Raw genomic sequence first — 72089 nt, 5'->3', positions numbered from 1 at the left:
GGGTGTTACACTGTGTGATTTGCTGTTGCACTGTGTGACTGGGTTTTACACTGTGTTACTGGGAGTTACACTGTGTGACTGGATGTTACAGTGTGTGACTGGATGTTACAGTGTGTGACTGGATGTTACACTGTGTGACTGGGTGTTACACTGTGTGATTGGCTGTTACACTGTGTGACTGGTTGTTACACTGTGTGACGGGGTGTTACAGTGTGTGACTGGGTGTTACACTGTGTGACTGGGTGTTACACTGTGTGACTGGGTGTTACAGTGTGTGACTGGATGTTACACTGTGTGACTGGGTGTTACACTGTGTGACTGGGTGTTACACTGTGTGACAGGGTGTTACACTGTGTGATTTGCTGTTGCACTGTGTGACTGGGTTTTACACTGTGTGACTGGGAGTTACACTGTGTGACTGGATATTACAGTGTGTGACTGGATGTTACAGTGTGTGACTGGATGTTACACTGTGTGACTGGGTGTTACACTGTGTGATTTGCTGTTGCACTGTGTGACTGGGTTTTACACTGTGTGACTGGGAGTTACACTGTGTGACTGGGTGTTACACTCTGTGATTCCTGTTGCACTGTGTAACTGGGGGTTACACTGTGTGACTGGGGGTTACATTGTGTGATTTAATGTTACAGTTTATGACTGTATGTTAAACTGTGTGACTGGGTGTTACACTGTGTGATTGGCTGTTGCACTGTGTGATTGGGGGTACAATGTGTGACTGGGTGTTACACTGTGTGACTGGGTGTTACACTGTGTGACTGGGTGTGTCACTGTGTGACTGGGTGTTACACTGTGTGACTGGCTGTTGTGCTGTGTGATTTGGGGTTACACTGTGTGACTGGGTGTTACACTGTGTTACTGGGTGTTACACTGTGTGACTGGGTGTTACAGTGTGTGACTGAGTGTCACACTGTGTGATTGGCTGTTGCACTGTGTAATTGAGAGTTACACTGTGTGACTGGTTGTTACACTGTGTGACGGGGTGTTACAGTGTGTGACTGGGTGTTACACTGTGTGACTGGGTGTTACACTGTGTGACTGGATGTTACACTGTGTGACTGGGTGTTACACTGTGTGACTGGGTGTTACACTGTGTGACTGGGGGTTACACTGTGTGATTGGCTGTTACACTGTGTGATTGGCTGTTGCATTGTGTGATGTGGGGTTACACTGTGTGACTGGGTGTTACACTGTGTGATTGGCTGTTGCACTGTGTGACTGAGTGTTAGACTATGTGATTGGCTGTTGCACTGTGTGATTGGGGGTTACACTGTGTGATTGGCTGTTGCACTGTGTGACTGGGTGTTACACTGTTTGACTGGGAGTTACACTGTGTGACTGGGTGTTACACTGTGTGATTGGCTGTTGCACTGTGTAACTGCGGGTAACACTGTGTGACTGGGTGTTACACTGTGTGATATGCTGTTGCACTGTGTGACTGGGTTTTACACTGTGTGACTGGGAGTTACACTGTGTGACTGGATGTTACAGTGTGTGACTGGATGTTACAGTGTGTGACTGGATGTTACACTGTGTGACTGGGTATTACACTGTGTGATTTGCTGTTGCACTGTGTGACTGGGTTTTACACTGTGTGACTGGGAGTTACACTGTGTGACTGGGCGTTACACTGTGTGATTGGCTGTTGCACTGTGTAACTGGGGGTTACACTGTGTGACTGGGGGTTACACTGTGTGATTTAATGTTACAGTTTATGACTGTATGTTAAACTGTGTGACTGGGTGTTACACTGTGTGATTGGCTGTTGCACTGTGTGACTGGGTGTTACACTGTGTGACTGGGGGTTACACTGTGTGATTGGCTGTTACACTGTGTGATTGGCTGTTGCATTGTGTGATGTGGGGTTACACTGTGTGACTGGGTGTTACACTGTGTGATTGGCTGTTGCACTGTGTGACCGAGTGTTAGACTATGTGATTGGCTGTTGCACTGTGTGATTGGGGGTTACACTGTGTGATTGGCTGTTGCACTGTGTGACTGGGTGTTACACTGTTTGACTGGGAGTTACACTGTGTGACTGGGTGTTACACTGTGTGATTGGCTGTTGCACTGTGTAACTGGGGGTAACACTGTGTGACTGGGTGATACACTGTGTGACTGGGTGTGTCACTGTGTGATTGGCTGTTACACTGTGTGACTGGGTGTTACACTGTGTGACTGTGTGTTACAGTCTGTGACAGGGTGTTACACTGTGTGATTGGCTGTTACACTGTGTTACTGGGTTTTACACGGTGTGACTGGGTGTTACACTGTGTGATTGGCTGTTGCACTGTGTGACTGGGTGTTACACTGTGTGACTGGCTGTTGTACTGTGTGATTGGGGGTTACACTGTGTGACTGGGTGTTACACTGTGTTACTGGGTGTTACACTGTGTGACTGGGTGTTACACTGTGTGATTGGCTGTTGCACTGTGTGATTGGGGGTACAATGTGTGACTGGGTGTTACAGTGTGTGACTGAGTGTTACACTGTGTGATTGGCTGTTGCACTGTGTAATTGAGAGTTACACTGTGTGACTGGTTGTTACACTGTGTGACGGGGTGTTACAGTGTGTGACTGGGTGTTACACTGTGTGACTGGGTGTTACACTGTGTGACTGGGTGTTACAGTGTGTGACTGGATGTTACACTGTGTGACTGGGTGTTACACTGTGTGACAGGGTGTTACACTGTGTGATTTGCTGTTGCACTGTGTGACTGGGTTTTACACTGTGTTACTGGGAGTTACACGGTGTGACTGGATGTTACAGTGTGTGACTGGATGTTACAGTGTGTGACTGGATGTTACACTGTGTGACTGGGTGTTACACTGTGTGATTTGCTGTTACACTGTGTGACTGGGTTTTACACTGTGTGATTGGCTGTTGCACTGTGTAACTGGGGGTTACACTGTGTGACTGGGGGTTCCACTGTGTGATGTAATGTTACAGTTTATGACTGTATGTTAAACTGTGTGACTGGGTGTTACACTGTGTGATTGGCTGTTGCACTGTGTGACTGGGGGTTACAATGTGTGATTGGCTGTTACACTGTGTGATTGGCTGTTGCATTGTGTGATGTGGGGTTACACTGTGTGACTGGGTGTTACACTGTGTGACTGGGGGTTACAATGTGTGATTCGCTGTTACACTGTGTGATTGGCTGTTGCATTTTGTGATGTGGAGTTACACTGTGTGATTGGCTGTTGCACTGTGTGACTGAGTGTTAGACTATGTGATTGGCTGTTGCACTGTGTGATTGGGGGTTACACTGTGTGATTGGCTGTTGCACTGTGTGACTGGGTGTTACACTGTTTGACTGGGAGTTGCACTGTGTGATTGGGGGTACAATGTGTGACTGGGTGTTACACTGTGTGATTGGCTGTTGCACTGTGTGATTGGGGGTACAATGTGTGACTGGGTGTGTCACTGTGTGACTGGGTGTTACAGTGTGTGATTGGCTGTTGCACTGTGTGACTGAGTGTTACACTATGTGATTGGCTGTTGCACTGTGTGATTGGCTGTTACACTGTGTGACAGGGTGTTACACTGTGTGATTGGCTGTTGCACTGTTTAATTGAGAGTTACACTGTGTGACGGGGTGTTACACTGTGTGACTGGGTGTTACAGTGTGTGACTGGATGTTACAGTGTGTGACAGGGTGTTGCACTGTGTGATTTGCTGTTGCACTGTGTGACTGGGTCTTACACTGTGTGACTGGGAGTTACACTGTGTGACTGGATGTTACAGTGTGTGACTGGATGTTACACTGTGTGACTGGGTGTTACACTGTGTGATTTGCTGTTGCACTGTGTGACTGGGTTTTACACTGTGTGACTGGGAGTTACACTGTGTGACTGGGTGTTACACTGTGTGATTTAATGTTACAGTTTGTGACTGTATGTTAAACTGTGTGACTGGGTGTTACACTGTGTGATTGGCTGTTGCACTGTGTGACTGGGTGTTACACTGTGTGACTGGGGGTTACACTGTGTGACTGGGTGTTACAGTGTGTGATTGGCTGTTACACTGTGTGATTGGCTGTTGCATTGTGTGATGTGGGGTTACACTGTGTGAGTGGGTGTTACACTGTGTGATTGGCTGTTGCACTGTGTGACTGAGTGTTACACTATGTGATTGGCTGTTGCACTGTGTGATTGGCTGTTACACTGTGTGACTGGGTTTTACACTGTGTGACTGGCTGTTGTACTGTGTGATTGGGGGTTACACTGTGTGACTGGGTGTTACAGTGCGTGACTGAGTGTTACACTGTGTGATTGGCTGTTGCACTGTGTAATTGAGAGTTAAACTGTGTGACTGGTTGTTACACTGTGTGACGGGGTGTTACAGTGTGTGACGGGGTGTTACAGTGTGTGACTGGGTGTTACACTGTGTGACTGGGTGTTACAGTGTGTGACTGGATGTTACACTGTGTGACTGGGTGTTACACTGTGTGACAGGGTGTTACACTGTGTGACTGGATGTTACAGTGTGTGACTGGGTTTTACACTGTGTGATTTGCTGTTGCACTGTGTGACTGGGTTTTACACTGTGTGACTGGGGGTTACACTGTGTGACTGGATGTTACAGTGTGTGACTGGATGTTACAGTGTGTGACTGGATGTTATAGTGTGTGACTGGGTGTTACACTGTGTGATTTGCTGTTGCACTGTGTGACTGGGTTTTACACTGTGTGACTGGGAGTTACACTGTGTGATTGGCTGTTGCACTGTGTAACTGGGGGTTACACTGTGTGACTGGGGGTTACACTGTGTGATTTAATGTTACAGTTTATGACTGTATGTTAAACTGTGTGACTGGGTGTTACACTGTGTGATTGGCTGTTGCACTGTGTGACTGGGTGCTACACTGTGTGACTGGGGGTTACACTGTGTGATTGGCTGTTACACTGTGTGATTGGCTGTTGCATTGTGTGATGTGGGGTTACACTGTGTGACTGGGTGTTACACTGTGTGATTGGCTGTTGCACTGTGTGACTGGGGGTTACACTGTGTGATTGGCTGTTACACTGTGTGACTGGGTGTTACACTGTTTGACTGGGAGTTACACTGTGTGACTGGGTGTTACACTGTGTGATTGGCTGTTGCACTGTGTAACTGGGGGTAACACTGTGTGACTGGGTGTTACACTGTGTGACTGGGTGTTACACTGTGTGACTTGTAGTTACACTGTGTGTCTGGGTGTTACACTGTGTGATTGGCTGTTGCACTGTGTGATTGGGGGTACAATGTGTGACTGGGTGTTACACTGTGTGACTGGGTGTGTCACTGTGTGACTTGGTGTTACACTGTGTGATTGAGAGTTACACTGTGTGACTGGTTGTTACACTGTGTGACTGGTTGTTACACTGTGTGACGGGGTGTTACAGTGTGTGACTGGGTGTTACACTGTGTGACTGGGTGTTACACTGTGTGACTGGGTGTTACACTGTGTGATTGAGAGTTACACTGTGTGACTGGTTGTTACACTGTGTGACGGGGTGTTACAGTGTGTGACTGGGTGTTACACTGTGTGACTGGGTGTTACAGTGTGTGACTGGATGTTACACTGTGTGACTGGGTGTTACACTGTGTGACAGGGTGTTACACTGTGTGATTTGCTGTTGCACTGTGTGACTGGGTCTTACACTGTGTGACTGGGAGTTACACTGTGTGACTGGGAGTTACACTGTGTGACTGGATGTTACAGTGTGTGACTGGATGTTACACTGTGTGACTGGGTGTTACACTGTGTGATTTGCTGTTGCACTGTGTGACTGGGTTTTACACTGTGTGACTGGGAGTTACACTGTGTGACTTGGTGTTACACTGTGTGATTGGCTGTGTGACTGTGTAAAAGGGGGTTACACTGTGTGACTGGGGGTTACACTGTGTGATTGGCTGTTACACTGTGTGATTGGCTGTTGCATTGTGTGATGTGGGGTTACACTGTGTGACTGGGTGTTACACTGTGTGATTGGCTGTTGCACTGTGTGACTGAGTGTTACACTATGTGATTGGCTGTTGCACTGTGTGATTGGCTGTTACACTGTGTGACTGGGTTTTACACTGTGTGACTGGCTGTTGTACTGTGTGATTGGGGGTTACACTGTGTGACTGGGTGTTACACTGTGTCACTGGGTGTTACACTGTGTGACTGGGTGTTACAGTGCGTGACTGAGTGTTACACTGTGTGATTGGCTGTTGCACTGTGTAATTGAGAGTTACACTGTGTGACTGGTTGTTACACTGTGTGACGGGGTGTTACAGTGTGTGACGGGGTGTTACAGTGTGTGACTGGGTGTTACACTGTGTGACTGGGTGTTACAGTGTGTGACTGGATGTTACACTGTGTGACTGGGTGTTACACTGTGTGACAGGGTGTTACACTGTGTGACTGGATGTTACAGTGTGTGACTGGGTTTTACACTGTGTGATTTGCTGTTGCACTGTGTGACTGGGTTTTACACTGTGTGACTGGGGGTTACACTGTGTGACTGGATGTTACAGTGTGTGACTGGATGTTACAGTGTGTGACTGGATGTTACCGTGTGTGACTGGATGTTATAGTGTGTGACTGGGTGTTACACTGTGTGACAGGGTGTTACACTGTGTGACTGGATGTTACACTGTGTGACTGGGTGTTACACTGTGTGATTTGCTGTTGCACTGTGTGACTGGGTTTTACACTGTGTGACTGGGAGTTACACTGTGTGACTGGGTGTTACACTGTGTGATTGGCTGTTGCACTGTGTAACTGGGGGTTACACTGTGTGACTGGGGGTTACACTGTGTGATTTAATGTTACAGTTTATGACTGTATGTTAAACTGTGTGACTGGGTTTTACACTGTGTGATTGGCTGTTGCACTGTGTGACTGGGTGTTACACTGTGTGACTGGGGGTTACACTGTGTGATTGGCTGTTACACTGTGTGATTGGCTGTTGCATTGTGTGATGTGGGGTTACACTGTGCGACTGGGTGTTACACTGTGTGATTGGCTGTTGCACTGTGTGACTGGGGGTTACACTGTGTGATTGGCTGTTACACTGTGTGACTGGGTGTTACACTGTTTGACTGGGAGTTACACTGTGTGACTGGGTGTTACACTGTGTGATTGGCTGTTGCACTGTGTAACTGGGGGTAACACTGTGTGACTGGGTGTTACACTGTGTGACTGGGTGTTACACTGTGTGACTTGTAGTTACACTGTGTGTCTGGGTGTTAAACTGTGTGATTGGCTGTTGCACTGTGTGATTGGGGGTACAATGTGTGACTGGGTGTTACACTGTGTGACTGGGTGTGTCACTGTGTGACTTGGTGTTACACTGTGTGATTGAGAGTTACACTGTGTGACTGGTTGTTACACTGTGTGACGGGGTGTTACAGTGTGTGACTGGGTGTTACACTGTGTGACTGGGTGTTACACTGTGTGACTGGGTGTTACACTGTGTGATTGAGAGTTACACTGTGTGACTGGTTGTTACACTGTGTGACGGGGTGTTACAGTGTGTGACTGGGTGTTACACTGTGTGACTGGGTGTTACAGTGTGTGACTGGATGTTACACTGTGTGACTGGGTGTTACACAGTGTGACTGGGTGTTACACTGTGTGATTTGCTGTTGCACTGTGTGACTGGGTCTTACACTGTGTGACTGGGAGTTACACTGTGTGACTGGGAGTTACACTGTGTGACTGGATGTTACAGTGTGTGACTGGATGTTACACTGTGTGACTGGGTGTTACACTGTGTGATTTGCTGTTGCACTGTGTGACTGGGTTTTACACTGTGTGACTGGGAGTTACACTGTGTGACTTGGTGTTACACTGTGTGATTGGCTGTTGCACTGTGTAACTGGGGGTTACACTGTGTGACTGGGGGTTACACTGTGTGATTGGCTGTTACACTGTGTGATTGGCTGTTGCATTGTGTGATGTGGGGTTACACTGTGTGACTGGGTGTTACACTGTGTGATTGGCTGTTGCACTGTGTGACTGAGTGTTACACTATGTGATTGGCTGTTGCACTGTGTGATTGGCTGTTACACTGTGTGACTGGGTTTTACACTGTGTGACTGGCTGTTGTACTGTGTGATTGGGGGTTACACTGTGTGACTGGGTGTTACACTGTGTTACTGGGTGTTACACTGTGTGACTGGGTGTTACAGTGCGTGACTGAGTGTTACACTGTGTGATTGGCTGTTGCACTGTGTAATTGAGAGTTACACTGTGTGACTGGTTGTTACACTGTGTGACGGGGTGTTACAGTGTGTGACGGGGTGTTACAGTGTGTGACTGGATGTTACACTGTGTGACTGGGTGTTACACTGTGTGACAGGGTGTTACACTGTGTGATTTGCTGTTGCACTGTGTGACTGGGTTTTACACTGTGTGACTGGGGGTTACACTGTGTGACTGGATGTTACAGTGTGTGACTGGATGTTACAGTGTGTGACTGGATGTTATAGTGTGTGACTGGATGTTACACTGTGTGACTGGGTGTTACACTGTGTGATTGGCTGTTGCACTGTGTAACTGGGGGTTACACTGTGTGACTGGGGGTTACACTGTGTGATTTAATGTTACAGTTTATGACTGTATGTTAAACTGTGTGACTGGGTGTTACACTGTGTGATTGGCTGTTGCACTGTGTGACTGGGTGTTACACTGTGTGATTGGCTGTTGCATTGTGTGATGTGGGGTTACACTGTGTGACTGGGTGTTACACTGTGTGATTGGCTGTTGCATTGTGTGATGTGGGGTTACACTGTGTGACTGGGTGTTACACTGTGTGATTGGCTGTTGCACTGTGTGACTGGGGGTTACACTGTGTGATTGGCTGTTACACTGTGTGACTGGGTGTTACACTGTTTGACTGGGAGTTACACTGTGTGACTGGGTGTTACACTGTGTGATTGGCTGTTGCACTGTGTAACTGGGGGTAACACTGTGTGACTGGGTGTTACACTGTGTGACTGGGTGTTACACTGTGTGACTTGTAGTTACACTGTGTGTCTGGGTGTTACACTGTGTGATTGGCTGTTGCACTGTGTGATTGGGGGTACAATGTGTGACTGGGTGTTACACTGTGTGATTGAGAGTTACACTGTGTGACTGGTTGTTACACTGTGTGACGGGGTGTTACAGTGTGTGACTGGGTGTTACACTGTGTGACTGGGTGTTACAGTGTGTGACTGGGTGTTACAGTGTGTGACTGGATGTTACACTGTGTGACTGGGTGTTACACTGTGTGACAGGGTGTTACACTGTGTGATTTGCTGTTGCACTGTGTGACTGGGTGTTACACCTTGTGATTGGCTGTTGCACTGTGTGATTGGGGGTTACACTGTGTGATTGGCTGTTGCACTGTATGACTGGGTGTTACACTGTGTGATTGGCTGTTGCACTGTGTGATTGGCTGTTGCACTGTGTGACTGGGAGTTACACTGTGTGACTGGGTGTTACACTGTGTGATTGGCTGTTGCACTGTGTAACTGGGGGTTACACTGTGTGACTGGGGGTTACACGGCGTGATTTAATGTTACAGTTTGTGACTGTACGTTAAACTGTGTGACTGGGTGTTACACTGTGTGATTGGCTGTTGCACTGTGTGACTGGGTGTTACAGTGTGTGACTGGGTGTTACAGTGTGTGACTGGGTGTTACACTGTGTGATTGGCTGTTACACTGTGTGATTGGCTGTTGCATTGTGTGATGTGGGGTTACACTGTGTGATTGGCTGTTGCACTGTGTGATTGGGGGTACAATGTGTGACTGGGTGTTACACTGTGTGACTGGGTGTGTCACTGTGTGACTGGGTGTTACACTGTGTGATTGGCTGTTGCATTGTGTGACTGGGTGTTACACTGTGTGATTGGGTGTTACACTGTGTGACTGGGTGTGTCCTGGGTGACTGGGTGTTACACTGTGTGACTGGGTGTTACACTGTGTGACTGGGTGTTACACTGTGTGACAGTGTGTTACACTGTGTGATTGTCTGTTACACTGTGTGACTGGGTGTTGCACTGTGTGACTGGGTGTGTACTGTGTGACTGGATGTTACACTGTGTGACTGGGTGTGTACTGGGTGACTGGGTATTACACTGTGTGATTGGCTGTTGCACTGTGTGACTGGGTGTTACACTGTGTGACTGGGTGTGTACTGTGTGACTGGATGTTACACTGTGTGACTGGGTATTACACTGTGTGTTTGGCTGTTGCACTGTGTGACTGGGTGTTACACTGTGTGACTGGGTGTGTACTGTGTGACTGGATGTTACACTGTGTGACTGGGTGTTACACTGTGTGATTGGCTGTTGCACTGTGTGATTGGGGGTTACACTGTGTGACTGGGTGTTTACTGGGTGACTGGGTGTTACACTGTGTGATTGGCTGTTGCATTGTGTGACTGGGTGTTACACTGTGTGATTGGCTGTTGCACTGTGTGACTGGGTGTTACACTGTGTGACTGGGTGTGTACTGGGTGACTGGGTGTTACACTGTGTGACTGGGTGTTACACTGTGTGACTGTGTGTTACAGTGTGTGACTGGATGTTACACTGTGTGACTGGATGTTACACTGTGTGACTGGGTGTTACACTGTGTGACAGTGTGTTACACTGTGTGATTGTCTGTTACACTGTGTGACTGGGTGTTACACTGTGTGACTGGGTGTTACACTGTGTGACTTGTAGTTACACTGTGTGTCTGGGTGTTAAACTGTGTGATTGGCTGTTGCACTGTGTGATTGGGGGTACAATGTGTGACTGGGTGTTACACTGTGTGACTGGGTGTGTCACTGTGTGACTTGGTGTTACACTGTGTGATTGAGAGTTACACTGTGTGACTGGTTGTTACACTGTGTGACGGGGTGTTACAGTGTGTGACTGGGTGTTACACTGTGTGACTGGGTGTTACAGTGTGTGACTGTGTGTTACACTGTGTGACTGGGTGTTACACTGTGTGATTGAGAGTTACACTGTGTGACTGGTTGTTACACTGTGTGACGGGGTGTTACAGTGTGTGACTGGGTGTTACACTGTGTGACTGGGTGTTACAGTGTGTGACTGGATGTTACACTGTGTGACTGGGTGTTACACAGTGTGACTGGGTGTTACACTGTGTGATTTGCTGTTGCACTGTGTGACTGGGTCTTACACTGTGTGACTGGGAGTTACACTGTGTGACTGGGAGTTACACTGTGTGACTGGATGTTACAGTGTGTGACTGGATGTTACAGTGTGTGACTGGATGTTACACTGTGTGACTGGGTGTTACACTGTGTGATTTGCTGTTGCACTGTGTGACTGGGTCTTACACTGTGTGACTGGGAGTTACACTGTGTGACTGGGAGTTACACTGTGTGACTGGATGTTACAGTGTGTGACTGGATGTTACAGTGTGTGACTGGATGTTACAGTGTGTGACTGGATGTTACACTGTGTGACTGGGTGTTACACTGTGTGATTTGCTGTTGCACTGTGTGACTGGGTTTTACACTGTGTGACTGGGAGTTACACTGTGTGACTTGGTGTTACACTGTGTGATTGGCTGTTGCACTGTGTAACTGGGGGTTACACTGTGTGACTGGGGGTTACACTGTGTGATTGGCTGTTACACTGTGTGATTGGCTGTTGCATTGTGTGATGTGGGGTTACACTGTGTGACTGGGTGTTACACTGTGTGATTGGCTGTTGCACTGTGTGACTGAGTGTTACACTATGTGATTGGCTGTTGCACTGTGTGATTGGCTGTTACACTGTGTGACTGGGTTTTACACTGTGTGACTGGCTGTTGTACTGTGTGATTGGGGGTTACACTGTGTGACTGGGTGTTACACTGTGTTACTGGGTGTTACACTGTGTGACTGGGTGTTACAGTGCGTGACTGAGTGTTACACTGTGTGATTGGCTGTTGCACTGTGTAATTGAGAGTTACACTGTGTGACTGGTTGTTACACTGTGTGACGGGGTGTTACAGTGTGTGACGGGGTGTTACAGTGTGTGACTGGATGTTACACTGTGTGACTGGGTGTTACACTGTGTGACAGGGTGTTACACTGTGTGATTTGCTGTTGCACTGTGTGACTGGGTTTTACACTGTGTGACTGGGGGTTACACTGTGTGACTGGATGTTACAGTGTGTGACTGGATGTTACAGTGTGTGACTGGATGTTATAGTGTGTGACTGGATGTTACACTGTGTGACTGGGTGTTACACTGTGTGATTGGCTGTTGCACTGTGTAACTGGGGGTTACACTGTGTGACTGGGGGTTACACTGTGTGATTTAATGTTACAGTTTATGACTGTATGTTAAACTGTGTGACTGGGTGTTACACTGTGTGATTGGCTGTTGCACTGTGTGACTGGGTGTTACACTGTGTGATTGGCTGTTGCATTGTGTGATGTGGGGTTACACTGTGTGACTGGGTGTTACACTGTGTGATTGGCTGTTGCATTGTGTGATGTGGGGTTACACTGTGTGACTGGGTGTTACACTGTGTGATTGGCTGTTGCACTGTGTGACTGGGGGTTACACTGTGTGATTGGCTGTTACACTGTGTGACTGGGTGTTACACTGTTTGACTGGGAGTTACACTGTGTGACTGGGTGTTACACTGTGTGATTGGCTGTTGCACTGTGTAACTGGGGGTAACACTGTGTGACTGGGTGTTACACTGTGTGACTGGGTGTTACACTGTGTGACTTGTAGTTACACTGTGTGTCTGGGTGTTACACTGTGTGATTGGCTGTTGCACTGTGTGATTGGGGGTACAATGTGTGACTGGGTGTTACACTGTGTGATTGAGAGTTACACTGTGTGACTGGTTGTTACACTGTGTGACGGGGTGTTACAGTGTGTGACTGGGTGTTACACTGTGTGACTGGGTGTTACAGTGTGTGACTGGGTGTTACAGTGTGTGACTGGATGTTACACTGTGTGACTGGGTGTTACACTGTGTGACAGGGTGTTACACTGTGTGATTTGCTGTTGCACTGTGTGACTGGGTGTTACACCTTGTGATTGGCTGTTGCACTGTGTGATTGGGGGTTACACTGTGTGATTGGCTGTTGCACTGTATGACTGGGTGTTACACTGTGTGATTGGCTGTTGCACTGTGTGATTGGCTGTTGCACTGTGTGACTGGGAGTTACACTGTGTGACTGGGTGTTACACTGTGTGATTGGCTGTTGCACTGTGTAACTGGGGGTTACACTGTGTGACTGGGGGTTACACGGCGTGATTTAATGTTACAGTTTGTGACTGTACGTTAAACTGTGTGACTGGGTGTTACACTGTGTGATTGGCTGTTGCACTGTGTGACTGGGTGTTACAGTGTGTGACTGGGTGTTACAGTGTGTGACTGGGTGTTACACTGTGTGATTGGCTGTTACACTGTGTGATTGGCTGTTGCATTGTGTGATGTGGGGTTACACTGTGTGATTGGCTGTTGCACTGTGTGATTGGGGGTACAATGTGTGACTGGGTGTTACACTGTGTGACTGGGTGTGTCACTGTGTGACTGGGTGTTACACTGTGTGATTGGCTGTTGCATTGTGTGACTGGGTGTTACACTGTGTGATTGGGTGTTACACTGTGTGACTGGGTGTGTCCTGGGTGACTGGGTGTTACACTGTGTGACTGGGTGTTACACTGTGTGACTGGGTGTTACACTGTGTGACAGTGTGTTACACTGTGTGATTGTCTGTTACACTGTGTGACTGGGTGTTACACTGTGTGACTGGGTGTGTACTGTGTGACTGGATGTTACACTGTGTGACTGGGTGTGTACTGGGTGACTGGGTATTACACTGTGTGATTGGCTGTTGCACTGTGTGACTGGGTGTTACACTGTGTGACTGGGTGTGTACTGTGTGACTGGATGTTACACTGTGTGACTGGGTATTACACTGTGTGTTTGGCTGTTGCACTGTGTGACTGGGTGTTACACTGTGTGACTGGGTGTGTACTGTGTGACTGGATGTTACACTGTGTGACTGGGTGTTACACTGTGTGATTGGCTGTTGCACTGTGTGATTGGGGGTTACACTGTGTGACTGGGTGTTTACTGGGTGACTGGGTGTTACACTGTGTGATTGGCTGTTGCATTGTGTGACTGGGTGTTACACTGTGTGATTGGCTGTTGCACTGTGTGACTGGGTGTTACACTGTGTGACTGGGTGTGTACTGGGTGACTGGGTGTTACACTGTGTGACTGGGTGTTACACTGTGTGACTGTGTGTTACAGTGTGTGACTGGATGTTACACTGTGTGACTGGATGTTACACTGTGTGACTGGGTGTTACACTGTGTGACTGGGTGTTACACTGTGTGACAGTGTGTTACACTGTGTGATTGTCTGTTACACTGTGTGACTGGGTGTTACACTGTGTGACTGGGTGTTACACTGTGTGACTTGTAGTTACACTGTGTGTCTGGGTGTTAAACTGTGTGATTGGCTGTTGCACTGTGTGATTGGGGGTACAATGTGTGACTGGGTGTTACACTGTGTGACTGGGTGTGTCACTGTGTGACTTGGTGTTACACTGTGTGATTGAGAGTTACACTGTGTGACTGGTTGTTACACTGTGTGACGGGGTGTTACAGTGTGTGACTGGGTGTTACACTGTGTGACTGGGTGTTACAGTGTGTGACTGTGTGTTACACTGTGTGACTGGGTGTTACACTGTGTGATTGAGAGTTACACTGTGTGACTGGTTGTTACACTGTGTGACGGGGTGTTACAGTGTGTGACTGGGTGTTACACTGTGTGACTGGGTGTTACAGTGTGTGACTGGATGTTACACTGTGTGACTGGGTGTTACACAGTGTGACTGGGTGTTACACTGTGTGATTTGCTGTTGCACTGTGTGACTGGGTCTTACACTGTGTGACTGGGAGTTACACTGTGTGACTGGGAGTTACACTGTGTGACTGGATGTTACAGTGTGTGACTGGATGTTACACTGTGTGACTGGGTGTTACACTGTGTGATTTGCTGTTGCACTGTGTGACTGGGTTTTACACTGTGTGACTGGGAGTTACACTGTGTGACTTGGTGTTACACTGTGTGATTGGCTGTTGCACTGTGTAACTGGGGGTTACACTGTGTGACTGGGGGTTACACTGTGTGATTGGCTGTTACACTGTGTGATTGGCTGTTGCATTGTGTGATGTGGGGTTACACTGTGTGACTGGGTGTTACACTGTGTGATTGGCTGTTGCACTGTGTGACTGAGTGTTACACTATGTGATTGGCTGTTGCACTGTGTGATTGGCTGTTACACTGTGTGACTGGGTTTTACACTGTGTGACTGGCTGTTGTACTGTGTGATTGGGGGTTACACTGTGTGACTGGGTGTTACACTGTGTTACTGGGTGTTACACTGTGTGACTGGGTGTTACAGTGCGTGACTGAGTGTTACACTGTGTGATTGGCTGTTGCACTGTGTAATTGAGAGTTACACTGTGTGACTGGTTGTTACACTGTGTGACGGGGTGTTACAGTGTGTGACGGGGTGTTACAGTGTGTGACTGGATGTTACACTGTGTGACTGGGTGTTACACTGTGTGACAGGGTGTTACACTGTGTGATTTGCTGTTGCACTGTGTGACTGGGTTTTACACTGTGTGACTGGGGGTTACACTGTGTGACTGGATGTTACAGTGTGTGACTGGATGTTACAGTGTGTGACTGGATGTTATAGTGTGTGACTGGATGTTACACTGTGTGACTGGGTGTTACACTGTGTGATTGGCTGTTGCACTGTGTAACTGGGGGTTACACTGTGTGACTGGGGGTTACACTGTGTGATTTAATGTTACAGTTTATGACTGTATGTTAAACTGTGTGACTGGGTGTTACACTGTGTGATTGGCTGTTGCACTGTGTGACTGGGTGTTACACTGTGTGATTGGCTGTTGCATTGTGTGATGTGGGGTTACACTGTGTGACTGGGTGTTACACTGTGTGATTGGCTGTTGCATTGTGTGATGTGGGGTTACACTGTGTGACTGGGTGTTACACTGTGTGATTGGCTGTTGCACTGTGTGACTGGGGGTTACACTGTGTGATTGGCTGTTACACTGTGTGACTGGGTGTTACACTGTTTGACTGGGAGTTACACTGTGTGACTGGGTGTTACACTGTGTGATTGGCTGTTGCACTGTGTAACTGGGGGTAACACTGTGTGACTGGGTGTTACACTGTGTGACTGGGTGTTACACTGTGTGACTTGTAGTTACACTGTGTGTCTGGGTGTTACACTGTGTGATTGGCTGTTGCACTGTGTGATTGGGGGTACAATGTGTGACTGGGTGTTACACTGTGTGATTGAGAGTTACACTGTGTGACTGGTTGTTACACTGTGTGACGGGGTGTTACAGTGTGTGACTGGGTGTTACACTGTGTGACTGGGTGTTACAGTGTGTGACTGGGTGTTACAGTGTGTGACTGGATGTTACACTGTGTGACTGGGTGTTACACTGTGTGACAGGGTGTTACACTGTGTGATTTGCTGTTGCACTGTGTGACTGGGTGTTACACCTTGTGATTGGCTGTTGCACTGTGTGATTGGGGGTTACACTGTGTGATTGGCTGTTGCACTGTATGACTGGGTGTTACACTGTGTGATTGGCTGTTGCACTGTGTGATTGGCTGTTGCACTGTGTGACTGGGAGTTACACTGTGTGACTGGGTGTTACACTGTGTGATTGGCTGTTGCACTGTGTAACTGGGGGTTACACTGTGTGACTGGGGGTTACACGGCGTGATTTAATGTTACAGTTTGTGACTGTACGTTAAACTGTGTGACTGGGTGTTACACTGTGTGATTGGCTGTTGCACTGTGTGACTGGGTGTTACAGTGTGTGACTGGGTGTTACAGTGTGTGACTGGGTGTTACACTGTGTGATTGGCTGTTACACTGTGTGATTGGCTGTTGCATTGTGTGATGTGGGGTTACACTGTGTGATTGGCTGTTGCACTGTGTGATTGGGGGTACAATGTGTGACTGGGTGTTACACTGTGTGACTGGGTGTGTCACTGTGTGACTGGGTGTTACACTGTGTGATTGGCTGTTGCATTGTGTGACTGGGTGTTACACTGTGTGATTGGGTGTTACACTGTGTGACTGGGTGTGTCCTGGGTGACTGGGTGTTACACTGTGTGACTGGGTGTTACACTGTGTGACTGGGTGTTACACTGTGTGACAGTGTGTTACACTGTGTGATTGTCTGTTACACTGTGTGACTGGGTGTTGCACTGTGTGACTGGGTGTGTACTGTGTGACTGGATGTTACACTGTGTGACTGGGTGTGTACTGGGTGACTGGGTATTACACTGTGTGATTGGCTGTTGCACTGTGTGACTGGGTGTTACACTGTGTGACTGGGTGTGTACTGTGTGACTGGATGTTACACTGTGTGACTGGGTATTACACTGTGTGTTTGGCTGTTGCACTGTGTGACTGGGTGTTACACTGTGTGACTGGGTGTGTACTGTGTGACTGGATGTTACACTGTGTGACTGGGTGTTACACTGTGTGATTGGCTGTTGCACTGTGTGATTGGGGGTTACACTGTGTGACTGGGTGTTTACTGGGTGACTGGGTGTTACACTGTGTGACTGGGTGTTACACTGTGTGACTGTGTGTTACAGTGTGTGACTGGATGTTACACTGTGTGACTGGATGTTACACTGTGTGACTGGGTGTTACACTGTGTGACTGGGTGTTACACTGTGTGACTGGGTGTTACACTGTGTGACTGGGTGTTACACTGTGTGACTGGGTGTTACACTGTGTGACAGTGTGTTACACTGTGTGATTGTCTGTTACACTATGTGACTGGGTGTTACACTGTGTGATTGGCTGTTGCATTGTGTGACTGGGTGTTACACTGTGTGATTGGCTGTTGCACTGTGTGACTGGGTGTTACACTGTGTGACTGGGTGTGTACTGGGTGACTGGGTGTTACACTGTGTGACTGGGTGTTACACTGTGTGACTGTGTGTTACAGTGTGTGACTGGATGTTACACTGTGTGACTGGATGTTACACTGTGTGACTGGGTGTTACACTGTGTGACTGGGTGTTACACTGTGTGACAGTGTGTTACACTGTGTGATTGTCTGTTACACTGTGTGACTGGGTGTTACACTGTGTGATTGGCTGTTACACTGTGTGACTGGGTGTTACACTGTGTGACTGGGTGTTACACTGTGTGACTGGGTGTGTACTGTGTGACTGGATGTTACACTGTGTGACTGGGTGTTACACTGTGTGACTGGGTGTTACACTGTGTGATTGGCTGTTACACTGTGTGACTGGGTGTTGCACTGTGTGATTGGCTGTTGCACTGTGTGATTGGGGGTTACACTGTGTGATTGGCTGTTGCACTGTGTGACTGGATGTTACACTGTGTGACTGGGTGTTACACTGTATGACTGGGTGTTACAGTGTGTGACTGGATGTTACACTGTGTGACTGGGTGTTACACTGTGTGATTGGCTGTTACACTGTGTGACTGGGTGTTACACTGTGTGATTGGCTGTTGCACTGTGTGATTGGGGGTTACACTGTGTGATTAGCTGTTGCACTGTGTGACTGGGTGTTACAGTGTGTGACTGGGAGTTACATGGTGTGACTGAGAGTTACACTGTGTGACTGTGTGTTACAGTGTGTGACTGGGAGTTACATGGTGTGACCGGGAGTTACATGGTGTGATTGGGTGTTACACTGTGTGACTGGGCGTTAAACTGTGTGACTGGGAGTTACACTGTGTGACTGGGTGTTACACTGTGTGACTGGGTGTTACAATGTGTGACTGGGTGTTACAATGTGTGACTGGATGTTTCACTGTGTGACTGCGAGTTACACTGTGTGACTGGGAGTTACACTGTGTGACTGGGTGTTACACTGTGTGACTGGGTGTTGCACTGTGTGACTGGGTGTTGCACTGTGTGACTGGGTGTTCCACTGTGTGACTGGGTGTTGCACTGTGTGACTGGGTGTTACACTGTGTGACTGGGTGTTACACTGTGTGACTGGGAGTTACACTGTGTGCCTGGGTGTTACACAGTGTGACTGGGTGTTACAGTGTGTGAGTGGGTGTTACACTGTGTGACTGGGAGTTACACTGTGTGCCTGGGTGTTACACTGTGTGACTGGGTGTTACAGTGTGTGACTGGGTGTTACAGTGTGTGACTGGGTGTTACACTGTGTGACTGTGTGGTACAGTGTGTGACTGGGTGTTACACTATGTGACTGGGAGTTACACTGTGTGCCCTGGTGTTACACTGTGTGACTGGGTGTTACACTGTGTGTCTGGGTGTTACACTGTGTGACTGGGAGTTACAGTGTGTGACTGGGAGTTACACTGTGTGACTGGGAGTTACACTGAGTGCCCTGGTGTTACACTGTGTGACTGGGTGTTACACTGTGTGACTGGGTGTTACAGTGTGTGACTGGGAGTTACACTGTGTGACTGGGAGTTACACTGTGTGATTGGCTGTTACACTGTGTGACTGGGAGTTACACTGTGTGATTGGGTGTTACAGTGTGTGACTGGGAGTTACACTGTGTGACTGGGTGTTACAGTGTCTGACTGGGAGTTACACTGTGTGATTGGGTGTTACAGTGTGTGACTGGGAGTTACACTGTGTGACTGGGTGTTACAGTGTGTGACTGGGAGTTACACTGTGTGACTGGGTGTTACACTGTGTGATTGGCTGTTACACTGTGTGACTGGGAGTTACACTGTGTGACTGGGTGTTACACTGTGTGACTGGGTGTTACAGTGTGTGACTGGGTGTTACACTGTGTGATTGGCTGTTACACTGTGTGACTGGGTGTTACACTGTGTGATTGGCTGTTGCACTGTGTGACTGGTTGTTACAGTGTGTGACTGGGTGTTACACTGTGTAACTGGGTGTTACAATGTGTGACTGGGTGTTACACAGTGTGACTGGGTGTTACACTGTGTGACTGGGAGTTACACAGTGTGTCTGGGTGTTACACTGTGTGACTGGGTGTTACACTGTGTGACTGGGAGTTACACTGTGTGACTGGGTGTTACAGTGTGTGACTGGGTGTTGCACTGTGTGACTGGGAGTTACACTGTGTGACTGGGTGTTACACTGTGTGACTGGGTGTTACACAGTGTGACTGGGTGTTACAGTGTGTGACTGGGAGTTACACAGTGTGACTGGGTGTTACACTGTGTGACTGGGTCTTACACTGTGTGACTGGGTGTTACACTGTGTGATTGGCTGTTACACTGTGTGACTGGGAGTTACACTGTGTGACTGGGTGTTACAGTGTGTGACTGGGTGTTACAGTGTGTGACTGTGTGTTACACTGTGTGACTGGGTGTTACAGTGTGTGACTGTGTGTTACACTGTGTGACTGTGTGTTACACTGTGTGACTGGGTGTTACAGTGTGTGACTGGGTGTTACAGTGTGTGACTGTGTGTTACACTGTGTGATTGGGTGTTACACTGTGTGACTGGGTGTTACACTGTGTGACTGGGTGTTACACAGTGTGACTGGGTGTTACACTGTGTGACTGGGTGTTACACAGTGTGACTGGGTGTTACAGTGTGTGACTGGGTGTTACAGTGTGTGACTGGGTGTTACACTGTGTGACTGGGTGTTACACTGTGTGACTGGATGTTACAGTGTGTGACTGGGTGTTACACTGTGTGACTGGGTGTTACACAGTGTGACTGGGTGTTACAGTGTGTGACTGGGTGTTACAGTGTGTGACTGGGTGTTACAGTGTGTGACTGTGTGTTACACTGTGTGACTGTGTGTTACACTGTGTGACTGGGTGTTACACTGTGTGACTGGGAGTTACACTGTGTGACTGGGTGTTACAGTGTGTTATTGGGTGTTACACTGTGTGACTGGGTGTTACAGTGTGTGACTGGGAGTTACAGTGTGTGACTGGGTGTTACAGTGTGTGACTGGGTGTTACAGTGTGTGACTGGGTGTTACACTGTGTGACTGGGTGTTACAGTGTGTGACTGGGAGTTACAGTGTGTGACTGGGTGTTACAGTGTGTGACTGGGTGTTACAGTGTGTGACTGGGTGTTACAGTGTGTGACTGGGTGTTACACATTGTGACTGGGTGTTACAGTGTGTGACTGGGTGTTACACTGTGTGACTGGGTGTTACAGTGTGTGACTGGGTGTTACACTGTGTGACTGGGAGTTACACTGTGTGACTGGGTGTTACAGTGTGTGACTGGGTTTTACAGTGTGTGACTCGGAGTTACAGTGTGTGACTGGGTGTTACAGTGTGTGACTGGGTGTTACACTGTGTGACTGGGTGTTACAGTGTGTGACTGGGTGTTACACTGTGTGACTCGGAGTTACAGTGTGTGACTGGGTGTTACACTGTGTGACTGGGTGTTACACTGTGTGACTGTGTGTTACAGTGTGTGACTGTGTGTTACAGTGTGTGACTGGGTGTTACACTGTGTGACTGTGTGTTACACTGTGTGACTGTGTGTTACAGTGTGTGACTGGGTGTTACACTGTGTGACTGGGTGTTACAGTGTGTGACTGTGTGTTACAGTGTGTGACTGTGTGTTACAGTGTGTGACTGGGTGTTACAGTGTGTGACTGGGTGTTACACTGTGTGACTGTGTGTTACAGTGTGTGACTGTGTGTTATAGTGTGTGACTGGGTGTTACACTGTGTGACTGGGTGTTACACTGTGTGACTGGGTGTTACAGTGTGTTATTGGGTGTTACACTGTGTGACTGGGTGTTACACTGTGTGACTGGGAGTTACACTGTGTGACTGGGTGTTACACTGTGTGACTGGGTGTTACACTGTGTGATTGGGTGTTGCACTGTGTGATTGGGAGTTACACTGTGTGACTGGGTGTTACAGTGTGTGACAGTATTTGGCTCAGGAGGGAATGCTTCCTCTTGCTGGGTGGTCTCAAATCAGGGGATATGGTCTAAAGATAAGGGATAAGCCAATTCAGACTGAGATGAGGAATTTACTTCTTTGCTCAGATTCTTTGGAATTGTGGAAACTCAAGTCATTGAGCAGATTCAAGACAGAATACGGTAGATTTCTGAAGACTAATGCTGAGATGGAGATGATTTTGGATCATTGAGACTGATGATCTGTTGAGATGGAAATGTGTTGCTGGAAAAGCGCAGCAGGCCTGAAGAAGGGCTAATGCCCGAAACGTCGATTCTCCTGTTCCCTAGATGCTGCCTGACCTGCTGCGCTTTTCCAGCAACACATTTCCATCTCTGATCTCCAGCATCTGCAGACCTCACTTTCTCCCCTGATGATCTGTTGAGGCCTAATTGACTGGATGAGCAGTGTGAATTGGTTGATTGTCCAATATTGTTCCTATTTTAACTTGATGAGAGCATTGACCCTGAGAACGGACAAATTTTTGACTGAAATTTAGTTCAGCAGAAACTACAAGGAAAGAGAGGTTCTCATCACAAGGTCAGGGTTTACGTGACATTTTCAAGTACAGGAATGATTAAATGTTTCAGGAATGTTTTGAGGTTTTCTAATACTGCTGGCCACAGCAGATTCTCAAAAGACAATGCTCCAAATGTGTCAGTTTTGTCACAGGGGCCTGAATTTGTTTGAGTCGTGGTACCGTACGTAGATACAACCAGTTCTCATACGGACTCTTGGTGACTCATTATTAACTGAGCTCACTGTGGCAGCTGTGGGTCTGGTTTGTGAGTTCGACCAGCATTCATGACCCATTGTTTAGAGTCTGTGGGTCTGGCGTCACATGTAGATCAGACCAGGTGAGGATGGTTTCCTCCCCTAAAGGCCATTAGTGACTGGAAGGTGGTCAGCGAGGTTGACCTCAGAGAATCTGAGTTCCCTGATTGATCCAATCAGGGAGCCCTGGCTGACAGATATAAAGAGGAGTCTCAGAGGTTCTGTTCACTCTGAGAGCTGGCTCTGAGGAAGCTATAGCAGTGTCAAGTACTCTCCCTGTGTAAATAAAGGGGGACTTGATGACGGGATACTGGATTCGGTGGAGTTATTTCAGAAGTAATGTGGAAAAGTCTGATATTTCTACACTCGTAAGTCTATTGAGTTCTCTGTATTCAGGACTGTCAATGGCGTTAAACACACCAAAGCACAATTTCTAAACTGTTTACTCCTGTGGTCCACTATTGAGGCTTGAAAATGGACATGACCCTGCAGTGAGATCTATAGGAATGAGGGGCTGTTCACTCAGGGGCATGAGTCATGTATCTAGGTTGGAGCTCTATTTTAACCCACAACCCCTCCTCTCCCGCAAACAATCTTGGGGTCTCAATCCCGAATTTGGGAAACCCTGTCCCAATGTATTCAGATCAGAAGATGCAGTCCCTATGCTCAACCCTTGGGACTATTCTGAACCATATAGTTTTTTACAGCGTCGAAAGGATAAGAGGATCCAACTGCTTAATGCAATCTCATGATCTCAAGCAGTCTCCTCCCACCCTGTCTGTTTCAGCATTTCTCTCTATTAGTGTGTCAATTGTCAGTCAAAAAAGCTTTTGTTTCATATCCCACTTTCCAGAGACTTGGTCTCTAGGCTGACACTGAGCACAGGATTGAGAGAGGGCTGCACTGTCAGAGGCGAGGCAGCATCCGAGGAGCACGAGAATCGACGTTTCGGGCATAGGCCCTTCTTCAGGAATGAGGCTGGTGTGCCAAGCGGGCTGAGATAAAAGGTAGGGGGGAGGGAATTTGGGGGAGGGGCGCTGGGACTACGATAGGTGGAAGGAGGTGAGGGTGACGGTGATAGGCCGGAGAGGGGATGGGGGCGGATAGGTCAGGAAGAAGATTGCAGGTCAAGAAGGCGGTGCTGAGTCCGAGGGTTGGGACTGAGATAAGGTGGGGGGGAGGGGAAATGAGGAAGCTGGAGAAATCTACATTCATCCCTTGTGGTTGGAGGGCTCCTAGGCGGAAGATGAGGCGCTCTTCCTCCAGGCGTCGTGTGGCCAGGGTCTGGCGATGGAGGAGGCCAAGGACCTGCATGTCCTTGGTGGAGTGGGAGGGGGAGTTAAAGTGTTCATCCACGAGGCGGTTGGGTTGGTTGGTGCGGGTGTCCCAGAGGTGTTCCCTGAAACATTCCGCAAGTAGGCAGCCTGTCTCCCCAATGTAGAGGAGACCACATAGGGTGCAGCGGATACAGTAAATGATGTGTGTGGAGATGCAGGTGAATTTGTGATGGATATGGAAGGATCCCTTGGGCCTTGGAGGGAAGTAAGGGGGTGGTGTGGGTGCAAGTTTTGCACTTCTTGCGGTTGCAGGGGAAGGTGCCAGGAGTGGAGGTTGGGTTGGTGGGGGGTGTGGACCTGATGAGGGAGTCGCGGAGGGAGTGGTCTCTCCAGAATGCTGATAGTGGTGGGGAGGGAAATATATCCTTGGTGGTGGGATCTGTCTGGAGGTGGCGGAAATGACGGAGGATGATATGATGTGGGGTGGAAGGTGAGGACCAGTGGGATTCTGTCCTGGTGGTGATTGGAGGGGTGGGGTTCAAGGCCGGAGGTGCGGGAAGTGGAGGAGATGCGGTGGATATCGTCATCGACCACGTTGGAGGGGAAATTGTGGTCTTTGAAGAAGGAGGCCATTTGAGTTGTTCGGTAGTGGAATTGGTCCTCCTGGGAGCAGATGCGGCGGAGGCGGAGGAATTGGGAATATGGGCTGTTTTTCCAGCACCACATTTTTCAACTCTGGTACTCCAGCATCTGCAGTCCTCACTTGCTCTTGCACTGTCAGAGGGGCAATCATTTGGGTGAGTTGTTAAAATGAGGCTCTGTCTGGCTCTGAGATGGTCAGAAAGATTCTATGGCACTAATTTAAAGAAGATCAGGTGAATTTCCCCTGATGTCCTGAACCAACATCACAAAAATGGAACCAAAAGAGTAAATGCTGGAAAATCTCAGCAGGTCTGGCAGCATCTGTAAGGAGAGAAAAGAGCTGACATTTCGAGTCTAACTGACCCTTTGTCAAAGCTCCTTCTCTCCAGCTTTGACAAAGGGTCAGTTAGACTCGAAACGTCAGCACTTTTCTCTCCTGACAGGATGCTGCCAGACCTGCTGAGATTTTCCAGCATTTTCTCTTTTGGTTTCAATTTGTTTTTATCATAAAAATGGAGATTACTTTAGATTAGATTACTTACAACGTGGAAATAGGCCCTGCGGCCCAACAAGTCCACACCGACCCTCCGAAGCGCAACCCACCCAGACCCATTCCCCTACATTTTACCCCTTCACCTAACACTACGGGCAACTTAGCAGGGCCAATTCACCTAACCTGCACATTTTTGGACTGTGGGAGGAAACTGGAGCATCTGGAGGAAACCCACGCAGACACGGGGAGAATGTCCAAACTCCACACAGACAGTCGCCTGAGGTGGTAATTGAGAAGGGGAGTCTTTTACGCTAATCTCAGTTCGATGTAGGAATTGAACCCACACTATTGACATCTTTCTGCATCATAGATTAGCCGTCCAAGCTAACCAGGAAGGGGCATGCACATAGTTGACTGCAGGGGAGCGACTGCTCATAGAGGCAGCATCTAATTGGTTACAAGTGTCATTTGACTATTCAACCATGGGGGCTCTGGCGCTGTGAGGCAACAGTACTAAACACTGTGGCACCCATAATTATCTGCTCATTGCTGTTTGTGGAATGTTGCTATGAGCAAATTGAGTCCTTTGCAGCATTGGCTATACTTTGGGAATATTGTGAGATAAATCACCCCCTCCCAGACCATGGGCCTTGTCTCTCATTAGAGAGAAACAATGAGTGATGGTTTAATCTTAGGATCACCATGCCTCAGACAAGGGGTAAGGCTGAGAAGGTTGGACCTTCATGGAGACCTCAGCTAAGAACAGTATTATTGGCATTACTATGTACGGCAAGCCAGTTGTCCAGCCAACTGAGCTAACTGAACCCCCCCTGACATCATGAACACACCCTGAGAAATACAAATCTCCCTTTACTTTTCCATTCCTTTCTCCCTCACTGTCCTATTCAGTTTCTGCAGATGTATATTCACTCCATTCACCTCCAGCAACTCCTGTGGGAACAGGTTTCACATTTTCACTACTCTCTGTTGGGTTTAATAATGACTATCTTAGAATTTATGGAACAACAACTCCTTTTATTCTCAGCATCGTAGGTTAGTGAGAGGGATTGCTTGAGTTAGTTGGATCAAACGCATATCTGAATGCCTGGCCGTTGTGGAACTGCCTGAGCTCTGAAGCCCCCATGGTTGAATAGTTGAATGACACTTGTAACCAATTAGATGCTGCCTCTAGGAGCGGTCACTCCCCTGCAGTCAACTATGTGCATGCCCCTTCCTAGTGTAAAAGACTCCCTTTCTCAATCTCTCCTCATGCCTAACGTGTGATAACGCTCAGTTTCAATCACCACCATCTCTCTCAAACAAAAGAGGACCTTATCGTGATGTTGTCTTTAGCCCTTTTAGAAAGGACACAGCAATGGGTGTATACATAACCAGAAATTTATATGATTGATTGCAACCTGGATCTTTTCCCCAAACCCACTTGACTAAAATACACAGTTCATTTTTTTCTTTTCTATGAGAATATTAGACGATGATATAGGGGTAGATATAGGACTGATGTTAGGGGTAGGTTCTTCACTCAGCGAGTCGTTAGTTCATGGAATGCCCTGCCAGTAACAGTGGTGGACTCTCCCTCTTTATGGGCATTTAAGAGGGCATTGGATAGGTATATGGAGGATAGTGGGTTAGTGTAGTTTAGGTGGGCTTGGATCGGCGCAACATCGAGGGCCCAAGGGCCTGTACTGCGCTGTATTCTTCTATGTTCTATGTTCTATGATATAAAATTATATTCAGTACCCAGCTGCCTGGAACCTATCCAGGGCTATCCCGCATTCATGAATTTCACATGTCTTGTTATTCCTGCATGAGTCAAACATTTCACACGCGTCCTGACCTTGGGGCAGAAATCATTTCATTTTTTGATACGTTCCCAGAGTCGTTGGCTTTTGATGCTTGAGCATTGAATCTGAGGCAGCTCATTTGTTGCTGCACTTTGCTGATGTGATCTCTTGTCTCTATGTGAGATTCCCCTCTCTGAGAAAATGCCAAAATGTCTCGTACTCCTTCAGTCTCCCTTTATCTAATCCTGGTCTCCACCCAATAAATGTTCCTGGCATTAACATCTCCTTCAAGTCTGAAAAGAAAATGTTTTCTTTCATTTGTATTATCATTATAATCAAGTTCTGTGGAATTACAGCCAAATCTCTGTCCAGTCTGCTCTTGCAGGTGGGTTTCAAAGATGCCAGGGCTTCTCGAGAGATGTACAGACCCTTTGGTCCAACTCATCCATGCCAACCAGATCCATTTGCCAGCATTTGGCCCATATCCCTTTAATCCCTTCCTATTCATGTACCCATCCAGATGCCTTTTAAATGTTGTAATTGTACCAGCCTCCACCACTTCCTCTGGCAGCTCATTCCACACACACACCACCCTTCTGACTTTGGGGTTAGTACCTCCTGCCCTAAGCAGCACCAGCAACAGGTCTTTTACCCTGCTGCAATTGTGGGATCTTGCTGTACACCTATTGGCTCCTCACATTAAAACATTGATTGTACTTCAGAATGTCCAGACTTTTTATTTTCTTTTTTGGACAGAGGACTAAAATTGGGCAAAAATTCTGCTTTAAAACAAAGAAACTGTGTAAGAGCTTGTTTAGATTTTTTAAAATAAATAACTTCTGAAACCGTTTGTGAGTTGTATCCACAACATTGTCTTGTTCAAGTAGTGGGGGAGAGTTGTAGAGAGAATGACAATGCTCTGCGTGTGTTCCGGGCTATTTTGGTTTTTCAGTCAGGACCAGTTGATGTGGGCTGAGCAGGGCACAGCTAGTATAAACTCTAATCTTTTGTGGTGCTGTGGTAGTGTTCCTACCCCTGGGCCAAGAGGCCTGGGCCCATATCTCACCTGCTCCAGAGGTGTGTAATGGCATCTCTGATCAAGACAACATCAGTTAGCAACTACCTAACTGGTTTTTAGTTCTTGGCCTGACAGTGTTCCAAATGGACAATCCAGCTGCAACACATCACCTGTGAAAAGAAAACATCACCCCTCTCCCTTCTACGTAAGGACCCAGGTTCAACTCCACTCTGAAGAAGGGCTTATGCCCGAAACGTCGATTCTCCTGCTCCTTGGATGCTGCCTGGCCTGCTGTGTTTTTCCAGCACCACATTTTTCAACTCTCAACTTCACCCTGTGTTGAGTTTGCACTTTCTCCCTGTGTCTGCATGGGTTTCCTCTGGGTGCTCCAGTTTCCTCCCACAATCCAAAGATGTGCAAGTTAGGTGAATTGACTGTGCTAAATTGCCCATAGTGTTCAGGATGTGTAGGTTAGGTGCATTAATCAGTGGTAAATGTAGGAAAATAGGGTAGGGCATTGGGTCTGGGTTGGATACTCTTTAGAGGGTCGGTGTGGACTGGTTGGACTGAAGGGCCTGTTTCTGTTGGACTGTAGGGGTTCTATGATTCTAATACTATGTACAATTCTGGTCTCCCTGCAATAGGAAGGATGTTGTGAAACTTGAAAGGGTTCAGGAAAGATTTAAAAGGATGTTGTCAGGGTTGGAGGGTTTGAGCTATAGGGAGAGGCTGAATAGGCTGGGGTTGTTTTCCCTGGAGCGTCGGAGGCTGAGAGGTGATCTTACAGAGGTTTATAAAATCATGAATGGCATGGATAGGGTAAATAGACAAAGTCTTTTCCCTGAGGTGGGGAGTCCAGAACTAGAGGGCATAGGTTCAAGGTGAGAGGGAAAAAATTAAAAGGCACCTAAGGGGCAACTTTTTCACACAGAGGGTGGTGCGTGTATGGAATGAGCTGCCAGAGGATGTGGTGGAGGCTGGTACAATTACAACATTTAAAAGGCATCCGGATGGGTATATGAAAAGGAATGGTTTGGAGGGATAGGGTCCAAGTGCTGACAAATGGGACTAGATTGGGTTGGGATATCTGGTCGGCATGGACACATTGGACTGAAGGATCTGTTTCCATGCTGTATGACTCTATGACTCTACAACTTGTGCCTTATCTTGACTCTTTGTGTTTCTGTTGGTATGTGATTGGGAACTTTAAATAGGAATAGAGTTTAAGTTCTAGAGTAACAAGTTAGCATTCTTGTTTTCTTTTTGGCATTGGTTAAAGACTGTTGGATTGTAATAAATAGTTAATTTCTTGTTAATGATAAAAGCATGGTCTGCACATTCATTTAACTCAAATTAGACAGTTCAGTAAAATTGGGTCAGTTGGCGCTTTAATAAAGTTTTTATATTTGTTATGACTCTGGGAATAGTGGGGTTTGATTTCCTGCACCAGGGAGGCATGGCACAAAGCACATAATTGGCTGTGAAATGGTTTGGGATGTTCTGAGGATGGGAAAGGCACAATCTATAGCCAAGTACCATGTCAAGGTTTGGTATTGAGTGCCAAAATATAGTTCACCATTCCTGAGGCTAATTCTGCCCCAATCTGGTGGTTACTCACTGATATCAAAGTAGGAATCCAATAGATCTTTCTGCTGTCCATCGGAGGGAGTTGAAAGTAACTGAAGGATCTGACCTGCACACCCAGAGTGAGAGCAAGTTGCATGTTCAAGACTCATAGCAGTTACCACAAGCCCTCCACATGAGCTGTATCCTAATATTAAGTGACCCGACACTTCCTCTAATAATCTTCAACCAATCTAACCATTCTGGAATGTTGGTATGGGCTTTGTACATTTCATTTCCCTGACTCTGCAGTAAAATGTTTCCCTTGTTCTCACTCTGGCACCTCGTACACTTAATCTTTTAATTGTATCGTGTCAAGATATTTAAGAACTATTTGATGAGCACTTGAAAAGCCACAGCATGCAAGCTTATGGCTATGGGCCAAGAATAAATAGATGTTTGATGGTTGGCGTGGACACAATGGGCTAAAGGGCCTCTTTCTGTGCTGTTAAAACTCAAGGACTCTATAACTGTAGGAAACGATCTATTCTGCCTTATTCCCTCATAATTCTAAGCACAGTTTGCTAAGGCATCCCATAATTTCCTTAATTCTTAAGAAAACAATTATTCCAAATATTCACTTGGCTGTACTGAAATTGAGTCTTGCTGAAAGATGAGACATGCCATGTGAAGCCTTTCCATCTTACACTTCTCAGGACAAGAATACCAAATCTCAAAGGCAGTGCAAACCATGTCTTCTTACTTCTTTGTATTTTTGTCTGTGGACTGAAATCAAGAAAACACTGGTTTAAGACAAAGGCTTGTAAAGAGAATTGCTTTTTTGGGTGCATTAGGTAAAAACAATGACTGCAGATGCTGGAAACGAGAGTCTAGATTAGAGTGGTGCTGGAAAAGCGCAGCAGGTCAGGCAGCATCCGAGGATGCATTGTCAAATAAAGTTAAGCATCAGTACACATAAAGTGCTATTAGGCAAGACAGTGGCATGGTGGTAATATTGCTGGGCTAATGAAGCAGGACCCCAAGCCAATATTCTTAAGATGTTGATTCAAATCTCATCATATCTGGTCAGCATTGACAAGTTGGACCGAAGAGTGTTTTTCTGTACTGTACATTACTATGAATCTATGGTGAATATTAAAATTTGATATTAATTACATAACAAAATCTAGCCTAATGGTAGCAATGTTACCACAGAGAAATGTTGTGAGAAATCCATCGGGGCCAGTAATGCCTTTAGGGGAGGGAATCTACTATCCTTACCTGGTCTGATCAATATGTGACTTCAGACCCACAGCAATGTGGTTATCTCATAAATGCCCTCTGGGTAATTAGAGAGGGGCAATAGATACAGCCTAGCCAGTGGTTCCTACAGTCCATTAATAATCAGAAGAAAACAAGGATGAGTAACACAAATCTTACACAGATTTATGTTTCAATCATTCCCTTAAAGAAGGATTGTTGATGTGTTTTGGAATGATATTGCAGAAGTTAAGATCCAAGGCCTTGAAAATGTTGGAGCAATGAAACTTACAGGTGAGATGTCAAATCGAGATGTCGGAGTTGAGGGTAAGGGTTTGTGATTGTTCACTGAGGTTACAGAGATCATGAGGACAGAGGCTATACTGAGGTTTGAACACAAACATGTACACTTTGAAACTGATGCATTGCAGGTTAAACCAGGATTCTCCAGTCTGTGATAATGTCATTTTCATCCTATCCTCCCAACAATTCCCAGAGACTGGGTCAAGTTTTTCTTTCTTTGTTCTTTATGGGAAGTACCCATTCTGTGCCAGATTGCGAACAGGAAAGGATAACAATGGAAGATACAAGACCTGAGACAGCAGCAGTGATGAGAATAGATAATTGTTATACAGAGACTCCATCTGTCTGGACCAGGAGTTTCAGATAGCCTTGAAACTCTGAAATTCAGAAAGATTTGAATAATGCATGAAGAAACAATACGTTGCAGGAATTTAAAGACTGGAAGAGTGAGACTAACTGGTTTACTCATCAGAGGAGCTGGCAGAGACTTTTGCTAAATGATCTCTTTCTGTGGTAAAATACAGTGTGCTATCATTCCATGATATGTTGGTTTATTTCTGACATATTCAGAACTTAAGCACAAATGTGGCAAAGTTACAAGGGCAACCAAATAAAATAGGAATTTCAGGACCATCTTATTTTCACTAAGTGGAGGGTGTGTACATGAAACTGATCACATGGATTTAGCAGTGGATCTAGAAAGGGGATCAGATCAATGAGGAAGAGTGGACTGTAATGAGGTCAAAGTTCTTTCTCTGCCTGAAACTCTTTTATGCAGATGAATTTGTGGTCCAGAGCTAACAGGACTGCCTGAATGCTCAGTTTTCACATTGTCAGTGGGAAATATTGTCAGAAAGTCAACCAGGTGTTGTTGGTCCCCAATATTCAATTATTGTAACAGCTGACAAGTTCTACCATTGTCTTGGTTAACATTTATCCCTCAAGCTGTAATGCAGCTTAACATTGTTAACATTTTATAATGATATGTTGCAGACTGATTAATTATGTTTGCTTAAATAACAACAGTCACTATGTTTGTTTCAGTGGCTTAATGACAGCACTGTCTCATCTCTGAATCAGAAGCCCGTGGAACTACATTCCATTGACTCAAGCTCCATCATCTTGGCTGATACTCAGACTACTAACCAGCAGACCTGTACCACAGACAGATTCAGCGAAGGATGGTAGTCTACTCTTTGTGTATCCTACCTACAGCATTAACCAACTTAACCATGTTAGTGTTCTAGCCAGTGGACTAAGTGATATAGGAATTCCCTCTTTTATAATCATAATGTTTGTTTGAAACTAATACTGTGCAGAATAACCTTGCTCTCAATATAGAGATTGTCAAAGGATTTCATAACCACAAACACAGCAACTTGTTTTTTTATGTAGTACAATTGATGCATTAAAATGTCCATTGTCATTATCAGACAAAATATGACACCTCGAAAGACTATAAACCTGGACAAAAATGTACGTTTTAAAGGCACCCTGAAAGAGAAAGAGTGAGGCAGAGACGTTTAGGGAAGACAATTTTAGTGTTTAGGGCCCAGGTATTGCAATGGTGGAGTGAAGGAAATTAGACACACAGTGTATTTGTATCTAGATTGAGGGAAATGGTTTTTGATACTGGACCAGTTATTTGGTTTAAATCTGAGATAGGTGGATTTTTGTTAAGCAGAAATACTAAAGGATATAGGTAGGGAAGCAGGTAAAAACAAGTACATAGTGTTAGGCTTCAGATCAGCCATTATCTCATTGACTGGCAGAACAGACTCAAGGGGCTGAATGGCCTCCTCATGCTTCTATTTCAGAATACTGGTGTGATATATATGGGGAAACACATGGGGGAAACACATGGGGGATACATATGGGGGATACATATGGGGGATATACATGTGGGATATACATGGGGAATCCATTTGGAGGATACACATTGCAGGAGACTCAGAAATGTCAGGGGTTAAGCCGTTAGTGCATTAGAAGTTTGGAGGCAACTACAAAATGCTGGCTGAGTGTTTCTGTGTCAGCAAGGGGCAAGGTCAGGCAAGTCTGGGAGTATTTCAGAGCTGAAAGTCAGCCTTTTGAAAAGGAAATATAGGGGTAAAGATTCTTATTTCCTGTCCCCAGCACAGGGAGTTCATTAATTGAAATGATTTGGAGGTGTCGGTGTTGCACTGGAGTAGACAAAGTTAAAAATAACACAACACCAGATTATAGTCCAACAGGTTTATTTGGAAGCACTAGCTTTTGGAACACTGCTCCTTCATCACAACCACCTGATGAAGGAACAGTGCTCTGAAAGCTAGTGCTTCCAAATAAACCTGTTGGACTATAACCTGATGTTGTGTTATTATTAATTGAAATGAATAATGTACACAAAAAAAGAATGTCATTGGCAAATGTAGGCTCTACCAAAGGCAGCAGGGGATTTTCAGTGACACCCTTCACAGGTCTTGGGCTGACACTTCTGATCATTTTGTACTAAAGACGTGCTTCCCTGTCAAAAACAGGTTTGTTTCTTGGCTTCAGGCCTTTACAGATCGACACTGACACTGCCGTGATTAACGCAATTGGCTTATTACGTACAGACAAAGTGACAAACAATGAGAATCCGAAATAGAATCAGTAACTTGCAGAGTTGCAATACACAGCAGTTCTGGAGCAAGCTTCTGAAAAACATTGAGAGAAGGTTCATTCCTTCAGAACCAAGCAAACCTTTAAGGACAGTATGGAATAACACCTGGGAGGAGAGAGAACAACTCATTAACTCCTCTTTGAGTCACTTACAGGAACGTAGAGGAGAAGGTAATTTAGCCACTCGGAACCTGTTATGCTATTAAAAGCAAAATTGTTGAAGAAACTCAGCAGGTGTGGCAGCATCTGTAGAGAGAGGAACAGAGTTGACGTTGCGACTTCATTCTGACTTTTCAATGCGCTATAGGTAGACCCACAATGCCTCACGATGCTGAAGGAACAATGAGAAAGTTTCAAGTCAGGGTAGTGAGTGGTTTGGAGGGGAACTTGCAGGAGGTGGTGTTCCCAATTCATTTGCTGCCCTTGTCCTCTAGATGGTAGTGATTGTGGGTAAGAAGGTGCTGTTGAAGGAACCTTGGTTTTGTTATTTGAGTGAACCATCCTGACATCACCTTTGAAAGGCCTGGCTCTAACTTTAAAGATTTTCATCCCTCCCTCCCATCCCTTGTCTGAATTTTCTACGAACTCTGTCCACCGTAAGGAATTCATCTTCCTCCATCCTATGAACTTCCTCAGTGATCTTAAACACCTCAATTGAATCACCCATAAACGTTCCACTCCAGTGGATGCAGGTCTAGTCATTGAATCATGCAGTATAGAGAGATCCTTTGGTCCATTTAATTCGTACAACTACACTCAAGCAACACCAGTCCCACATTCCAGCACTTGGCCCATTGTTTTGACATTCCAAGTGCTCATTCAAGTACAGTACTTATAAAGCTTGTGAGGTTTCCAACTTCAGACAGTGAATTTCAGAATCGCATCTATCCTTGGGCAATTTGTTCTCAAAGTTCAACCCTCTCAAGTTTTTGGATCTTGATTTTTACTCTACCATCCCCTTAGTCTTGTTTCGGTGCATCTCAGATACTTAAAACTTCATTCTCAGCACGTGGGCATCCCTCACAGACCAGTGTGTTTTATCCTTTGCAAATTATTCAGTTTCAAATCTATAAAATCCTACAGGGTACAGGGTCCCTAACCCTCACCTGAACTCTAGCCCTAACTCTAAAGCTAACCCTGACTCTAACCCTAACCCTGATTCTAACCCTGACTCTGACCGTAACCCTGACCCTAAGTGCCTGCCGTCCTTGATCTTCCGGACATTGTTGGAGATGCGCGCTTCATCCCAAACCCAACAACAAAAAAATCAGGGAACGATAACTGAACACAGTGTCCCCTGCCCCACATGAGTCAACAGCTTGGAGAGCCAAATGGACAATATGTACCAGGTTTAGGGGAGGGGCATGTGTAGACAGGGGAGTCCCTGAAATCCTGTCAACATCTGATTACAGAATGATGGTAAATAATTAAAATAAACATAGTGCGACAGAATTAACTTTCGGCCATGTCCTGTTCTGAACTTTTCACTTGGCTCCAATACACCATCTGGACATGGCAGGGGCTGAGAGAAACAAAAACTATTTGCATTTCTCATAGTTCACTAATTTCCAGCAACAGGAGAGTTGGAGATTTGGTGTGGTTTCGGCTGGGGTGGGGAGGGTAAGGTAATCAAATCACAACCACCGACCCCCTCAAGCCCATCAAATATCCTCTTGAAGTCCCAGTGCTTCTATTGTTGTAATTATCAGAAAGCAGTTTCCAGGAACACAGAACAGCGTGAGAGCTGTGGCTGGGGTTGGAGGGTTCATTTGAGGAAGTCGAGCCAAACACCAGGCCTCACAGCTGTGGGAATCATACGCTGAAATTAAAACCCGATGGATTTCATTATACGAGTTTCTAAAACCAGTCCGCGTCTTATGGGTTTGGTGAACGTCCAGCAACTGATGTCAGCACACTGCAACGATGGATAGAGGGTCATGTGCGCTTTGAACTGTCACTTGCTCTGGTGGAATGGCTTGGTCTGCCAAGCTCCGAGCATTTTCGTAAACACATTCTGCAGAGGGTTCACTGAGGGTGTCTGAGGTGGGTCCGTTCAGATCAGTATCCAAAGCAGAGCCTCAGAAGGCCACTGACTGTAAACCTGGGTGAGTGCGGAAAGTCAGACGGGACTGGACGCTCTGGGAAGACTCAGTTCGAAAGAATCTGCAGCAAATCCCTCAGGGAGAGGAGTGCGGGGGGGGGGGGGGGGGGATTAATTGGATAGCTCTTTCAAATCCCAGTATCGGCCTGATGGTCCAAATGGCCTCACCCACTGCTGTAAGATTCCAAATCGCTCATCTCTCCCCCCAACCCCCACTACCCAAAGCTCCTCACTAACATTCTCAGGTCCCAAGTGCCCTGTGAATGGAGGGTTTGAGTTACAAGGAAAGGCTGGATAGACTGGGACTTTTTTCCCTGCAGCGCTAAAGATTGGAGGGTGACCTTATAGGGGTATACAAAAATAATGAGGGGCAGCGATAAGCTGAATGGCAGGTGTGGGGGATTTCAAGACTAGGTGGCATATTTTTGAGAGAAAGATTTTTAAAAAAAGACACGAGGGGCATTTTTTTTTTTGCACAAAGTGGTCCGTAACTGGAATGAACTTCCAGAGGAAGTGGTGGATGTGGGTACAGTTACAATGTTTAAAAGATATTTGAATAAGTATATGAATAAGAAATGTTTGGAGGGAGACAGGCCAAGAGCAGGCAGGTGGAACTACTTTAGTTTGGGATTATGGTTGGTATGGATTTGTTGAAAAGAAGGGTCTGTTTCCATGCTGTGTGACTATGACTCTAAGTGTTCTTTGGTAAAGGAAGAAAGGGCTTACATTTATATAGAGCCTTTCTTTTCTGTAATCAGCTGTGAGTGAATGCACTGACCAGACTCTCTGTGGAGGTGTATCCAAACTCACTTGGCTGACCTCAGATGAAGATTAAAATTGGCAGCAATTTAAGAGAAAAAACATCTCAGCCTGGAATCTCATTCGTGGGTTGTCTCAGAATGGTGCTGAAAGCTCCCCTCTCAACTAAACAGCGTGGGGAGTGAGGACGAGGTTCATAAGGTGGCGTACCCCTATCAGACACGTCCAAGTACACAGCAGGAATAGACAAGTAATAAAGTCACATTGCCCTCGGTTCAGTGACTAATACAAGACTCTGCCTGATATTTATCTGAGCTGCAAAGGAGTGGACTTATTGACGCAGCTGGGCTTGAATTGGACGTATAGATACTGCAATTCATGTTTAACACTGCACTAGATCCGTGCTGATTAGGAGCTGCATCATCACGCTGCTGTCACTCAGATGTTTGCTGATATAGAATTCTCACAGAAACACTTGGACCCGGACTTAACTTCAAAGAAATGCTTTTCTAAACATCTGGACCTCCTCCTGACAACACTGACATCTCGTGTCTTTGCAACATGCGGCCAAACTTGCACTGGCCCCCAGGGACGTTCCAGAGAAACCTGGAAGGCCATGATCCCTGGCTGACTGTGTGCGTGCACAGTCAGATCATAACCTTCACGTTTGGGGCAGCTGCTGTTTCTGGGAATGACAGGTTTACACAACCTGGCAAAGCTTTCATAATATAAATCAGATGAAGTGAGGATCAAAAGAGGTTTTTGCATTTATAAAACACTTGAAGTATTCCGAAGTATTATTAAACTAATTGAGTTATGTCAGGAATCAACCACGATCTCACCAAATGGAGAACAGCTTCAAGGTGCTAAGTGGCTTCCTCCAGCTCCTACCCTGTTGAGCTACGAGATATTAGGAGAGGCGTCATGCAGGATGATTAAAGAGGTAGATTCTGAGGAGTGTCTTACAGGAGGAGAGAGGTAGGGAGTTCCTGAACTTAGTGTCTTACCAGCTGAAGTGGAAGGGGATCAAATCTGGGATGTTCAGGACTCCAGGTAGAGTTGCGTAGGAGTAGGCCATTCAGTCCATTGAATCTGCTCCTGTATTCAATACAATCATGGCTGATCATCCATTTCTTCACACACTATCCCCATATCCCTTTCCATCATTAGCATTTTCTCTACTTTAAGCATACTCAGGGAATGAGCTTGGGTGGGAGAGAATTCCAAAGATTCCACACCTTGCGAGTAAAAATAAATTGACTTTTGGTCTTCCCCTTTGAGATTGTGTCATGGATCTTGAAATGGTGTTGGGGTGGAGACTACAGACAATGAGGGAAAGATTTGAAAACCCAAGAGAAAGCTTGTTATTAACGTGAAGAGCTATTTATAACTGAACTCTCAAATTACAAAGAGCTAAAGGAACTTTCTGTACATTCCCTCAATGCCAAGTACAGTATTACAGGAACTTGACAGACAGGCTGAAATGTTTTTCTTTCTCTTTCTGATAAATAGGGATGAGTAACCCATTGCAGAAACTGCACGTTGCAAAGTCAACCTTTTCAGAGGTGATCAATGATTCACTAAATGCAGGAAACACCATGCCTCTTCTCTCTGCTCCCTGTTAGTGTTGGCTGTGGCTCAATTGCGAGAATCTTTGCCTCTGTGGCAGGTGATTGTTGGTTTAAATCCTACTCTGAAAACTTAAACGTGTAATTGCAAGCTATACTGAGGGAGTGCTGCACTATCCACTGGGGGAAATATTAAACTAAACCTTTGCCAACTCTCTCTGGTGGATGTGAAAGAGGCCAGGGCACTATCTTCAAGATTAATTGAGCCATCCTCAGTGATCTGGACAAATCATCACCAAGAGCAAATTATTTGATTCTTGTGGGATATTGCTGTGCAGGAACTGCCAGTGTTTCCCACATGATGATGGTGACTGCAGGAACATCACAAAGTGCTTCATAACACTGTGGAAGAAACTGTAAATTTGAGCTTTCGTTAAAAATGTCATTCCAATAATTGTGGCATCAGGTGGTTCTGCAGAAACAAAATACCTATCCTCACTAACTTACAAAAGCCAATCATGTCCGCTGATATTACAGGGAGAGCAGAGACCTATCACAAACTGTGATATAAACACAAACAATTGTAGGAAAGCTGGAGTTTCACACCCTGCTCCCCTCCCCCCCCCCCCCCCCCCCCAATAAAAAGTTAGAGTGTAAATTAAGACTTTCACAATGGACATAGATGATTTATTTTGGTAGGGGGACAATCAAAACAAACCAGAGGGTAAATGGAGTTAAAGTGTAAGACAGCAACAATCAGATGGATAGAGGTCAACAGGGGCTGCGTGTTCCTAGATTTGATCTTTGTTGGGCGGAAGGGTCACAGTTGCTAACACACTGCCCACACTGTGCAAACAAGGGAGGGGCATGGGTCAGTGAGACGTCCAACTACAGAGATCACGAGAAGCAAAGGTGAGCAAACATATCGTTATTGAACAGGAAGGAGAATCAGAGCGATCAAGAGAGGAGTTTCATTTAATTCTTTATAGAAATCCAGCCATTGGACTGATTTAGGTGGAGATTATAGCCATCTCATCACGGTCAAGATTGGGAATCCATCCTGTTTGGATTTAGGATCATACTGGATGCCTATGTCCCAAACTGAACTAGGAAGAGAATACTTTGAGAACAACCAGACTTACACACATTGTATTATTTTATAATAAAAGACCGAAATCACTAGGATAATCTGATATTTTATTGTAAAGAAAAAAATACAAAAATATCTTTTTTAAAAAAGACAATTTAACAGTCTGAAACATGTGTAGGATTTTATACACACAACGCAAACAGATTTTATTCCAACCTTCTTCCATTGATAACCAGAAGCATTGCTCAAAACTCTCCACAAACCAAGGGGTTGCCAACTCAGACTGGGTACATTCCTGGATGTTTGGACACACTTCTACCCGTCTATGCCCCACTTTCCCATTATGGCTGTCTGAGGTGTCCATTCCCATGGTGCCCCAACCTTCCCCAGCTAAGCAGCAGTAAATAACCTCTTTGCTAACCCGTAACTGGACAGCATGTAACCAGGAGCTTTGATTATTACAGATGGCTTTACAATGTTTTAAAACATGAATGTTTGAATGCATTGATAGCTCTTCCCAAAGTTTTGATCATGTGGATGCTTGGGTATTAAATTGATAAGACTCCAGGACAATCCAAGAAAGCTGGTGATGCTATGCTCATCCCTGACCCGTTACTACACCAACCTATTAGGTTATTGCAGATCTTTAAGCAGCAACCTTTCTTCTGTCAACAGTCAATTATGCAAGATATCAAAAACTAATGTACAATGTCAGCCGACTGCCTGCTCTACTCCCCGTATACCTGTCATTAAAAACTCTGCTTGTTGGTCATCCTAAATCACACCAGGTTCTATTCACTTATCAGCTCCCTGTGCTCACTGACCTACAATGCCTCTATTTTAAGTGCAACTTGGGTCTTTATAACCCTCAGTCGTCTTTTCTATATATATTTCACGACCACACTCTTTACTATCCCTATACCCTTCTACAACATTCCAGATTCCCACATTCCTACAGCTCCGGCCTTTTCAGCCATCTCAATTTTAATCGGTCCACCAATGGCAAGCATGCTTTCAGTTGCTTCGACCGTAGACTCTGGAAATCCCTCCCTAAACCTTTCCACCTCACTGTCCTCCTCAAATATACCCATGTTCCTTAAATTGCTCCTTACAGCATACATTTTTGATTGAACTAACCTCCTTACACAGATGCAAAGCATTTTGGAATGCTTAATTACTTAGAAAGGTGCTACGGAAATGCAGGTTGCTGATGGTATTCTTTCTTCAATTAATGGAAGAAATTGAGAGAAAGAAAAGGTTCCCTTCTAAAGCACCAAGTCCCTGAAACCTAGTATCTGGGTCACATATGGAAACAACTGCATAACATTGGAAGTTAGATCATTAACACTGTCATCTCTCTGCCTCTCTGTCCTCACCCATTTTTAAAGAAATCGGTTTATGTGTAACTTAGGCAGAGAAAAATCACTCATTACCTTACTGCAGATCCTTTTCATGGGGGTTGCATGAACTGTCATTGCTCTGCTCATTGATATCTTATGCAATCTCACCTCTCTCTCTCTTTCTCTCATTCCTTCCCCAATCCCTCACTCTGCTTCTCCACCTGTCACTTCTTAAAAACCTATGCTAATTCCATTTTGCCAGCCAATTGTCTACCCTACCCTCCTTCTCCTGATTCATTCTGCATTCATTTACCTGGGGAAAAACCTTTAGGACATCCAGTTTTAAAACAATATAAAAAGTTAGTAGAAATAATTATTGATCATAGTGGTGAAAGAAGTCAGTTTTGCACAACTGCCCTTAAGCTCAGGGTGTTCTGAAACACATTTCCCCACAACCAGAGGGTTTCTTGGAATCGGGACTAGAGGTTATCGCAAGTGGACAACACAGAGGAATTAAACAACGTTTTCACAACAATTCTTACCTCTTCCCTAGAAGCCCAACCTCTCACACCCAACAGTGTTTCAGCTCCAACGCCTGATCCCACATTTCTCTGTTGGGATACTGCGATCATTGGGAGAGGTCGTAATTATAATACAGATCCAACTTAGTGTGAGGGAGTACACCTGACAGACTGGGACCCAACCGAACCCCGTGCAAACTCTCAAAACGCTGACTGGTTAAACCGGGTTGGTCGTCTAGCCCTGGAACACGCGCACACTCTGACAGCCAGACAGTAACACTTGCCTCTCCCCCAAATTCCTACACATTCTGCGCCCAGTCCGCATGTTAGAAATACAAGATGATTGACAGAGCACTCCAACAAGGTGAATGCTCGGTTCACATGGAGATGAGGGAGAGAGGGTTGAGCTCATTCAGCTACAGCCCGTGCCCTTTACACAGACGACCCCTCCACCCACCCTCTCTTGCGGTCACATCACTCACTGGTTCTGCTACAGGCAGTAGTCACGCGAAACCTTTCGATGAGATGTTAAGTTCAGTAGAAACGAGCAAACAAAGGGAGACAGCAAAACAGTTCCACGAGAGGCAGAAAGGTAGCTGCGGATCCCAATCTGACTCACACCATCGCCGCTGAAGTCAGAGGACGCTCTCCCTGGACACAGGATGGTCTTGTCCCTCTGCAGACAGCAATATCCCGAGTTTGCTTTCAAGGTGCCCAGGAAGTATCCCAAGGCCCTTTAACCGGTTTTAAAATTTCACTTTTCTCTTTTTTTTTAAAAAGCTTTCTGTTGCATGCTGCAGTGAATTCTTCAACAGGTCATACATCGCGGCCGCATGTCTGATCTCGGAGGATGAGGATCAATCTGAAGAGACAAAACAAACAAGAACAAAAATGAGAGTAGGCTCCAGAGAATTCGCAACATTTAGAAACAAGAAGTAGGCTATCAAGAACATTAAATAAAAAGAACACTGGACTTCATTCACACAGAGACAGAATTGAAAAGCAGGGGAGATTATAGTTAACTTGTATGGAATTGTGGTTGCATTTGGGATGAAGACAATTATGGTGTCCAGAAGACAGTAGCACCGGAAAAGGTTCAACAAGGATTTACTAGAATGATATCGGAGTGAAGAGGTCATAAATATCAGCAGGAATTAAAGGCTGGGATTCTATTTCACTAAAAAGATTGAGGAGTGATCTGATGGAGAAATTTAAGATTGTGTCAGTGCGTTGGTTGGAGAAGATTTACAGAAGATATTTGTACAGATCTTGGGACAATAAACATAAGATCATCATTAACAAATTCAACAGGGAATTCAGGAGATACAGCTTTACAGAGAGCAGGGAGAATGGGGTTGAGTTGAATAACATAGATACATTGAACGGGGAAGTTGGACAATTGAAACAGAAGGAAATAAGAAGGGGGAGTTGAAGGAGGTCAAGAGGATGCTCATGTACAGTACAAAACAGAATGGCCTGTTTCTGGGCTGTAAGGTGTTTTAAAGGCTACATGTGTACAACCTTACCTCAGAGTAAATGGGTGGGGGTCGAAAGCGGAACTCCTGTACGTAGGCAAAGAAAGGACGCTCTAGCACTTGATCGAGGGCTTCTTCATCCTCTGGGAGGGATAGTGCTTGGTCAGTCCGCTCAGCTTGTTCCTCAGAAACCACCTCCGAATAATCAGGGGGTGCTGAAATACAATGAAACCAACATTAGGATATACGTAGAAAGTCATGATGGTAATTAACTAAAGGTAAAACTTGGTAAGTGTTTAAAGACAATGCCCTCTCAGTCTGACACCAAGAGATGCACAATGCAGTGTTATGGAAGTTAGGAGTGACACCTTGAAGGTGATATGGGGGCAGCTGCTGTTTTAGAGTAGCCCCCACTCGGTGCCCCCAGCCCAGAACCCCACTTGGTTTGATTATTGCTGATTTGGTTCCACAACCTCCAACCCTGCAAAAATCCAGCAACCTCAATTCTGTCATTTTCAACTTCATCCTGGCCACCACAGGTTTTTTTCTGGGAGGGAGGGGAATGCTTCCTGACATCACCACCTCCGCTCCCCTCCCCCCACCCCCAACTAGCCTGTCGAGTATTTTAAACTTCTGTCCCTTCACTCAGCCTGACTCCCACCTTGTTCTGGACTAGCCCCCACCAGCTGAGGGAATTGGTTCTCAGTTTCGCTGTCTACCCTATCTTCTCCTTTAATGACCCAAAAATAATTCCATTCGACGAACCCATTCGATGCTGAAGGACATGGCCTGGTTGAGTACAGCTCAGATACTCAAGATGTTTGACACCATCCAGGTCAAAGGCACCCACTTGACTGGCACCACATTTACATCTTCAAACACCTGATCCCTCCACCTCCATCGCTCAGGAGCAGCAGCAGTGCGTACTCTACAAAATACACACCCTTCAACAGCACTTTCCAACCCATGACCACTCCCATCTGAAAGGATAAGGGCAGCAGATACATGGGAACACACCCCCTGCAAGTTCCCCTCCAAGCCACTCACCTTCTTGACTTGAAAATATTACTGCAGTTCCTTCAATGTCGCTGGGTCAAAATCTTGGAATTCCCTCCCTAAAGGCATTGTGCGTCAACTCTCAGCACACAGACTGCAGCTCACCCCCACCTTCTCAAGGGGCAACTAGGAATGGACAATAAAGGCTGGCCCAGCCAGAGATGCCCACATCCCATCATCACTGGGTCAACAGCCTGGAATTCCCTCCCCAATGGAATTGTGGGTCTACCTACAGCACACAGCTCTCGCCACCACCTTCAAGGGCAATTAGGGATGACTTAGCCAGAAATGGCCACGTGTTGTGAAGGGATAAATTTAAAATCAAAATTGCAAGCCTCATCAATGCAACCATAAAACACACAGGAGGCAATGGGCCAGGGTTATACACCCAGAGTCTTGCTGCTATGGGCCTGGTACAGACAGACAGAGGGGGGTGGCAGTGGGAGGGGTTGCTTACGTTCTGGTCTCTCGGGGATGCTGAGACGTAGCCAGTCTATCTCCATACTGTACTGACTTCCAACGCTGGACGAACGGCTGCCAAATGGATGGAGAGGAATCGTGCCGATGACGAGGGGCAACTCCAGGGACAGTTTGGATGTTCCCGGGATCTCGACATAAACCTGAAAAGTCCCAAAAAACAAGTTGTCCAATTAGAAAATGCTTCGGTCAAGAAAGGATTCTTATGCTACCGTCTGCATGCAACCTTCCTCATTCCCTTGCGCTTTCATTCACTCTCTCCGTTCATTCCCACCACCACTTCCCCATTGTCTCTCTGTCTCTCATGTTCTCCCTGCACTTTCCACCGTCTCTTTGACTTGCCCCCGACGACCCTGCCCCCATCCCATCCCATCCCCAATACCCTCAGCCGTGACCCTGCCCTACCTTCAACCTCCCCCACCCCCCCCCCCCCAACCCCAAGACAGCAGCAGCTAACCTGGGGGTCAACTTACCCGGAGGATGTATTCCACCCGAATCACGCGGCACTGCAGGAGTGAGGGCGACACAGGGGGAATCTTCAGGGGGCGGCCGTGCCACGACCCCCTCTTTCTGGGGGCCACACCCTCGCCTTGCAACGTTGCCACCACCGCCCTCTTCTGCTTCATCGTGCCCCGAGCGATGAATGTCTGTATTTGGATGATGGCCGCTTTAGGGGTCACCGTGCGGGAACAGCAGTTATCAACTTCAGCGAAGATGGGGATCACTTCTCCTGAAGAGACAAGAGGAGGGGGGGGGGGTTACAGTCACAAAGCACCAGTCCCACACTGTTTTATCCCAGCTCAGTGTAACACTGGCCCCACTGATAGAGCACCGTGCTCTGTCACTCCAGTGTGCAACAATGAATTGATACAAACCAGCATTGCCCCCAATCCCCACTGGCCTCCTGAGGGGGTGGCCGAGGCTAAAATTGTTGCTCTTCAAACTCACCACTGCACCTTTCCATTTTTATTAAAACCAGTTCCACAGCACAGTGGACACTGTAGAAGGATGTTCAGCATCTCAAACATTCCATCAGACCAAGGCTGACATGTATCTAAATCCTGTTTAGTAGCCTCTGCTCCATAACCTTGATACCATTACACAACAATCATCTCAAGTCTCAGTCTCGAAAGCTCACAGTACCCACTGCTGAATGAGTTGCCAACAAAATTGAAGACGAGACCCCTGTAACTTAAACCCCCCCCACCACCCCCCCCCCCATCAACTGAAGAAAATGGTTTCCTGCATCAAGTCAATACAAAGTCCTTTGTTATTTTAAACATCTCGTTATTAAACTCTGAAACCATTCGGCTAAATCAGAGCTGGATGTAAAAGATCAAAGGCAACTATTTTGGAATAAAGTAGGCAGCTCCTTCCTAGTGCTCTGGCCGCTATTTATTTTTGAAACAAAAATCATTGCGAATTCATTGAGATTACAATCTGTACGTGGTCTCTTGGTTTGTACAAATCCAAATTCAATGCGGTGCTCCCTGCATTACAATACTGACCACACTTCAAAACCACCTAATCAACTGAGACTTGCCAGAGGTCAGGAAAGGTACGATATAAAATACTGTCTTTATTGAGCGAGGATGCCTATGAAAATCCTGTTACCTGGTGTGTAGCCTTTCCGGTCAATCTTTGCGGTCAGTGACACATGACCTAGGTTACAGTACCAGACCCGAGCCAACTTCTCCTTTGTGCCAGCTTGGGGAGCCTAGTGGGAGGAAAGGTAAGAACCTTAAGGAATAGAAAATACAACAAGGCCACTCTGTCTGTCAATCCAGACTGTGAACCAAACCAACAGAGGACTCCATCAGTCACTCAAGGGAAGTATGTGTCTAACAACTTATTTAACCCTTTTAGCCCAGACTATCTATCTTTTTAATTCATTCATGGGATGTGGGCATTGCTGGTCAGACCAGCATTTATTGCACATCCCAAATAGCCCTGCAGGTGGTGGTGACAGGGATGCCCACAATGTCCGAAGGGAGGGAATTCCAGGATTTTGACACTGAAGAAATGGCGATCGATTTCCAAGTCTGAATGGCAAGTGGTTTGGAGGGGAATTTGGAGGTGATGGTTTCCCCATGTATCTGTTGCCCTTGTCATGGGGGATGGAAGTGGTCATGGGGTCAGAAGGTGCTGCAGGAGGACCCTGGGTGAGTCAGAGTGATTTGGGAAAATCCGTGATGTATCCACTCCAGAAGGAAGGGTATTGTCCTGTGTGGTGCATGGGGCAGAATCTGCCTTTCCAGAATTGGGCCAGTTAACTTTCATTACTTCAATGGGATCTCAGCAACATGCAGAGATTTCTTTCCTACCCTCCCTTGCAGTAGGAAGGATGGTCATCATGAGCTGTCCATCACTGTTGGGTTACTCCAAATGGAGTATATACTGACCTCTAACTAGCATCACTTCCTTCCCCTTTTGTATTCCTTGGGATAAGGACAAGATAGGCACAGTGGGCTGGACTCCCAATCTCCAATGGTGATGGTACTCTTACCAGTAATGATGGTGTGTTGATGTCAATGGGCTCAATAACTGTGAACTCCCGCTTGATTTTCTTCACGGTGGCCCAAGGACGGTGAAGTTTGACTTTAACCCAGTAGCGTACACTGCCATGCTTCCCCTCAAAGGAAGTCACCAGGTTCCTACACGATGGGAAATAACAAAAGCTGCACGTTAGCACCAGCTGAAGGATTACAAACAGAAACCCTTTCTCCTGAGCAGTGCTTGCTTCTTACAATGGTTGCGTCAACTTTTTTGCATGCTGCTCCTGCTACAGTTCACATTCACATTTCTACTCATCCTCACCATCACTGCATCGGAGAGCCATAGACAGAGTTTTTACAGCACGGAAAGATGCCCTTCAGCCTATCACACCCACGCTGGTCATTAAACATCCTCTCCGCTCTAATCTCATTTTCCAGCATTTTTGTAAGCCACTTTCTGTTTTCTCTTGAGGACCCACGCAACTCACTTCCACCATCAATCCACAAGTTTGTAGGACCAATTCAAATTTGAACAGCTAATTTTGGACTCAACTCAGATTTTTTTCTGAACAACGTTTGAACTTATTGTGGGCTTTTAGTGTCGTCAAATCACACTTTATTAACCCAGAAGTCAATAATGAAATCTGATAGGATCCAATGAATGGAATAAGACAAGGTTCCATCCTAGGCCTTCTTGGAGAAGGCTTTAATCTACATTAGTGACTCCAGTCTAGGGATCTATAGACAGGCTCTACAAAGAAGCAATTGTCCCAGGATATATACTCTTTACATGTGTGAAGAATCAAGGTACTTACTCTTCAGGGAGTTGGAAGCTGAAGGGAAACTCATGGCGACCAGCAGGGAGAAGGGTGATGTCCCCGTTATCTGAAAAGGAAGAGACAGTCCATCAAAAACAATGGCTCACACTCCTCCATATCACCACCTGGTTAGTTGGTTTGAGCGCTTGTGGAATAAAGTTACTGATGAAAGACAGCTTGAAAAATAACTAAAAGGGCACATCGCACACTATTACACAGACTAACTGAGCTGAAACCACCTTGTCCAAGGGGGGAGAGAGACAGACATACAAATTCACACTCATGAGTAAACTTCTCCCCTCAAAGGTTGTGGGCTCAAACAGCCCCAGTGCAGAACAGTGGGAATGCTGCGCTGCTGAAGCTGGTTTTGTTTGGATGAAATATAAGCAGAGGTCACTTCCCTACTCTGAGATGGATCCCATGGAACTTTCTGGAAAAACCATTGAGAGAGATTTTCTCCAGCATCCTAACCAATATTTGACACCAATCACCAATACAGAATGGCAGATCTTTAGCACATTGCTGTTTGCAGAGCTTGCTGTGAGCTAATTGGTAGTTGCACTTCCTGCATGACAACAGGGACTTCAGGGAAATGTTTTACTGGTTATGAAACGCTTGAGGAGGTTGTGAAACAGCTATATATCCCAGAGTCTCAAATGGAACCCACTACTTCAAATAGATGTTTTTGTCCAAGTATCATCACCAAAGGGAGAAGGAAATGAGAATACACATTGCCTTATGTAACTAGGTAAAACCGCCAGCTGCCCAACTTAATCGAAATTTAATCTGATCACTGAGTCGTATAAAAACATATGCCATTACTCTGTGGCCTAACCACTCCCCCAATCCCCCATTCTCCCCTGCTGCTCAAACCCTATCCCATCTTTCCCAGTTGGAATAGTGGGGATTTTGGGAAAGAAACATGCCTGTTCACAGTGATGGAATTTGATTGCACCAACAATTTCCATTCAAATTAACAACACAGCTGATGCAATTAGTAGAAATTTTTGAACTCTAACTACGCCAGGTGCCAACTTTTCAAACCTCCACTTCAAAGTTCAATCCACACCTTACACGAGAAATACTGTAATAAGGTGGGTCCCACCAGCAATGGGTCAATGACTATTTTGTTTCTCTTCTAGTAAGGTACTGACCTTAAGACAGTCTCCTTGGTGGGTTGGTTAACCACCCACATCCCGCAGGGTTTGAAGGTCATTGGTGTGACAGTAATTATTGCTGGACTGTAGTTGACCAAGCAATTGCTGGGAATAGCCGATGGGCTGCTTCTCAAATGTCAACGGCACAAACAAGCAAGAAGTTGGTTTCAAATCACACAAGGTGTTTATCACCTTCAATCAAGGAAATAGTTGAAGGATACCATGCTATAAAAGGAGCTTTATGGAAGGTGATGGGAATCAAGGAGCAGTGGTTAGGCAACTTCCACAGTTTGGGTTCTGGAAGTCTGAACATGGACCAAAGGAAGAAATGAATTTAACCATGGCTGGAATTAATAAAAATGTTGGCTTCAACATTGAAGAGAGTTTCGGAGAGAAGATAAAGGGGTGAAATTGCTTTGAGGAGCATCGAGGGTTCCTTGACAGCATGTAAACTGGGATTGTAGTTTTAACCCTGCTACTCTGAGGCAAAGTTAGTGATCCTGCGGTCGTTCAGTGTGTTGTAGATGATGGGTGAGTGAGGTTACCTCCAGTGGGAGTGAGAGAAGAGGCAGAACGTGAAAATTGCTCAGGAGTGATGAAAGGAAGACTTCATGATAAAGACAACTGTAAATCTAGAACTCTTTCCCCCCACAAAACACTGGTGAAGCTAGTGGTCAATGAAAAGTTTCAGAATTGATGGGTTTTACTGAGCAAGTTTGCCAAGATTAATGTGACCAAGGTAGATCAATGGAGTGAAGGTACAGACCAGCCATGGTCAAGCTTGAGGGGCTGAATGGCCATCTTCTGTTTCTATGTAGTGCTCAGGATTAAGTTAATAGATTACTCATAATCACTACTAACTTCTTCCCCCTTTCATCACAAATCCCCACAACCTGAAGCCAACTGAGTTCCTTCAATCAATCACTGGGGAGGTGTCTGGTGTCAGAACAGGTGGAACAGCCCCCAGTGGAATTTCCTCATTCCCATTCAACTCTAGGGTCTGAAGAGTTTAGGGATGCGTGATGCATATGATGTCATCTGTTTGTTTTCACTTTGCTGTGCTCTGTTCCCCCCCCCCCCTCCCCCAAGAGTGAAGCAATGGGAAGGATTCACAGGTTGATTACCAGTCTGGCCAGGAGATGACATCATTGTTTTTGTACCTCTGCATCTTCCCCAGGAGGCCAGTGCGAAACAGCACAAGGATTCTCAGGTTAACATTTGGAGAGACACAGGCACCAGCGGTAACTGTCTTTACAGACACCACCAGGATAGGGAGGTTAGCAGCAACAGAGGGGAATGGATTAGCCGCAAGAATTTTGTGACACGTCTGTGTGTGTCTGTGGGCAGGGGAATTGATGTGGGGCAGGTTTTGTGAATTTGTAAGCACTCTATGATGGACTGTCCTAGATCAGTAAGATCCTAGTCAAGAAGTTACTTTCTGCAATGGATTGATTTACCATAGTCTGGACAATGCTGGAGAGAGAGAGTGGGATGGAGGGGACAGGTCAGTTACTATCAACATCAACCACAATGCATAAGAGAAAGTGTTAAATCACAGACCTACTGTATGATAAAATCAGCTGAGGCAAGGGACAAACAAAATAAGTTTTAAAAAATATTGCCCTTCAGAGTTTACACAATAACTAATTGTGAAACTGATATAAAAAAAACCCCTGGGCAGCCAGAGACATGTCCTTACATGTTGCTCAATATATACAGACAAACAGTTCACCTTCCTCATCATCCAGATTACCCCAACCTACAGATCATTGGAGCCCAGGATGATGGTCTAGTTTCTATCTAAATTCATGGGTTAGTTTATCAGTTTCTTTAATCTATAAAGCAAACTAGGCAAAACAGAGAAAATGATTATTATCATGTTATAAATGTGTTATTTTGTAGGCGAGTAAACAGATTTGAAACAATTAAGCTAATGTTACAATTAACTGCCACAATGTCCTTATGGGTTGGGAGACTGACAGTCCATAATCATTACTTTTATATTTGTGCATGTATGTGCGTACAAGTGAGTCTGTAGTTCTCTTTCCCAGTTGCTCACTCAGCGCTTTCTGCTGAACTGAAGCAGAGTGAAATATGAAATGCTGACACTTTCCTTTACCTGCTGTTACGGTGTGACCAGCTGAATGTTTCCAGTTTCTCCTCTTGTCTTGTTCCCCTTTCCTCCCCCTCGCAACAGGTTAACAAGAAAATAATGCTATGGTGAAACCTGGGGAAAATAGCCTCACTCTGGGTTCCTAAATTTTAGTTTGAGTGGACTCAAGACAATGAATTTTGGTTTAGATTAGCGTGGTGCTGGAAAAGCACAGCGGGTCAGGCAGCATCCGAGAAGCAGGAAAATTGACGTTTCGGGCAGGCCCGAAACGTCGATTTTCCTGCTTCTCGGATGCTGCCTGATCTGCTGTGCTTTTCCAGCCCCACGCTAATCTAAACTCTGGTTTCCAGCATCTGCAGTCCTCACTTTTGCCTAGTTGCTCAAAACAATGAGTTAACATTTCAAGGTCAACAGCAGAGAAATACATTTCATGGGTATTTCATTATATTTCTTTTATCGAGTCATACCACATAGAAATAAACCTTCAGTCCAACCAGTCCATCCTGACCACTTTCCCAAACTAAACTAGTCCCACCTGCCTGCTTGTGGCCCATATCCCTTTAAACGTTTCCTATTCATGTACTTATCCAAACGTCTTTTAAACATTTTAACTGTACGTACACCCACCACTTCCTCTGGCAGTTTCACACACTAACCACACACTGTAAAAAAAAGAATGTCCCTGTCCTTTTTAAATCTTCCTCCTCTCACCTTAAAAATATGCTGCCTGGTTTTGCACTCCGCCATTTTACTTAAAAGATCTTTGACAACTCCTTAAATGTACAATTTGCACTCCTTTAGCTATTTATACTGCTCACCTCTCTGTTCAACTGTGGATAGGTGCTGAGCTCCGACGAGAGGAACCCAGGGTTACTGGAAAAAGGCAGGAAAATGGCACGAAGAGTATCTGGTCAGCAGTGATCCTATTAAATGGGTTTTATGAGCAAGTGCAAGGACAGTGAAACAAATGCAGCTGAAACAGGACCAGCTAAAATGTTGTTGCTGCAGATTTTACAGGCAATGTTTGACTAACAATGCTAAGCAAAGTGACTGGCCTTAGTATATAAAAAAATGTTTAAACAATAAAAAATCCACCCCCACTCCATTCCAGCAAGAGTCCAGTGAAGAAACACAAAATCTGCAGAATTCAAGCTCCCAGTGAAATTCTGAGACTCAGCATTTCATAATCACCACAATTCGGTTTCCCCAATTACAGATACTGGGCAATAAATGTCCCAGTGAAGGAACATACAATGAATAACACACAGGGTTGCGTGACAAAACACATACACCATCTTTAAAAGGACAGTTTCATAATCTAGTCAAAATGAAACTAAACTTACTTTCTGATTTCAGAGAAAGTTTTATTTAACTGCACTACACTATAGCCAGAACTCCCAGGAGTCAGAAGCTCAATGTCAGGGGACCATTGTACTGCTCTGGCAATGAAACAATAAGTACAGGTTAGCCATCACTACCCTGGTTTCCAGAGGATCGTCTGAACCCTCATTGTGCCAACTGTCCCAGCCATTGCCTCTAAACTTCAGATTATGGAAAGGAACAGTACTACAGTAGACCATTCGGCCAATCGTGCTTGTAGAGACTCTTTGAAAACAGCTTCGAATCAGAGCCAGTCCTAATCACTCCCACTCTAAAGCAGGGTGTCAGTTCACATGGGGCAATAGGGCACTCACCTAGTTGGAGCAGGTTCATCCTCTTGTTGTAATATTCCACTTGATCGCTGTAGTTCTGGGTGTAAGCAGTGCTAGAGCCAGCACTCCTCGACTCAGTCCAATGCACTTTCGCACAGCCCTCTGCGTGCAGCTTGAGGGATTCGACCTTCATTGCTGCAGTCAGCTCCAGGATAACTTTGCCGGACACCTCATCCCCAGTGCTATAAACTGGCACCGAGCTGGGGTCTGGGTTGTCCAGCACCATTGAAAACCTCTTCAACTTATCCAAAATCATCTCTTTTTTTTCCTCCTCTTTTGCAACGGAAGTCTTTTGCACTCGGAAAACAACTCATACAACAAAGAGCAGCCTTTGCACTCCAGCTGCTGTGCGCCTGCCCCTTTAAATAGGCAGCCGAGTCCCTGGAGAGGGCGGGGAAAGCTGACTGGCAGGTGCGCCGGCCAATGGCTAGGGAGGTCGTCCACGCCACCGGCCAATGGCTGCAAGGCCTGGGGGCGGGCGTTGGCCTTTGATTGACAGCCTCGGTCCCCAGGCCCCGCCCCCGGGCGCGGCGCTCTTGCTTGTTTTTCTCAAAGTGAAGCAGGAGGGGGGGTAAAGGCGACGCAGTTCGAGTTCGGGCATCGCTGCAAAGGCATAAATCTCTTCGCCGATTGGAAGGAAAACATCACGAGAGATTCCAGGCAGCAGGAAAACAACAAGGAGCCGTTCAAATAAAAAAAAACCGTGCCCCAAAGCCAAATAAACAACTTCGAGGAAAAGTTTGCAAACTTTTGGACGAGTTCAAACTTTTTTTTGCTCCTTTTGTCAACCTCAAACACAAAGCTCCCTAAAAATAAATCGATTTCAAACATATTGAAATAATTTATCTCGTGGTTTCAACTCAATGTCAATGTTATTTGAAAGGCAGGAGCAAATGTTTTTCAACTAATATTTTTGCTTGCAAGTTGGCTGTTCTTGAGCATCAACAAGTCAGGTTACGCAACTTATTTTAAAAAAAATATACAAAACCCTGCAAGTTTTGCATTTCTATATCTGCCAAGTTTCTCCGGAGCTGATTTCTCTGCTCCTCGGTCGGATCGAATTTTCAAAAATAAAGTCAGAACAAGACATTTACAAAGCAGCTTTATTAAAATTAAATTACTTTCAAATGTCAGCGTTTCAAGTCACTAGAATCAGGAAATAAGGTGCCTTGCAAAAGGGAAAAAATAAGTTTTCTCCCAGTGATCTTTAGAATTTTGAAATGTGTCTTCAGAATGGTTCTCAGACACAATGGGGATCAGTGAGGAGGAGAGGGGAATTCCATTCCTCAGTAAAGCAGCCAACTTAAACTACACAGAACAGTCCCAAACGACTGTTGAAAAATTGTGAGATCTTGCTGTGCACACAATGAATGTCCACCTACAGGGAACCCAACAGGACAAAGTGACTGCATTTCAAGATACTTCATTGTAGCTGACGGTTGGGTTCTGGCTGTGGAAGATGGGACCCTAAATAAATTAAAATCTCTGTGAACTTTCCAAACTCAGGGCGAGTGAAAGGTTTTCAACAGATTAAGCACCGCTGCCATCTGCTGGCGACGGATTGTATATTCCTGAAGTTTTTAAAAACAGAACATTCGATATTTATATAGGATTTCTAACAACAACTTGCCTCTAAAAGGCTAATTTTGACAGTTCAAGGCGCTTCACCGGAGCATTCTCAAACAAAGAAAAGCAGGACACTGAACCACATGAAAATATTCCAAAATAAACACCATTAGATGTAGTCATGATTTGGAGATTTGGACTGGGGTGTACAAAATTAAAAATCACACAAGATAATCACCATTAGATGTAGGCTTTTCAGCTGGTTATTCAGCCTGGAGAGTCTGCCCTGATCAAACTCAGTCCAATTTTTCTGCTCTTTCCCTGATTCACTCTGTCTGTGTCTATCTCAGCCCTTTGCAGTAAAGAATTAGAGATTAACTCCCCTCAAAGAATGGTAGGGGAATGAAGGGCTATGGGGATAATGCAGGGAGGAGGAGCTGAGACAATGGATAGATCAGCCATGATCTTAATGAATGGCAGAGCAGGCTCCATGGGCGAAATGGTAAAAACAGGGTAGTCAAGTGTTTGGAAGGTGCTGTTAAAGAAGCCTGGATGAATTTCTGCATCTTGTGGATGGTACAGATTACTGCTACTTGTTGTGGAGGAAGTGAACATTGAAGATGCCAGATAATGTACCTATCAAGGGGCTGCTTTGTCCTGGATGGTGTCAAGCTCCTTGAGTGTTAGTGGAACTGCACTCAACCAAGTGGGGAGTATTCCATCACACTCCTGGCTGGTGCTTTGTAACTGGTGTGGACTTGTTGGGTTGAATGGCCTGCTTCCACACCATAGGGATTCTATGAATGTCATCATGTCTCTGTTCCCTGTGTGGGCAGTTATGGAGGAGGGAAGGAGCTGTGGACATTCACTTTTCATGTTAAAAAAGTTCCAAATGTCATTCCTAATTGGACAGAGTCTACATTTAGGACTTTTGCCCTTATTCTGGACTATAAACCTTACAACACAAATCCCTTTGCCTACCTGCCTGTTTTCTCTTGCTCTCTCTGGGTCCTGTCTCCACCTATCCACTCTCCTTTCCCCCCATTTCTGCCCCCCCTCCCCCATCCATCTGCATTAATACCATCTTTTCCCATCTACCATCAGTTCAGACAAAGGGTCACCAGACTTAATACATTAACTTTCTCTTTCCACAGATGCTGCCAGACCTCCTGAGTTTCTTCAGCACTTTGTTTTTGTTTGTTCCTTTACCTCTTGACTAATTATTTTTTGCTGTTTTGTTTTTATAAAAGGGAGGAAATTCTGATTTTGTAATTAAGATGTTGCCAGAGAATGGCAATTTTGTACACTTGTCACTGTATTCATGTATTCCTGTACTTGAGAGTACACATAGCAATTAAATCTAATTCCACTTCTAAATCCAAGCCTGACTGTCACATTAGCGCACCATCCCTCATTTTATCTCAAGTTTAAAGCTGTTCCAGGGTTATTGGAAGCAGAAGCTGTGACTGAGTAACATTTATAGGAACTCAGCTGTCGAACTGTAACTGGGATGTTTTGAAAGCAGTGTCAGTCTGAGACATTTACTGCAGTGTGTTTACACAGCAATGCAGCAGTTCATTCTGTTCTTCAGGATCATCATGAGTCAGGAAGCAAACATTCAGAAAGTATACCACAGGGATCAGGTCACTCTACCCATTTGTTAGAGCCTGATGTTTGTGTGTCAAGCATGACTCCTCCCAGCCTCAGCCTATTCTTTTCTCTCTCTCTCTCTCTCTCTCTCTCTCTCTCTCTCTCTCTCTCTCTCCCCCCCACACACATGTTTCTCCAGCTTATCTTTAACGTATTGATATCATTCACCTGAACCACTCCCTGTGGGACAGTGTTCCATGTTCTCAGCACTCCCCAGCTAAGGTTGAAAGACATTGGGGGGTGGAAGTAACATTTGGGATTCTTCAGGGATCCCAAGGCGCCTCCCCTCATGGGAGAGTCTGGGACCAGACAGCATTGTCTCAAAATAAAAGGGCTAGCAATTTAAGGCTGAGATGAGGAGGAATCTATTCTCCCAGAAGGTGGAGAATCTTTGGAATTCTTTGCTGCAGAGAGCTGTGGGGGCAGAGTCCTTGTGGCTATTTAAGGCTGAGATAGAGAGATTCTTGATCAGTCGGGGAATCAAATGTTATGGGGAAAGAGCAGGAAAGTGGATGTGAGGAATGTCAGATCAGCTACAAAATGGTGGAGCAGGTTTGAAGGGCCGAATGGTATACTGCTGTTCCTATTTCTTACGGTCTTAAGAGAGCTCATCTTCTGAATTTTCAGCTGGATTTATTCTTAGTGACTGTCTTTATTTATGAGACTAAGTTTTAGTTTTGTCTAACTCTTTTGTGATCTGAGAGATCTCTATTGGATTACCTCTGCCTTCCAGAGAAAACAGCCCGAGGCTGTTCAATCTTTCTCGATGAGTCCTGTTACCACTCTAATCAACTGCGTCCCTTCTCCAGTGCTTCTGTCCTTCATGTAATACTGTGACCAGAACTGACCACCGTCCTCTGAATGCAGGAAGGCAGGCAGTCAGGTAGTGTAGTCAGTGTAGGAGGAAGCATAGAATGAAAGATAAACAGAGAAAAGAGAGCGCGAGTGAGGGCAGTGTAGATAGATGGTGTCACTCATGTGCTCGAAGATGTAGTCATTCAAAGAGAGACCCCCAAACGAGAATACCCAGGAGATTAATCATTGTGCCAGTGAATCCGATACCTTCTGGGTGGAGATGTTTTGGTCAGTCCAGTTACAGATTCCTGCTCTAACACCTGTACATTCTGCACACAGCTACAGCCCAGAAACTCGTAAACAAGATTCTTTGCAAGACCCAACAAGCAATAGCGATTATATCAAGTCAGCAGTCTGTGTGAATGGTTATTGATTTGATTTATTGTCATATGTATCCAGGTAAAGTGAAAAGTTTTGTTTTGTATGCAGTACAGGCAGATCACACCGTACAAAGATAGTGCTGAGTGAGGGGCACCAAGTCATTGCTGCAAAGAGAACATGGTTTGTAATTTTAACTGAATGGGGAGAAAGGAGCGAGATTAAACTATGGCAAGACATTGTAAGACTGATTTCAATTCAGTTGTATAAATTTTCACTGACACCCCTTTTCGATTCTGTTTTATTGGTGAGATGGGTTCCTGTGCTACTCCGACTTATGTCTCAAACCACTTTCTGTCTAAAAGCAGAAACACTGACTGTGAGGCATCTGCTCACTGCCTCAACATGAGGTACACAGCTTTAACTGGCAATGCTTGTTCCAGGGTTAGATGCCGAATGCCCGGAGCTCACAGTCCGGGACTTAAACGACTCTCGGGTGCAAACTGTGGCACTGCTGGATTGTCAGAGGCACTGCCTTCTGCATTAAAGAATCTACATCTACAATTGGTAGCCATGCTTTCTGAAGCCTGGGCTTTGAAACCACCCTGCTCCCCCAAAGCTCTGCCAACACTCTCCTCCTAATCTTTGGTGACACTTTTCTCTCACGTGAAATTACTCCTTACCTGGCTTAGTAACTATTGTTTATACATATTAACTATCTGAAGCTGATTGGGATATTTCAATATCAGACAGTGCACATACATGCGCCTGGAGGCACTGTGGTTGTGATGTTATTAAGAAATTTACTCCGTATCTAATCAGTGCTCAACCTGTCCTGGGACTGTCTCGTGGGATAGTGTAGAGAAAACTTGCCTAACTCTGTGTTGTCCCTGCCCTGGAACTGTTTGGTAGGGGACAGTGCAGAGGGAGCTTTAGTCTGTAATACATGCTATCCCTGTCCTGGGTGTATTTGAGGGGAACAATTGATACTTCACATATTGTGTGTTTCTTAGCTCAACATGAGTTTATTAAAACAGTAAAAGGTTATGAGATTCAGATCAGCTATGATCTAGCTGAAAGATTTCCTCCTATTCAATTGCTAGGAGCTGGACTGTCAGGGGTGTCGTCTTCTGGGTGAGATATTAAACTGAAGCCATGCAGGTGTAAATAGAAAGGGCACCCCTCTGAGGGGCATTCTGAAGATGATCAGTGGAATTCTCAGAACCATTATTCATCCTTAAATCATTGTCACAGAATCAAAGTCTTATCTCACATGAGAAGGCCATTCAGCCTATTGTACTTGTACTGGCTCTTCAAACAGGCATCATCACCTGGGGCCAGTCTCCTGCATTTTCCCCATATCCTTACACACTACTTCCATCCAGATCACTACCCAATGAAGGGCTCAAGTGAACCTACCTCCATTTCCAGAGGAGAAAGTGAGGTCTGCAGATGCTGGAGATCAGAGCTGAAAATGTGTTGCTGGAAAAGCGCAGGTCAGGCAGCATCCAAGGAGCAGGAGAATCGACGTTTCGGGCATGAGCCCTTCTTCAGGAATCATGCCCGAAACGTCGATTCTCCTGCTCCTTGGATGCTGCCTGACCTGCTGTGCTTTTCCAGCAACACATTTTCAGCTCTGATTCTCCAGCATATGCAGTCCTCACTTTCTCCAACTATCACTAGTCCCCACACACACAACAAAGAGGGACACCAGGTCGACTGGGACAATATATCCATCCTAGAACAGGCCAAACAAAGACATGCATGGGAATTACTAGAGGCCTGGCATTCAAACGGGAACTCCATCAACAAACACATTGGTAAATGGGGTCCAAATCAATCTCTCAGAAAAAGAACTGGAAGTGATATTACCCACAACAGGCCAAGACACAAATAGCAAGCAGACAGCACCAGTGCTTAATTGGAGGCTTACTGATGATGTTACCTAGCATGGTGACAAAACATCTGAGAACAAATTTCCCAGCTTAGCGAGCAAACTTACAATTTGATCCACAACCTGAGCCACAAATCTTCTCTAGAATCACATCCTTGCTTCTTTTGCACATCACTTTAAATTTCTTTTTATGAGTGGGGACAGCTTCTCCCGATTTACTCTATCCAGCCAGCTCAATGTTGAAAAGTATGATCAAAATGCCTCTCTGCCCTATATTCAATCCCTCTGTATAATGATCAGCAAGGTAGTTTCATGGATGATTATCTTCTGGACGACTCCGATAATAAAACTCCAGCCTCTCCAACTATGTGGCCTCATTTCCTTTACTGTACTGGGTCATTCACATCCAGCGTTCCCTCTGAGCCAGAGGCATATGTTTGGGTCCTCCTGCTCCAAACCATGTGTCTGAAATTTTTACAAATATCTAAAAGTGACCAAATTATTTGTTTCAATTAAAAGCAGTGTATAAACTAATTGGTGATTCCACAAAGACTTACCACAGTCTGCAAAGGAAGGGACCACTAAAGTTGCACAGTATTTTTTTAAATCTGCAAATTAATATTCATTTCTCTGTAGCACTTTCGCTTGTGCTCGAGGAAGAGGCAAGATTAAGCTCCACCTTAAACTGAGGCGATAGGAAATCCACATGGTTCATATATCTGTCAATCATTGATTATTACCCGTAGCAACCACTGCTGCATTTTTTAAATGGAGACTTAGAGTCACAGATGTACAGCACGGAAACAGACCCTTCAGTCCAACGCATCCATGCCGATCAGATATCCTAACCTAACTTGGTCCCATTTGCTAGCACTGGGCCCATATCCCTCCAAACTCTTCCTATTCATATACCCATCCAGATGCCTTTTAAATGTCGCAATTGTACCAGCCTCCACCACTTCCTCATTCCATACAAGCACCACCCTGTGTGTGAAAAAGTTGTCCCTTCGGTCTCTTTTATATCTTTCCCCTCTCACCTTAAACTTACGCCCTTTAGTTCTGGACTATCCCACCTCAGGTAAAATACCTCATCTACTCACCCTATCCATGCCCCTCATGATTTTATAAACCTCTATAAGGTCACCCCCTCAGCCTCCGACGCTCCAGGAGAAACAGCCCCAGCCTGTTCAACCTCTCCCTGTAGCTCAAATCCTCCAACCCTGGTAACATCCTTGTAAATCTTTTCTGAACCCTTTCAAGTTTCACAATATCCTTCTGATAGGAAGGAGATAAAAAAAATGCATGCAAGCAAAGCACACCAAACGCCGCCTTCACTATCCTATCTACCTGTGACTCTAATTTCAAGGAACTATGAACCTGCACTCCAAGGTCTCTTTGTTCAACCACACTTCCCAGTACATAAATCTTGCTCTGAATTGCTTTTCCAAAATGCGGCATTTCATGTTTATCTAAATTAAACTCCATCTGCTACTGCTCAGCCCGTTGGCCCATCTGATCAAGATCCTGTTGTAATCGGAGGTAACCCTCTTCGCTGTCAACTACACCTCCAATTTTGGTGTCATCTGCAAACTTACTAACTATACCTCTCATGTTCACATCCAAATCATTTATAGAACAATGAAAAGCAGCAGACCCAGCAGCAATCCTTGTGGCACTCCACTGGTCACAGGCCTCCAGTCTGAAAAGCAACCCTCCACCACCACCCTCTGTCTTCTACCTTCGAGCTAGTTCTGTATCCAAATGGCTAGTTCTCCCTGTATTCTGAGAGAGCTTACCTAGTTCACCAGTCTCCCATGAGGAACTTGTCAAACGCTTTACTGAAGTCCATATAGATCACGTCTACTGTTTGCCCTGATCAATCCTCTTTGTTACCACAAGGGATGAACTCGGATTTCACCAGTTTCCTCATTTCCCCTCCCCCCAGCCTGTCTCAGTCAAATCCATCAAATTCAGCACCGCCTTCCTAACCTGCAATCTTCTTCCCGACCTCTCCGCCCCCACCCCAGTCTGACCTATCACCCTCACCTTGACCTCTTTCCACCTATCACATTTCCGACGCCCCTCCCCCAAGTCCCTCCTCCCTATCTTTTATCTTAGCCTGCTGGACCAACTTTCCTCATTCCTGAAGAAGGGCTAATGCCTGAAACGTCGATTCTCCTGTTCCCTAGATGCTGCCTGACCTGCTGCGCTTTTCCAGCAACACATTTCCATCTCTGATCTCCAGCATCTGCAGACCTCACTTTCTCCTCAATCCTCTTTGTTACTTTCTCAAAAAACTCAATCAAGTTTGTGAGACATGATTTCCCACGCACAAAGCCGTGCTGACTATCCCGAATCAGTCTTTGCCTTTCCAAATACATGTACATCCTGTCCCTCAGGATTCCCTCCAACAACTTGCCCACCACCGAGGTCAGGCTCACCAGTCTATAGTTCCCTGGCTTGTCTTTACCGCCCTTCTTAAACAGTGGCACCACGTTTGCCAACCTCCAGTCTTCCGTCACCTCACCTGTGACTATCGATGATACAAATATCTCAGCAAGAGGCCCAGCAATCACTTCCCTAGCTTCCCACAGGAGTTCTAGGGTACACTTGATCAGGTCCTGGGGATTTATCCACTTTATTGCGTTTCAAGGCATCCAGCACCACCACCTCTGTAATATGGACATTTTTCATAATGTCACCATTATTTCCCCACATTCTATATCTTCCACCTCCTTCTGCACAGTAAACACTGCTGCAAATTACTCATTTAATGTTTCCCCCATCTCCTGTGGCTCCACACAAAGATCGCCTTGCTGATCTTTGAGGGGCCCTATTCTCTCCCTGGTTAACCTTTTGTCCCTAATGTATTTATAAAAGCCTTTTGGATTCTCAGTAACTATTTGCCAAAGCTATCTCACGTCCCCTTTTTGCCCTCCTGATTTCCCTCTTAAGTATACTCCTACTGCCTTTGTACTTTAAGGATTCATTCGATCTCTCCTATCTATACCTGACATATGCTTCCTTCTTTTTCTTAACCAAAACCTCAATTTCTCCAGTCATCCAGCATTCCCTACACCTGCCAGCTTTCCTTTCACCCTTTTCATGACAGGAATATCTCTGAACGCTCGTTTTCTCATTTTTGAAGTCGTCCCTTTCCTGCGAACATCTGCTCCCATTCAGCTTTGGAAAGTTAAATGCGTGGATGCAATTGATCATTCCTCTTCCAGAAGAGAGAGTATCAAATAACTGTATTTGAAATATGCCCACAAGGACTCTTACCAATTTTTACAGATGCACCATAGAAAGCATTCCACCTGGATATATCACCGCATGGCAATGTCAGTTCCCAAGACCACGAGAAACTAGAGGGTCGTGAACACAGCCCTGTCCATCACACAAACTAGTCTTCCATCCATTCACTCCATCTATACTACCTGCTGTCTCAGGAAAGCAACCAACATAATCAGAGACCCCTCCTACGCAGTTTATTCTCTTCCACCCTCTTTTATCAGGCAGAAGGTATAATCGTTTGAGTACATGTATGAACAGATTCAAGAATAGCTTCTTCCCCGCTGTTATCAGACTTTTGAACAGACCTCAAATGTTAATTCTGATCTCTGTGCCCCTTCTCTGCACCTGTAACAATGTACTCTGCACTCTGTTCTGTTACCCTGATATACTTTGTATGATCCAATCTGCCTGTATAGCACACTAAACAACACTTTTCACTGTATCTTACTACATATGACAACAATAAAATCAAAGTTAATGAAACTTCTACACAAATCATCCACTCATTAGGACAAACCTTTGCAAATTTGTAGTGGTTAAATTGCTGCTAGTTTCAAACAGGAAATGTGCAAAATGGAATTAAAATGCATGTTAGAGTTTCTTTTCCTAAAACGTATTTTACTACTGCTTATTAGGCACTAAATTTAATTAAATCAACAAGGTTCATTTTTCCCAAAAAGCTTTTGAAAAAATGTTTATACATTTTAACAGCTGACAATAACTAGGGAATAAAAAAAATTGCCTTGTTTTGTATTTAGATCTCCTTGTTTACAAGACCAATTACAGAAAGACAAAGGAATGCCAAAAGAAAAGAAACATAACAAGATCCTAATAAATTACAATTTTACCTCAGGGCTGATTTTAGTCGCTGCACTACAATTTGTATTTTCACTCAAGATATTTTATTTAAAGGAGTCTAAACGGTATGAAACTGGGTCAAGGATTGTTACAATGCGTCCGGAGTGATTTTCACTGACGTCCTTAGCTCTGTATGAACATTAGCAGGAAGGACAATGTTACATATTCCCTGGAGAGGGAGGAAATCTGAATCTTTAAAAGGGACACAATGTTTAAAAGGAATATAGAATTTATTTCAGTCCATTGACATTGCAGACTGTTGACTTTCTATTTGATTTCTGTTCCTTGGTGTCCTTTTCTCACATCCCAACTTTTTGACCTCTTTTTCCAGACTAACTGGCCCCAACTGGAATACAGTTTCAATTTTTATTCGTTCTTGGGATGTGAATCTCACGAGTTTTGTTCCCCGTCCCCAAGTGCCCTTGAGCTCAGTGGTTTGCTCCCAGGGTATTGCCCTGCAGTGGGGTGGGAGAGAAGCCAGAAACAATGTTAACAGGTGAATGGGAATTGTAAATTCAAGTTGTTGCTGGACTCAGAGTCAAAAATCAAACAGATAAACTTTGATCCTCGTTTCGTTGTTGTTTGCAGGAGACTGCGGAGTTCAAATTGGTTGCACATTCCCTACAGAAGAACAATGACTACCCTTTGAAAGGACACTCGCTCAATGCAAATACTGGCTTTCAGTGCTTGAGACTCTCAGTACTGTCAGTGATGAGATCAGTGAAGACACTGCCTCTGTTGTTGTCAACAGCTCAGGGACTGGTATTTGCTAAAGAAAGACAGGCTTGTGTTCCCGTGGCAGGTTTCATAACTTCAAATTGCTCCACAGTGTTTTACAGACAATTAAATTGTTTCAGTGTTTTTCACCAGACTCTTAAAGAAGCCTATTGGCTTTCCTCAATCCATGCCTCAACATCATTCAGCCATCCTGCTCAGCTTGTACCCTCAATTACATTTCAACTTTGAAGTGCAGTCACTGCATTAAAATGAGGCAGCCTGTTTGTGCACAGCAAGATCCCAGAAAAAGAAAGGAACCAGACAATCTGTTTCACTGGTGTTGGCTGAGCAACCTCCCTGGCTTGGCAAAGGAAGTTTCCGATTTCAGTGCCATGGAATGGTGCAAGTAGTTGGACCAATCTATAATCATCTCTCCCTCATGGGACTGTCAGACATCGCCTGCTGGAATGTGCCTTTGTGAAGGAAGTCTGGAGAGAGATGCAGGGGTTTTTGTCAAGGTTTGTCCCAAGCAGCTCAATGGCACGCGACTCTGTGCTCTATGGTCTATGGTCTCTTCCCCAGGTTGTACACAGATTCAAACGTTGATTGTGCCTAGATAACCAAAGATGCTTTTTGGTCAGCCCGAACCTTGTTGGTCTGCCAGAGCAGGGAGTTGACCCCAACCGAGTGTTGCAGACTGGCACATTCCAAGGTCCAGGACTATGTGCTGAGGGGCACTCTAAGGGGCAGCTGCTGCTATGGTGCAATGGGGAAAGACCACTGTCTGAGGTCTCTCTGCCAAAGCACTATGGGGGTCTGTTCAGTTGTCAGACCCTCTCAGTGCCTCAAAATGAATGTAAACAGTTTCCTGCATGAGAGTAGAAAATGCCTTTGTTCGCAACTGCAGAGAAGCCCTTAAGAATGCCAAATTCCAATGTGATTTTTCTCCTCTGCAAAGGCTGTACAGAGCTGTTTTGTATGTACATAAAGGTAATTTATTTTATGAATAAAATATGCTTTCAATGGAAAGATAGTGACCGGGTCACTGAGGAGAAGTCTCCTGCTGTTCTTTGGGATATATCTTTCCTTCTACCTGAAACCGGAGCACCTGGAGGAAACCCACGCAGACACGGAGAGAATGTGCAAACTCCACATAGACAGCTGCCCGAGGCTGGAATCAAACCTGGGAGCACTGCTGCCTCACAGCACCAGGTTTGATTCCAACCTCGGGTGACTATCTGTGTGGAGTTTGCACGTTCTCCCCGTGTCTGCGTGGGTTTCCTCCAGGTGCTCCGGTTTCCTTCCACAGTCCAAAGATGTGCAGGTCAGGTGAATTGGCCATGCTAAATTGCCCATAGAGCTAGGTGCTAGTCGGAGAGAAATGGGTCTGGGTGGGTTACTCTTCAGAGGGTCAGTGTGGACTTGTTGGGCCGAAGGGCCTGTTTCCGCAATGTAGGGAATCTAATCTACCTGTGAGGATGGAAGAGGCCTGAATTTAATTCCTCATCCACTTCTACCTGTGTGACATTCTGTCAGTCCTGCACTGGCAAATAACAGCCTGCGTGGGATTTGAACTTACCGCTTTGACTCAGGGGAGAGCACATGCCCACTCTGCCATAGCAGACACATTAACAAACTCCGAAACAGGACAGTTCACTGCTTCAATCTTAGTAACCGCGTACAGACTCAGCTCTTTGTGGGGTCACCAGGAACTCTCACTGGGGAAGGGAAGGAGTGCCAAAGTGACACCGAAAATATGACCAACATACTTTCTGATTTTAAAACAGACATTTCTGGAGAAATTCAACAGTTCCAAATTCTCTCTGCTTTCTTCCCACCGATGCTGCCAGATCTGCTAAGTCTCTCCAGAAATTTCTGGTTTTGTTTCAGATCTCCAGCATCCACCGTTCTTCGCTTTATTTAATGCTTACTGTCCTGCCTGCTATGTAGGCAAGTTCAAGGAACTTTACCCTTACAGAGCAAACAGGACCTGTTCCCTGCTTTATCACATTCCATCTGAAGCCAGTACAATATACTCAGGGGAGAGGGAGAAGTGACTGACCTTCATGTCAGTGCTAAATTCCAAAGGCATGGCATCGATCTCTGAATCCTGTTTTCATGAAAACACAAGGTTTTGAAATCATAAAGACTTGGATTGAAAAATGCTGCTTCAGCAAGTTACAATGGTCTGTTGGTTATGACCACAATGGCTCTCACCGAATTTACCAAATTTAATATATTGCATGAAGTCATCATTTGTTGGCTACCTTTTAGACAAGTTGTTACAATTGCATCCCCATACCAGGGGAGTGGTGCACCATCACAGGGTGCTGCACTTTGGTGCAAACATTAAACAGAGGGATACGGCCAAGCACAGGCAAGTTGGACCAGTTTAGTTTGGGATTATGGTTGATATGGACTGGTTAGACCGAAGGGTCTGTTTCTGTGCTTTATGACAGTATGAGGCACTGTCTGCCCTCAAAAGACGGATGTAAAAAAGTCCATGGAAGCTACCTCAAAGCAGAGCAGGGGATTTCTGCTTAAAATGTTCTGGCCAACGTCTATCGTCAAATTAACACTGCTACAATGACAACTTATCTTTATTCATTCAAACATGTAGGTATGACTGACTGGGCCAACATTTACTCCACATTCCTAAATTGCCCAGTGAATCGGTAAGAGTTAACCACATTGCTGTGTTTCTGGAATCACATATAGGCCAGACCAGGTAAGGATGGCAGATTCCTTCCCTGAAGGACATTAGTGAACCAGATGGGTTTTCCCAACAATCAACAATGGGTTCATGGTTATCCTTGGATTCTTAATTACAGACTTGTTTTTAAGTTGAACTGAAATTCCACGATCTGGTGTGGCGGGATTTGAACCCAGGTCCCCGGAATGTTAGTTGGGTCCCTGATTTACATCAGTGATAATACCATTAGGCCATCACCTCCCCATAACTTGCAGTAAATCAATTGTGTTGTCAGCCTCATGCTTTTAACAATCACAAGTTGAGAACTTAAAGCCAACAGTGTGTGAATTTTCAGTTGACTGCAATGTTGTGCTAATAAATCTAGATATTGTAACTGAAAAACAATGCATGTTCTAATGGATCCAAACTTACAATACTGTAAAATTCAGTTTGGCTAATTAAATTTTAATAGCTCATGACAAAGTACAATGATGCAAGTAATTGGCAAGGTTCATAAATATTCTGGAATATTTTAAAAGATACATCTACTATCAGCTAAAAAAGTGCAAAGTAAATACCATTGTGTTTCATTCTTCAAGTTTCAGCATTATAAATGAAAGCCAATAGAGCCATTGCTGTTGGTAGTTAGTTCTCTCTTAGCATTATTGACATTGGAAAACCTTTAAGTCCTAAAGTGTGGACAATGATTAACTCTATAATGAAAGGTGTGTAATGGAACTGGGATGTTAAATTGAGACAAAGATGTGAATCAATTATAGAAGCTTTCATGTTTAAAAAAGGTCTGGAAGTCATTGCTATTTCTGGCATCTTGCTGTGCACAACTTGTAACTACATTCCACTACAGTCCATCAGAAAAACCCATCGAGAAAAAGAGCTTCATTGGCTATTAGTAGCCCTGAAGTCATGAAAGGTGCTATCTAAATACAGTTTCTTTCTTTTAAACTGACAGCTGCCAAAAGGTGTTGGTAGGGGCGGGTGGAGATGGAGTTCTACAGAACTATGGTGCAAATTTCTTTGATCTGTAACAGAAATGACCACTTCTGATGTAAATTCACCATACAAATCCCAGCACAAGGCAAATATTGATGTCTGCTCACGAGCTGGCCTTATGATCAACTGCTGTCAATGGGCCTCTTTCTGTCAAGCTGCAAGTGTTATCCAGGAGACGGCACATGAGAGCACTCAACTCCCTGCCTCGCCCTAGGCGGTCACGCACAAAATGCAACCACACTGGTTCAGGAACAACAATCATGCCACACTTCTGTATTGCTCATCACCTATTCCAAAAATACCACGATGTTGACAGCACAGGCGGGCAAGAGGATGTTTGCCAACCCTCCAGAACACCATCCCTGGGATTTAAAGATTCATCTCTGGCATGGTGGCTCAGTGGTTAGTATTGCTGCCTCTCAGCGTCAGGGACCCAGGTTCAATTCCCGCCTCGGGTGACTGACTGCGTGGAGTTTGCACATTCTCCCTGTGTCTGCGTGGGTTTCCTCTGGGTGCTCCAATTCCTCCCACAATCCAAAGATGTGCAGGTTAGGTGAATTGACCATGCTAAATTGCCCATAGCCAGGGGTAAATATGGGGAATGGGTCTGGGTGGGTTACCCTTCGGAGGGTCGGTACGGACTTGTTGGGCTGAAGGGCCTGTTTCCATACTGTTGGGAATCTATTCTAATCTAATGTTACATTTGGAAGATCCCAAGGGACATCAACTCTGGATTACCAATGGCAGAAACATGGCAAGTCATATAAAGCAGCATGACCAGAGTTGGCATGTGAAAAGTCAGACTGGGTCAGTCACCCCATGAGGGGACTTGCAGATTGCAATAGGATTAGATTAGATTACTTACAGTGTGGAAACAGGCCCTTCGGCCCAACAAGTCCACATCGACCCGCTGAAGCGTATACCACCCAGACCCATACCCCTTCACCTAACACTACGGGCAATTTAGCATGGCCAATTCACCTGACCTGCACATTTTTGGACTGTGGGAGGAAACTGGAGCACCCGGAGGAAACCCTCGCAGACACTGGAGAATGTGCAAACTCCACATAGAGAGTCGCCTGAGGCGGGAGTTGAACCCGGGTCTCTGGCGCTGTGAGGCAGCAGTGCTGCCTCTGGGAATCTGAGAGTCAGGTGGAGGCCACAAAACTTTCCACACGTTATTTGCGCAATACCACCACCCCCCCCAAACACACTCAGACCTGTGTCAAAATCTGCCCTAAGGAGGCTTTAATAACTATTTGACAAAAAATTTATTTTTTAAAAAAAGTTGCTCATTATCAACTTGATTTAAGAGTCCCAAGAAACTTTACAGAGGCATAAGGAGTGCAACTGGATAGCAGGGGGAGGGGAGTCAGAAAAAGTTTGGTGAAGGAGCTGGCATTTCACGGGAGGATTAACAGAGCTAGGACTGAAGAGAGAATTTAATTCGGAATGAGTTTTTGTGATGGTGTTTATTGCCCAACCTCTCTCTCTCTCCAGACCTTGAGAAGATGCTGATCAGGTATCCTTTTTTCAATTGAGTGTCTTTTTGGGCCACTATGAAGAGCAGTCAAGAATCAAACACATGGCTTTGGGACTGAAATCAGCTCTGACCGGGTAAACACAACAGACTCCCTTCCCCACTGCACATTTATCACTGGTTTCTTTTTTTTTTAAATGATGATAATCTGAAAGTTTTATTGCCAATTTTCCTGAAGAAAAGAAAGTTTTGTCTCAGGACATCTCTTAGCAGCCAGTGTTATGAAGTATAATTAATATTGAAAAAAACAAAATGCAGGATCCAATCAGTACACAGCAAGCTCCAATGTGATAATGATGTGATAAAGAGTTCTAGTGGATAAATATTGTCTTTTGCTTCTCTTGGAAACAGCACCATTTGAAGTGGTGGCTCAATTTGAACCTCATCCAAAAATGTGCATTTGCAACTACACTGCACTCTCTCAGTACCACAGCCGGACCATCAGGTTGGATTGAGTTTTTATGTCTCCAGAGAGAACCCACAAAACGTTTTAGCTCAGGAAGTAGGGGAGGGTGACCTGCTGAGTCACAAATGGATTTGCACACTTCTCTTTTTTTGGATAACAACAGCAGAATGTCAGTGTGAATGGGATATGTTTGTGCTTTAGATGTAATAGCCACTGTGATATTGAGAGGTTCAGGTTCCCACTTCTAACACTGATGTGGAGGTGCCGGTGTGGGACTGGGATGGACAAAGTTAAAGATCACACATCATCAGATTATAGTCCAACAGGTTTATTTGAAAGTACAAACTTTCAGAGCACTCCTCCTTTGTTAGGTAACTAGTGGTGCAAGATCATAGGACACAGAATTGATCTTTTATGATAAATTCTGTGTCCAAGGTATACAAGATACCGAGTGGAATAGATAGGGTCAATAAGCCAGAGACTTTTCCCCAGGGCAGGATTGACTGGCACGAGGAGTCATAGTTTGAAGATATTAGGAGGAAGGTATAAAGGACATGTCAGAGGTAGGTTCTTTACGCAGAGAGTTGTGAATGCATGGAATGTGTTGCCAGCTGTGGTGGTTAGGGACATTTAAGTGACTGCTGGACATGCACATGGATAGCAGAGAGTTGAGTGATGCGTAGGTTAAGTTATTATATTTTACATTAGGATTAAACCTTGACACAACATCGTGGGCCAAAGGGCCTGTTCTGTGCAGTACTTTTCTATGCTCTACTAGTTACTTGATGAAGGAGCAGTACTCTGAAAGCTAGTACTTCCAAATAAACCTGTTGGACAATAACCCGGTGTTGTGTGATTTTTAACTTCTAACATTGACACCATCTTCCTGTGAAACTGTGCTCTGATCATCAGTTTAATCCCACTGATACCCAAGAGATCTGGGGCTAAATAATTCCTATGCAAAGCAGTACTTGTAGGGATGGTTAATTAATTTTTAAAAAAAATTCATACATGCTACAGCATGAAAGAGAAAATAAAAGAGGGGCAAGGACCATCATAGCCCTCATACACTAACCTGGCACAGATCGGGGAAAATGTTCAACTCTGTGAATGCACACATATCATTGAATATGTGAAGGAGAGAGAGACCGGGTGAAGTGGAGGTGATAGAAGAGCATGAGGGAGTCTGTGTATACATGGGATGTGTATTAATGAGTGTGCATTCAAGTGTGTCTGTGAGTATGTGTATGCGATGTACAAACATATGCATGTTATATCTATATACACGAACACACGTGCGTGTCTGGGTGAATAGATGAGAGACAGCATGTGCTTGTATTGTTTGTACCCCAATAAGTGTGCATCTGTGAGTGTACATGCAACGTGTATGTCTGAGGATGTGAGAGAGAGAGAGGGGTGCGTATGTCTGGGAATGGAATGTGTGCAGTATGTGGGAGATGGAGTGTGAAATGTGAGCGAGTGTGCTTGTCAAATTTGAGGAGATGTGGATGTACCCATTCCCCAGAGTGATTCAGTTGTCTGTACAAGGAGTGTTAGGACTATCAGCAAAGTGAGACAGACAGAATACTATTCCTTTAACACAACCAGATGAACGGTGACATGTAAGCACACAGTTAAACATAATGAACAGATTTGCTTATTAAACAGTTATAGGCAATTAAAAAGATTTCAACAGCGATTTTGCAGTTTATACTTAAAACTACACTGCAGCCAGATTCAACACAATGCACGGGAAGATCCCACAACAAGACTTGAAGTCAGATCTCCCCCCCCCCCCCCCCCCTTGGCTCGCAGCCGCGTGTCTATAAGAACCCTGAACGGTCCCTTCTCTCTCTCACACACACACAGACAGAGACCCACACACAGACCCAGGACACCAACAGACACACAGACCCACACACAGACCGACCCACACACAGACAGACACACAGACAGACCCACACACACACAGACCCACACACAGACAGACCCACAGACCCACACACAGACCCACACACAGAGACAGCTGAAAGCGGTATTCCTGCACTGACCTCGGATAACGTGCTGCCTCTGTTTGAAGTAAGTTTGATGGGAGCTGTAATCCGAGTAGACAGTGTTCATACCGATGCTCCTGCTCTCCAGCCAGTGTACCGCAGCCATGCCCTGGGCACACACCAGCAGCGAGCGGATGGCTACCGCCGCCCTCAGGTCAAGGATCACCCGGCCCGACATCAACTGGCCCCGGGTATAGACCGAGTCCTCCACCCGGTCCGGGAGCAGCAGGAAGCCGCGGATCTTACCGACCTTCATCATGAGGGACCCTACACAGTCCCAGCCTACCACCGGCGGCAGGGTCTCACTCAAAACACTCACTGTTTCAACTCTATGGCTGTGGGATCTTCCTGTGCGCTAGGTTCCAAAGGTTAGGGCTGGGTCCAGACGGTCAAAGTAATTCACTGGGTATTTCTGAAATCTGGAAATGTGAGTGTGTGTATCTGTCTGTCTCTGTTAGGGGGCTGTGTTCTGAAAGTAACTTTTTCCTCTCTCTGTCTCTGGGAGCCTCCTGCACACAGATCAGTAACTGAACCGACTGATTCCAAAGCCACTGCTACCACTCCCTAATACTCAGGAAGGAGGCGGTATCTCTGCTTCCTCCAATTGGCAAAAGCTTTCGCGAAAATTTAAAAAAAACTCCGTCACCTCCCTTCCTCTCTTAAAGCTACAGTCCTCCTCTTCAGTGGACAGCCGCTGTACAGGAATCTTGGAGACATAACAGCATGGAAACAGTGGGTAAAAGCAAATGACTGCGGATGCTGGAATCTGAAACCAAAAGAGAAAATGCTGGAAAATCTCAGCAGGTCTGGCAGCCTCTGTAAGGAGA

At 45.4% G+C, this 72089-nt stretch overlaps 1 protein-coding gene across 2 annotated transcripts; it reads right to left on the bottom strand.

The window, feature by feature from the left end:
* Positions 1–39329: 39329 nt before the first annotated feature.
* On the bottom strand, positions 39330–71788 carry arrdc2 (arrestin domain containing 2). Of its 2 annotated transcripts, none has more exons than XM_043721484.2 (8): positions 71260–71788; positions 47423–47492; positions 46619–46766; positions 45727–45829; positions 44586–44842; positions 44093–44255; positions 42631–42794; positions 39330–41966 (listed from the first exon to the last, which is right to left on the bottom strand). In XM_043721484.2, exons 1-8 carry the CDS (start codon positions 71519–71521, stop codon positions 41913–41915), a joined length of 1221 nt encoding a protein of 406 aa, XP_043577419.1. In that variant the 5' UTR covers positions 71522–71788; the 3' UTR covers positions 39330–41912. The 2 variants fall into 2 exon arrangements, with proteins under 2 accessions (XP_043577419.1, XP_043577418.1); XM_043721483.2 differs by lacking the exon at positions 71260–71788 and adding an exon at positions 52390–52734.
* Between the last annotated feature and the right edge of the window lie 301 nt (positions 71789–72089).

This window comes from Chiloscyllium plagiosum, unplaced genomic scaffold, assembly GCF_037043375.1.
Source record: "Chiloscyllium plagiosum isolate Xiang-an unplaced genomic scaffold, Cpla_swu_hap1 HiC_scaffold_28, whole genome shotgun sequence".
NCBI classification, from domain to species: domain Eukaryota; kingdom Metazoa; phylum Chordata; class Chondrichthyes; order Orectolobiformes; family Hemiscylliidae; genus Chiloscyllium; species Chiloscyllium plagiosum.
This window is presented reverse-complemented; position numbering and strand designations above follow the sequence as displayed.

What these genes read in the sequence shown, in the direction of transcription:
- arrdc2 (XM_043721483.2), bottom strand. Translation starts at nt 52,663, where the DNA reads ATGATTTTGGATAAGTTGAAGAGGTTTTCAATGGTGCTGGACAACCCA. An exon ending in TCAACACACCATCATTACTG is followed by an intron (nt 45,830 to 46,618) that starts GTAAGAGTACCA and finishes TCCTCCCACTAG; the next exon opens with GCTCCCCAAGCTGGCACAAA. An exon ending in CATCCCCGAGAGACCAGAAC is followed by an intron (nt 42,795 to 44,092) that starts GTAAGCAACCCC and finishes ATTGTATTTCAG; the next exon opens with CACCCCCTGATTATTCGGAG.